Source organism: Rhinoderma darwinii, chromosome 5 (assembly GCF_050947455.1).
Source record: "Rhinoderma darwinii isolate aRhiDar2 chromosome 5, aRhiDar2.hap1, whole genome shotgun sequence".
In the NCBI taxonomy this organism is placed as follows: Eukaryota; Metazoa; Chordata; class Amphibia; order Anura; family Rhinodermatidae; genus Rhinoderma; species Rhinoderma darwinii.
This window is the reverse complement of record NC_134691.1, coordinates 295,240,887-295,312,975: the sequence shown is the minus strand read 5'-3', so window position 1 is coordinate 295,312,975 and position 72,089 is coordinate 295,240,887. Positions and strand designations below refer to the sequence as shown.

Below are 72,089 nucleotides of genomic sequence, written 5' to 3'. Positions count from 1 at the left end.
AAGGTCTTGTTTTTTTGCAGGACAAGTTATATTTTTTAATAGCACCATTTTGGGGTACATATAATTTATTGATTATTTACTTTTTTGGGGGGGAAATGAAAAAACCCCAGCAATTTCGCCACTTTTTTTTGTGTCCTAAATTTACGCCCTTTACCGTGTGGTATAAATAACACAATAACTTTATTCTTACGGTTGCAACAATACCAAATTGATATAGATTTTGTATGTTTTACTACTTTTGCACAGTAAACACTTTTTTTTTTTTCAAAATTATTTGGTTTTGTGTCTCCATATTTGAAGAGCCATAACTTTTTTATTTTTCCGCCAGTGCAGCTGTATGAGGGCTTCTTTTTTGCCGAACGACTTGTCGTTTTTATTGGTACCATTTTGGAGTACATGCGAAACAGCAATTCTTGCATTGTTTTTTATTAAGTTTTTTACGGTGTTCGAAGAACTGGTTAAATAATGTAATGTCTTTACAGTTGGGGTCGTTATGGACGCGGTGATACCAAATATGTGTAGCTTTACTTTTTTTTTAAATAAAGCATTTTGTATGGTGAAACAGTGGGTTTTTCCATTTTATTTATTAACTTTATTAAACTTTATTTTTTAACTTTTTTATTAGTCCCACTAGGGGACTTCACTATGCGATCACCTGATCACTTTTATAATACACTGTAATACTTCTGTAAAACGGATAGGCATCTGCTAGGCCATTCCTAGCAGGCATTAACTAGAGGCAGACCTGGGGGCCTTTATTAGGCCCCCGGCTACCATAGAAGACAATGGCACCCTGCGATTTTATCGCAGGATGCTTGTGGGCGGAGAGAGGGAGCTCCCTTCCGCCAAAACCACTCAGATGCGACTCTCACTATTGAGCGCCACATCTGAGGGGTTAAACGAGTGAGATCAGTACAGATAATCCTCTGGTAGCTGAGAGCAGGGAGATTTAACGGCTCCCTGCTCTTTTTATTTATTCTGATGCAGCGGCGTAAAAAGGCTATTGCATCAGAATAAAACCCGTTAGTGGCTGCCGTAAAAACACCTATGGGTGGTCACTAACGGGTTAAAGGGATTGTCCACTTTTGAAAAACTATCAAAGAATACAAATTAAATATTTATTAAAGTATTTTTTAAATATACTTACCGTTTCAAAGTTTCAGATATCTTCTAATTCCGTCTGGTGTCACGTGAACTGTCGGAACTTTTATCTTCCGCTGACGTCTCGTTCGGTCTTCTTCAATCTTGACTTCCGGACAAACTCCTTTTCCGGTCTTCTTGCTGTTTCTCTTCCCCTTGCGCCTGCGCGTTCCAACCTATTTATATTTTTCACGCATGTGCAGTAGCCTACAATATTTAGTGCATGCGCATTGAAAGCAATTCCATTGTGCATGTGCATTAACAGTAAGTTCATTGCGCCTGCGCTTTTAAATCCAATTAATTGCACCTGCATAAAAAAAATATTATTTTAGCTATTTTGATTATTGTGGGGCGCGGGCACTGAGGGATAACATGAACGAAAATAAAATAAGGCGGGCATTGAGGCGTAATCTAAGAAGGAATATTGAGCAGGCTTTAGACCAATAGGATGCCTCGAACACGGGTGTATGGCAGAAGTGAAACGAAAGGTTCAAACAATTTTTTTTTTTGCGCAGGTACAATTAATTGTATTTAAAAGCACAGGCGCAATGAACAGACTTTTAATGCGCACCGCAATGAAATTGCTTTCATTGCGCATGCGCAAAACATTGAACACAAACATCAGGATATAAACAATACAGCGTAAAGCTGATTTAAATATATCAAATTGTAAAAACGATAGTCAGGGGACAATAATATAACAAGACAAGAAGCAATGATTTAAAAAAATAAATAAAAATAAAAAAAAGTAGTGGAAAACCCCTTTAAACACTACGGATTACAGCTGTTGGCTAGGAGGTTTTAACCAACATTTATAAGTGTTACTGCAATACAGAAATATACTTGATCACATTTATCAAAAGTGGCGTCATTTTAATCAATGTCTGCTAATTCTAGACTACTTTATTAACATCACTGCATTTGCCCTCTTTGATAAATCTGGCACAACTTACCCCACTGCCATTAACTTTAAGGGTATGTTCACACGAGGTCATTACGTCCGTAATTGACGGACGTATTTCAGCCGCAAGTCCCGGACCGAACACAGTGCAGAGAGCCGGGCTCCTAGCATCATAGTTATGTACGACGCTAGGAGTCCCTGCCTCGCTGCCGGACAACTGTCTCGTACTGAAAACATGATTACAGTATGGGACAGTTGTCCTGCAGTAAAGCAGGGACTCCTAGTGTCGTACATAACTATGATGCTAGGAGCCCCCGCTCTCTGCACTGTGTTCGGTCCGGGACTTGTGGCCGAAATACGTCCGTCAATTACGGACGTAATTACCTCGTGTGAATCCAGCCTAACACTGGCTAAAATTACTTCTCTTTTTTCTACGTCACGGCCTATGTGGAGTAGAGATGCATCTTTTATCTAATTTGCAACTTATTTTACGCATTTCATAAATGTGTCTAAAGCCTGGCCAAGCAGTAAGTCACGCCAACTTTTCAATCCACTGTTACAAACTGGCGTGCATGGCACAACTGGCTCTAAATTCTGGCACACATGCTTAATAAATATGCCACAAGACTATGTTGGAACAAAATGCACCTAAAAAGGCACGAATACATAAATGTGGGCCACTGTGAATCTATTTATAGAACAATAAATATTTATATTGAATTTAAATAGGGCCTGTCATCTCTCCTGATATCTGTTTTAGTAGAGACTTACATTCCCCATGAAATAAGAATTTTTGAGCACCTTTTCTTAGAACTTTGTGTTGTCGTTCCTCTGTTATTCCTCCTGGAAATGTATTGATAAATTGACAGGGTGTTGCCATTATCCTTTCAATAGGGTGTGTCTCTACACATTCTGACACTGTGTGCAGGGACACGATATATTGACTAGGATAATGGTGACACCGAGTTGTCAATTTATTAATACATTTCTAAGAGAAATAACAGGGCAGTGGCACAAGTATTTATCAAAGGGATATGTCGAGAGAGCTAACAGGTTATTTTTAAAAGATATCGAAGAAGATTCATTAATACACTAATCCTAGAGCTTCACCCACTTTCACCTGTCATTGTGATGTATCCGAAAAAAGTGGCACTGGTGCTCATGATATATGGCGTTCGGACTCAAACCCATATTAGTGTAACTAAATTGGTAATTCTGCACTATTCTGTTTTATAGCCTGTAGTATACTAATATAAACTATATTATTTGTAATCAAATCAGAATAATTGAATACATAGGTTAATGGTGAAAATAACAGTCTTGGTATATTACATTCTGGTTCTCATTTCAACATAGTCTGGACTGGAACTTGTAATAATGGATCAAGTTAGAAATCAAAGTCATCATGCTCCACAGTGATACAATGGCATTTAATCAAAATACAATACTGATCTTTCAAGTTCACTACTTGTATCGTTTCATCAGTTCTTACTCATGGCAAAAGGTATTGATGTGGATATAAAAGAATGGACCTGTGTTCTTTTCAAGAAAGCTTTATTGGAAAAATGACATAAAAGCGATAGGATGTGTTTGTCTCTAATTGAAAAATGGTGAATTTTTTACTACTGTACATTATATCATGCATTAAATTTATATGTATTTTATCCGAGCACCCCAATAAATCATCATGCATTTCTCTAAAACCCTACAGGCCTTTTTCTTTTTAATTAGATTTTCTTGTCAAGATACTTCAGTGAAGGGCACTAAGGTTTCCATCAAAACCAGATTTAGAAATCAGGTTCTATGAGTAATGGAGCAATGAACAATGTATAGCACACTCCAGTCTGGCTGCTCCAACATTTCTTCCATCAATGAACTGATATCATGGGTGTAACTGTGGTAACGCGGGCGCCGAGTCGTGGTGGGCGGGGCTCTCTGAGCTGAAGTTGGTATTCGCGCCCTTTGGTCACGGTGGCGCACTTTCTCTCTCCCGCTCCTCGGGCCGCAGAACCAGTGAAATACGTGGTGCTTGTAGGATACACTGTTCTCTGTCCCCTGGGATGTTATGTGGTGTACCCCGAATAAGGATGTTCCAGGAGACAGGGTTCAATAAACTTTCACAGTAGTTTTACTGGGCACAATATGCTTGGTGGTTACTTTTGTTACAGAGGCAATGTCTTTAAGTAGTATAAACATATCACAGGGTATTGCAAATGGTGGTACCTGCTTCACCTCCCTGACTCTGTCTGTAATTCCTCCAAGTGTGCTGTGAGCTCTCCTCCTCTATACTGTGCTGGAAGGTGTGCTGCTCAGACTGTCCCAATCCAGTTGCACTATCACAGAGGAATGGTGTCCCTTGGGGATTCTAGGCTGTGTGCAAGCTCCTTGCTTTACTCTAGGCACTCTCAGTAGTGTCCAAGCCTGCCACAGGCAACACACACTGACCTGCACTCCTTTCACTTCCACATGGCTGTTGCTGATCCTCTCACAGAATTCCTCTCAGTTCCACATGTCTGCTGCAGCATCTCACTGAATACAACTTTAGACACTGACTTGTCTGCTCTCCTCTGCCTGCACGCTGCTGCACACTTCTCCTCACTGCTGCACTCCTCTGCTCCACGCTGCTGTACTGCGTGAGGTTTGTTCCTGTGTCCTTAGCTAGCTACACCCCTCCCCTCTCTCTGGAGAATACATCTTAAAGGTGAAGCAGCCCATTTATGTTTCTGCTGAGTCATATAGGGAAGTGAATTCAGTACCAACCATGATTACAGAATAAAGCACATTAAAACCTGCATACTAAAGCAACAGTACAATGACAGTAAATAAACAGCAATTTTCCTGGGTATCACATAACCATAAGTTACACCTGTGCCCAGTACTATAAACATTGCATGAGAGTTTGGGGGGCAGTTATGGATTTTATATCGGAGCCCTAGAGCATCAAGTTATGCCTTTGACATATGGCTGATTTGTGTTAAGCTGCTCCATTCCTCGTTTCTCAAAATATAATTGCCAAAATACTAAAAACGTTTTTTTTTTTTCATTTGGCCATGTCACAGACGTGCTTTTCATTTTAGCCAGGAGTGCTGTATTAGTAGTATCACAATTGTGCATATGGAAGATGGACTAAAGATGACTGGGAGAATACAGTAACCTTTAAAGGGGTATTCGCATCACCTATCGGGAGAATGGTGATCCTGCCGCCCCCACTCAGCGATTTTTATTGGCTGCTTCGCCTATAAATTAAATGCAGAGGTGGAAGAGCTCGCCTCTTTCTGTAACTCCCTCAGACTTCAAAGGAGAGGGCCATACTCTCAATTGAGAAATGGAGGTTGCAGGACCATGATTTTCCAAATTGGTGATGAGTCCCAAAGGCGAAACCTGCACCTATAAAGCATTTATGGCATAACCAGTGGATTTTGGCTGTGCTATAAATGCAATACCACAGGTATACCCAAAAATGGTGAAATTGTGCCAAAAAGGGTGATGACATTACAATTGCACTTCAAGCAGACATCCAAAATACTTAAAACATTAACTAAATATCCAGCTTAACTTTGTTATTTAACTACAGATATACACAACAGCATTGATATTGGGCAGGGATCACTTTTTGATAAGAAAAAACAAACAAACATAAAAAAAACTTAGTTGTAATCAAATTCCATTCATTTTCATGAGACTTTCATTCACTGCCCATTCACATGGACATTTTGCAGCTCTGTTTGAGAAATGTACTTTATATTTAGTGCCAAAAAGGGGACTGGATCCCATAATATCCTAACTGCATCTATAAAAATATTTAATAATGTCTAATGGTTCAAAATCTCAAATCCTACATGTTTGGTCTTACATTGTAGATCATCTGGAACCAGTGTGTATTCATCTATGTGGACAGACTTATCTTTGTAGGCGACTACTTTGTAGTCTTTTACCTATACAATAGAGCCCCAGAGCTGTTGTTTTACCTTTTTCTCGAATTCTGTTCCTTCTTTTATCCACATTTCTATATTTGCCCAGTTATTGGTAACCTCTCTCTTGGGTTCTCATGTAAAATAATATGGAAAATGTACATTGTGGTTGGGCTTTTATGCCTTGCTTTATAAATGGTCTTACATGGCTTTTATTTTAATAATTTTTATTATAGGTGATCTGTTGACAATTAATTGATATGGATTTATGGACAGATCCTATTTATCTCTAGAAATTGTTTCCAAATTGTGCCAGCTTGCATCAATTTTCATTAATTTGGTCACAATATATATATATATATATATATATATATATATATAGCAAAAGAAAGCAGCAGCACTCACTAGAGACAAGTGTATAGGTGCCAAGCAAGTCGTCCAGATCCAAGGACAAAGCAGTATATAAAAGTATAAATCTTGCAGCTCTCCAAAATGTGAAAAATAAGTGGTTTATTCAGCCAACAAACAGCGACGTTTCTGTCCAACAATAGTACCTATATCAAGCATGGTAAATGTACTATTGTTGGACAGAAACGTCGCTGTTTGTTGGCTGAATCAACCACTTATTTTTCACATTTTGGAGTGCTGCAAGATTTCTACTTTTATATATATATATATATATATATATATATATATATATATATATATATACTCTGTATATGCTGTTTGTGTGTGTATATATATATATATATATATATATATATATATATATTCCAAACGTCCAGCAGCACAGGCAGTTTGTGGGTGCAGGTCCTGGGGAACAGACCCTCGTTCCGTATATACGCAGCAAAAAAGAAGGCTACACTCCGTAGTTCAAGTGAAAATTCACGGGTACTTTATTACCCTAGGTGCAAGGTTTCAGGTCCTTACACTGGAGCCTTTCTCAAGCAACAACATAATGAAACAACAAGGTTTATATCACAGTGTAAAGCAATCAATGCTAATTACATCATTAGATCAATCAAGGTGAAAAAGGCTAAATATACAGAAAATGTGTAGTGTTAAAGCATAATCAAAGTGCTAATAAACTACTATGCCAAAGTAAGTTATACTCCTGTAACTTTATAAACAATGTGGATACAGGTAATATTATATGGGTCGACACATTGGTGGTGTGAATAAAAAATAGGTGCAATCAGGGGCGTAACTAGGAAAGACTGGGCCTCATAGCAAACTCTTAAATGGGGTCCCCCCAGATGCCACACACAGCCCCCCTTATAGGTAGTGCTCCCTGTAGATTGTGCCATACAGCCCCGCCTGTAGACAGTGTCACACCCCACTTGTAGATAGTGCCCCCCACCTCCCCCTTGTAGATAGTGCCATATAGCCCACCCTCTAGATATCGCCAAAAAGCCCCCTCCCTGTATATAGCGCCATACATCTCCCAGTATATAGTGAGAAACAGCCCCCTCCCTTGTATAGTGCCACACACAGATCCCTGTAGATTGTGCCACACACAGCCCCTGTAGATTGAGCCACAGCCCCCTGTAAATAGTGCCATGTAGCCCCCCTAGTAGATAGTGCCACACAGCTCCCACATGTGTAGAGTGTCACACAGCTCCCCCTTGTGTATGGTGCCAAACAGCCCCCGCTTGTATATAGATGCATCTGAACAAAACATACATTTGGAAATATTGTCAGGTTATGTATGGTGGCGGTCCAAGGGGTTTAAACTACCGGACAGGTTCCCATTAAATATACAATGAATTGAAAACAATTCCATCTGCCCTGCTATTTTGGTATTATAAATATATCCTATATAATTACAGCTCCAGAACCAAGCTCTGACATATATACAGCACCAAAACCAAGCTCAGTACATAAATACAATAGACAAAGAATGGCGACATCACACTGCGAACACCAATGTAACCTAAACCACTAAATATAAATAAATATGCATTACTGCTAAATCTACTTACAATAGGGAGGTTCTTAGTGCACATTTTGATCAAACAGTGTTTGCCCACCTGCCACAACAAGGCGACCTCTGTAAGGTGGGGACTTACTCTGCACATACACCCAGAACTGGGACTAAGCCTACATATATATCTAGGGATGGTAGGAACCAGCATTAAACTAAAAAATCACCCAGGGCAGAATGGGAGGAGTGCAAGAACAAAAAATGGAGGCAGTCACTAACCCCACATATATGGATCACATAAATACAATACCACAACCAAGCTCAGTACATAAATACAGCACTAGAACCAAGCTCTGACATATATACAGTACCACAAGCAAGCTCAGTACATAAATACAGCACTAGAACCAGGCTCATACATATATATGGCACGAGAGCCAAGCTCAATACATATATACAGCACCAGAACCAACCTCACTACATAAATACATCCCAGAACCAAGCTCAGTACATAAATACAGCCCCAGAACCAAGCTCAGTACATAAATACAGCACAAAAACCAAGCTCAGTACATATATACAATACCAGAACCAAGCTCAGTACATATATACATCCCAGAACCAAGTTCAGTACATAAATACAGCCCCAGAACCAAGCTCAGTACACATATACAGTACCAGAACCAAGCTCATTCAGCTATACAGCACCAGAACAAAGCTCAGCATCAGAGCCAAGCTTAGTGTCATGTCCATGGACGCGGGCCGTCAGGTTCACTCACCTCCTGACGGCCGCAGCCATGGGTCTGCAAACGCTAGCCGCAGTCTCCTCCTCAGGAGACGCCAGCACTCACTTCCACTTACCTTGGCCGGGTACTGTAGGGTGCATGCGCACGTTCGTGCCCGCTCTTAAAGGGCAAGCGCGCGCACTGGAGATTAATGTCTAAATTAGCCCATTTGTACCCTGGACTATAAGAAGGGCCCAGCCCCTTCCTCCCATGCCTGAGCATTGTTGTCATACCCTAAGTTTGTCTAGCAAATGGTCTCCTAGTGTTTCCCAGTTCCCAGTGTTTCCCGCTCCTGTACCTGTATCCTGTGCTACCTGGTCAAGTGCCGTGCTCAGCTGTAGTCGTGCTGTGCTGTATTCCATGCCTGTCCTGCTACACCACGCCTGACGTCTGCCTGCTGCCTAAGTCCCAGCCGAGCTTGCCATTGCTACTCTCCGAGCTGCCACAGGTACACTATACGAACTATAGACTGCGACCTGCGTCCCATTGGCCAGCTGCCATACCGTCAAAGCGGTACGGCCCAGTGGGTCCACGCACCCAATGTGACAGTATGCTCAGGCCATGGACCCCGCTGATGTCACAAGAGATGCGGACTGATATGCTGGACCTCTGGTCTCTACAGGACTAACTCCTCCAGGCCTTGAACATTCTCTCACGTTGGCAGGAGGCACAAGCTGCCATTCCTCCTAATACACCTCCTGGCTGTGTTGATCCTCAGACTGCACCTCCTGGCAGTGTGGATCATCGATTTTCTTTGCCACTTCCTGACCGCTATGATGGAGATGCAGGGACCTGTTGTGGATTTTAGAACCAGTGCCAGATCCACTCCAGCCTGTATGCAAGGGCATTTTCGTCTGATGCCGCAAGGGTCGCTTCCATCATCTCTCTCCTTATTGGCAGGGCCCTTGCATGGGCGAATCCTATCTGGGAGAGACAAGGACCTGAGACCCGTGACTTCCAGGTGTTCCTCCGAACATTTTGCACGGTGTTTGAGGAGCCTGGATGAGTCTTGTCTGCAGCAGCCTCCTTGCTGAACCTATGCCAAGGAGACACCTCCGTAGGCGAGTACGCCATCCACTTCCGCACCCTGGTGGGAGAACTGTTGTGGAACAATGAGGCCCTGGTGGCTACATTCGGGCAGGGACTGTCTCCTAAGATTAAGGACAAGCTTGCCGTTCGAGATCTACCATCTACCCTGGATGACCTCATCTTTCTGGCCGCCCGGATTGATATAAGGATCCAAGAATGGCTCCAAGAGGCTCGTCGGGAGGGAGGCCTTCCTAGTCCAGTTCCTACTTTGCAGCAACCCCTGTTGTCTTCAGATGCCGATCCACCTAAAAAATCTGTGAGGATGGACCAGTTTGGGCTATCTACCCAGGAGAGACCACGCCGACGCACATCGGGACTATGTCTATATTGCGGCCTCGGAGGCCATCTTGTGTGTCTGTGGCCCCAAAGCCTAGGGTTAGTAGGAGAGACAACCTTGGATAAAGAAGGACTTCCGTCTAAATTGGCCATACCCGTGACCATAGTGTCCGGCGAGAAAACGCATCGGGTCTCTGCGTATCTGGACTCTGGATCCGCTGTTAATTTCATTCGTAGAGACTTGGTGGATTTTCTCCAATTGCCCACAACCCCTCTGGAGAGGCCGTTGATGGTTGCATCAGTAAATGGACTACCTCTGCCAGACCCAGTTAAAGCTGTGACCAAGCCGCTGAGGCTCCAAGTGGGAGCTCTCCACTCCCAGCTTCTATCGTTCTTTGTCTTGTCCAAGGCCGTTAACCCCGTGCTGCTGGGCCTGCCTTGGCATCTACATGCCCCAGTCCTGGACTGAGAATCTGGAGAGGTTCTCCAGTGGGGCCCCGAGTGTCACAACCGTTGCCTGCTACAGATTCGTTCGGCTCAGCCTCCTCTGCCCCGGTGATTGGCAGGATTGCCTGGTCATTATGCTGCATTTTCGGACGTCTTCAGCAAGAGTGAGGCGGAGATGCTGCCCCCACAACGGGCATATGACTGTCCTATCGAGCTGATTCCTGGTGCATCCCTTCCCTGTGGTAGGGTATATGCTCTCTCCCTGCCAGAGACTTTGTCCATGTCCGCCTATGTTAAGGAGAACTTGAGAGGGCCTTCATACGGAAGTCTTCCTCCCCGGCAGGAGCCGGGTTCTTCTTCGTCAGTAAAAAGGATGGTTCCCTGCATCCTTGCATTGACTACCGGGGTCTCAACCAGATCACGGTGAAAAATAAGTATCCATTGCCACTGATCTCAGAACTGTTTGATCGTATACATGGTGCCAAGATTTTTTCCAAGCTAGACCTGCGTGGGGCTTACAACCTAATCTGGATTCGCCGGGGTGATGAATGGAAGACTGCATTTAACACCCGTGATGGACACTATGAATATCCAGTAATGCCCTTCGGCCTGTGTAATGCTCCCGCGGTCTTCCGGGAGTTCGTTAATGACATCTTCCGTGACTTCCTCTATGTTTGTGTTGTGGTCTATCTTGATTTTTTTCTACAGATCCTATGACTCATCAGAGACATGTCCATCAAATTTTGCTGCGGTTAAGGGAGAATCGTCTGTACGCCAAGTTGGAGAAGTGCGTGTTTGAGAAAGATGCTCTACCCTGGGCTACATAGTCTCAAATAGAGGTCTCAAGATGGATCCTGAAAAGGTAAAATCCATCCGGGAATGGCCACTCCCTCAAGGCTTGAGGGCCATACAGCGCTTTCTGGGATTCGCTAATTTTTACAGACAGTTCATTCCAAACTTCTCCTCACTGACATCTCCTATCTCTAACCTCACCAAGAAGGTCATGAACGCCAAGGTGTGGACTCCTGAGGCAGAGTCGGCATTCAATAGCGTGAAGAGTGCCTTCACGTCAGCCTCTATCCTCCATCATCCAGATGTTTCTCAACAGTTCTCGTTGGAGGTGGACGCCTCATCCATCGTTGCTGGTGCACTTCTGTTCCAGAGAGGTTCAAAGGGCAAGTCAATGGTATGTGGATATTTCTCTAAGCTTTTTCTTCCGCAGAACACAACTACTCAATTGGGGATCGGGAGTTACTGGCCATCAAATTGGCCCTGGAGGAGTGGAGAGATCTACTAGAGGGCGCAGCTCACCCCATCCTGATTTTTACGGACCACAAGAATCTCACCTATCTCCAGACAGCCCAATGGCTGAACCCTCGTCAGGCCAGGTGGTCGTTGTTCTTTTCCAGGTTCCAGTTTGAGCTCCATTATCGCCCGGCCGATAAGAATGTGAGGGCAGATGCCTTGTTCAGGTCATTCGAGACATAGGACACCATGGAGATTCCACAGAATATTATTGACCCGACTTGTATTGTCTCTGTCAACCCCTTGCAAGTTAAAGACATCCCTGGAAAATTCTTTTAAGAACAGAAGGATAAAATAGTTTCAACATTTCTCTTTGGTGTACGTTATTAGAATTGTTGATAGTAAAAAAAAAAAAAAAAGTAAGAACAAAATTATCTCAATTTGTGGTAAAACTTAAAAAAAACAAAAAAAAACCTCAGGTAATTATCCTCCAAAAGAAAGACATGTTAATAGTTATAAATATTGGATAAAATAAAAATAAATCCAATCCAAAATTCTGAAGACTCTATAATGGTTGATGTCACCCAAAATCAATGCGATGTTGAGGAAAAAATAGTGAGCTCCTAAATCATAGAGACTTATTCATGAAACAGAAAATGGGTAAAAAGAGAAAAGTCAAAAATTAATTAGGCATAATAACATGATACTGAACAATTTTAACGGGATGCCCCAACTTGAAAACTCATTCTCAAAAATAGACTTGCAAATGAAAGAGGAGGCTACTAAAGGGCAAATGTAGCATTACATGGCATCCACACAAATGAAGGGTCAACATATAATAAATGGTTACTCCGAGTCCGTCTGAGTGGGAGCCACTCTTGGCAATGGCTTTCAGCTAAGGCTAATAGGTTCCTTAACAGGGAGAGCTTCTCCACTAGTACTAAGATTACTCTTACTGGTAACGATAAAGATTAATATAAATGGTATATAGAAGAAAATTGTGCATTAGACAATTTTCATAAACTGCATTTCCATGCCCTACCGTAATGTTACTATTAAAGACATTTCCTTCTTACCAAGGAGATATTTATATGATAATTTAAAGGGCTTCGGGCAAGTTTTTTTTTAACTTCTCATAGTTGCCATGCAGACCTATCAATAGAATACAAGCCGTACATAAACATGTATTCTAGAGTTCATTCTACTGATGAATTTGTAACACGATTGTAGGTGACTTGAAATTCCCTGCAGTAATGTAACTCTTCATATAATTTTAACAGTTAACCTTATATTAAACAATTAAATATATCTCTCTGTATTGCTCCAGAAGCGAATGGCAATTATTAGAGAGTTGTTATTTATGCTATAACATCCTCTAATATATTCATTATGCCATCTCCAAACATGCACCTTCAGTTTACATTTTACTTTAATATTTGGTTATTGTAGGGAATGCAGATGTGTTCACAATGATTCTGTAAAGCTCACTGCACTTCAGGTTTCTGTGCTGTCATCAGCTGCTGTCCATGTGCTCTTCTGATCAATACTCAGGAAGCACATTTTTGGAGCATTCACCATGTGTCTGGCTGATCCCATACATTAAAGTCAGTTTGATATGAGATGTGTTCTATAAACCTAGCACTTATACAGCTGTTTAGAAACTGACCAGTTTCTCTCTCCACATTGAATATCTGTGATAAAGGCAGAGAGGATAAATCTCCTGCCACCCTGCTGCTGCTAACACAGAGGCTCTACAATTCCAAGAGGAACAGCTCTTTAAATTGCCTGTGTCTCCTCATACTGCTGGATACACCCACCTCTTTCTGTTGCCTTAGGCAGTGCCTAATCTTAACTAATGGAATAGCCCTCCCTGCCTGGTACATAAAACCTCAGTCTGCAATAGTGATATAAGAGACAAACTAGGAATGACTCCAGTGTAGGTTGTACGTGATAGATGGAGTCGACAGGAGATTTAATGAAGGCAACTGAATGAAGCTTCTTATGTTAAGGAAAAGCTGCGCAGAGAAGCAGATGCTTCAGCACTCTGGACAGCTACTCAATGTGAAAGGAGAGCAGTAGAGTGAATTGGGAGCTTCAGCACTCTGGACAGCAACTCTATCTAAATGTTAATCTATAGAGTGAATTGGAAGCTTCAGGTCTCTGGACAGCGACTACTCCTACAATGAAGATCCTTATGGTGATGATGATTTCCTGATTACCTATAACATTATACTGAAGTTTAAATTCTTCACATGGAGTTTTTCTTTTCTTTTTAAAAAAAATTAGGAGTGCAATTCATCAATAATATGTCTTGTGGGAAAAGTTTGGATAAGAGCAAAGCAGAAAAATTCAAGAAGAAGCTCCTCTGAAGGTTGATGGTTAATGCTTGGCTTTCTTGCTTAATCTGAAAGGAATGATGACTGAAGAAGCATGTGCACCAGTAGCCAAATCATTGGAAGCCTCTTGGTGCTTTCTGTGTTGGAGATAGGACTGGGCTTATCCAGTGTGGCTGTGGGAGCTGTCACTTTTGCTATGGTCAGGACTAGGACGGATCCACCACCACAGCTGGGAGACTCTTCTCCGGTATGGAGCGGGGCGTGTGTACGTTAGTCACTTCATTACTTTTCACTGTTATTACTCATAGTTTTGCTTAGGGTAATTATACATTATATTTGTAATTAACACTACAATAGTGTATCATTGAAAGTGAGTATTAGTGCATGTAATACTTTGGTCAACATTGTTTAGAATATTATTATTACTACCTTCTACAATAATTAACACCTTATGAATGTGACCTTTGCATTTTGGGTGGTAACTGAGCTGCTGCATGAGCGTGGCATCTTTAGACTGTATTTACTCTTTAGCGTATCATATAGTGTGAATAATGTTAGAAACATTGTGCAATAGATGTGTGCCTCTAAGTATTCTCTTATTATTTAATTTTTGGGCATATTTTATGCATGAGAAGTTATAGTTAATACATATGATTGACAACTATATTTGAACAATCGATTCAATTTATAGATATTTTTATTTACGCATTTTTCATTTAAAGGCTGTTCTGTGAGTACTGAATGTCATGACTGGGTATAAGACAAGTGAGAAGAAAAATGGAAATGCAATATGTTAGAGTTTATATGTAGCAAGCCATCTGTTTATTAGTCTGTTTATATATGTCATACAATATGTTGTCACTGATACATATTTTAGAGTTAAGACATAAGGTAGGCACTTAATTAAGTATTGTAAGGCAGTAAACATAGGTGCTGAATTTTTTAAAAGCATTTTTTTATTAGATCTGTGGTTCCATGCTGAGTCACATGATTATATACTGAATACTTATAAGGAGGACCGAAGAAAAATAATGCTACTTGCCAGCCCATGAGTACATGTATGAATACAGGTTATACAGATTGATCTACAGTGTCCCAAAAGAATCACTAAACACACTAGTCAGATACTTTATCTTTAAATCGTACCTCCACTTTCTGTTAAAGACGATTATAATGTAGGCGGGGGCACTCAAATTGTTTTTCTTAATCACTTGTATTAGCTGTCTTGCTTCTAGCAGCAGCATGAACTGTGTAAAGTCTGTGTTGCCGGCTGCTCATAACTCTTCTGTGGGAGACAGAGCGTCCTGCTCATCTCCACGACTCCCGCTTAAAGAGCGGCCATTAGTGCTGTAGGATTCTATAGCGCTAGTGGCCGATACGGGAGCCATGGAGACGAGCAGGACGCTCTGTCTCCCACTGAAGAGTTATGAGCAACCGGGAGCACGGAGTTTACATAGTTCGTGCTGCTGCTAGAAGCAAGATAGCTAATACAAGTGATTTAGAAAAACTATTATAGTGCACACTTCTGCACTATAGTCGTTTTTCACTGAAAGTGGAGGTACACTTTAATAATAATGCTCAGCCGATGTTATATGGAAAGAAATGTGCTGTCACTTTTTGCTTGGGTGGGTCTACGTTAGTGTAAACAATGAGATCCTGCCTATTACGTAAGAAACTGAAATGCAGTGGAGCCCATTTTTGTATTTATGTAAAGAACTCTTTTAGACAAGAAGGTATTTTATAACTTGGGGTATAAGTGAATTGAGCAATATTTAATCCATCCATCTTCATTTGGTGTATTGCAATTCTGAAAGTGTCTAATCCCTTCATTTTTTATTTTAAGTATATATTTATATTCGTCTCTCTTGATTTTGTGGTGGTAAAGTGAATTTGCAGTTTGTTATTTAATAATTAGAGATGAGCAAATTTCCTGAAATTCGTTTAGACAGCGATTCTATCAAATCGCCTGTCCAACTCGATTTGGTCTGAATAAATTCGCTGTGAATCACAAATGCCCCGAATGCCCTCTCTCACTCTCTGATGTCTTCTAGGACTGTATCCAAGTTGGATACAGTCCTAGAAAACATCAGAGAGTCAAACAGGGAAAATTACGTCATCTCAGGAAGTCGGCAGTGACGCTTCGCTATGGGAGACAAGGTGACTATGTTTTTTTTTATCTCCTCTTCCCCCTCTTGCTTTTTCTGACCTGTAAAATTGCAGCTGGCGGCTGCCATTTTGCCGATTCGTGTGCCATGATACCCAAAAGTTTGGGATTTTGACAAATCCAAAACTTTTGGGAAATTTGTATCGAATTTGATTAGTTTGGAATCAATTCGCTCATCTCTATTAATAATATATTCATTTTCCATCCAATGTAGCAAACTTTAGTTTGTGTCTTATGACTCATGTGTATGCCAGGGCCACGTGCACGAAATCTTTTATGGTGGCATGAAATATCTCTATAGCTCTGTTCTACAGAGACATAGGCACTCCAAATGCCGCCATATAGTGCCTCCGTACAGTACAAATGCTTCTAATGGGGGAATATCTCCGTTGCCCATCATCCGATGGATCATGCCACATTTCTTTTTCCATATATACTCAGTATGAATCCTATATATATATATATATATATATATATATATATATATATATATATATATATATATGAAATGGGAGGCATATGTTGATACATTGAAGTCCCAAAGGCTGGTATGGGTGTTGTATTGTAACGTCCTACAATTTGGAGATTGTATTGAGCCATAAGAGGACTTTATATATAAGCCCCTAGTATTAAAAAAAGATTCACTAGATATTAATAGTATGCATTGTGTGTAGAGAAACCTCCAATTGTGTCAGTAGCATTGTTCATTGCTTGCACCTTTGCACTTTAACAGGGTGAGGTCTTATTGCCATTATGCGTTTCAGTACAGAGACATGATAACTGAAAAATGATAACTTGAACTCAACTATTTCAAGTAGTAATCTTTCATTTCCTATATTTGAGAAAAGAAAATTGCATTTGCTGCTCATCAATATGTACTTTCCCACGGGGACTTTTATTACTTACGTTACCCTGTTATATGAGCTGTTGGATGATATCATTTTCATTTAAAAGAATAGACTATTTCTAACACAATAGTTTCAAAATACAAAAAAAATGGATTTGTCCATTTATTAATGTTATTGTGAATTTGGTATATGGAAGCAGTCTACAACTGGAATACACTGTCAAGAACCTGGTTTAGAGTTACACAGAGAAACTAAACTCCCCCGCATGTTTTACTTAGAACACCCCCTTTTGCTGCGACAATTGTTTAGCGCATTGGTATTCTGTTAGCTCCAGGGCTTTAATGCTTGTTGGTTGTCCAGTAGTTCATATTCTGGATAGCGTAGACAAAAACTAGGGTGGAAAAAGTGTAGGAATAAGTAATTGTTGGTAGCAATGGACAGGGTTGTAGTCTCTAAAGAGGTTTTCTGAGTGATCTAAAAAAAATGGCCAATGTAGGAGGGATGCAAAAAAAAAAGAGCCATTTCTCAACTCACGGATCCCTGTCGTTTCAGCGCCGCCACTTCCGTTCCTCCCAGCTGCTGTGTATTAACATAGCTGAAGCGATGATGCACTGGTATACAAACATGATCGCTGGTCTCAGTAGGTATACGGCACAGGATCAACCAAGGCTAGTGCTTGGCTTTACTGATCACATGGGTATACGGGCACGTAATCACTGCAGCTATGTCAATATACAGCTGCAGGGAGGAACGGAAGCGGTTTTCCAATTTTTTAAATAACTTGGAAAACCCTTTTAAACAGGGTCAAAACCATGCGGACAGATACAGCCTTAAGGCTGGGTTCACACGTGGCGGAATTTCACTTAAATTCCGCTGCGGACACTCCGCAGCGTTAATCCGCAGCGGAGCCGTTTCTGCATTGACTTCCACTTCTATTTAGAAGTGTTCGTTTAGACGATGCGTAACATTCCGCTGCGGAGCATAGGCTGCGGAGCGGAATTTGGTGTCCGCAGCATGCTCTGTCTGTTGCGGAGCAGTGGCGGACTCATGGCGGAATTTCTCCATTGACTTCAATGGAGATTCTAATTTCCGCAATGAAGTCCGCAGCTGTCATGCACATGTTATGTGTGCTGCGGATGCGTCTTGCTTTTTTAACTTGACATTTCTTCATTCTGGCTGGACCTATGTATTTCTAGGTCTACAGCCAGACTGAGGAAGTCAATGGGGCTCCCGTAATGACGGGAGCGTTGCTAGGAGACGTCAGTAAATAGTCACTGTCCAGGGTGCTGAAAGAGTTAAGCGATCGGCAGTAACTGTTTCTGCACCCGGGACAGTGACTACCGATCCCAATATACAGCAACCTGTAAAAAAATAGAAGTTCATACTTACCGAGAACTCCCTGCTTCTGTCTCCAGTCCGGCTTCCCAGGATGACGTTTCAGTCTAAGTGACGGCTGCAGCCAATCACAGGCCAAGCACAGGCTGCAGCGGTCACATGGACTGGCGCGTCATCCAGGGAGGTCGGGCTGGATGCCGAAAGAGGGACGCGTCACCAAGACAACGGCCGGTAAGTATGAAATTCGTTTACTTTCACTAGGGAAAGTGCTGTCCCTTCTCTCTATCCTGCACTGATAGGGAGAAGGGAAGCACTTTTCCCGCAGTCCGCAGCAGCTAGTCCGCATCAATTTACTGCACATTTTGTGCAGATCCGCAGCAGAATCTGCAACGCAGATTCTGTGCGGCATTGATGCGGACAGTTGCGGACGAAATCCGCCACGTGTGGTCATGCCCTAAAAGAGGAAAAATGATCGTAGCCACAAGTACGTTTATTACATCCACTTTGCATGAGAGTAAGGTCAACCTTTCTTTATATTACTTTAATTATTTCTTGCCCTTATTGTAGTCTTAATGACTAGACATTTTGGAATAAGTTTTCTAGGGGTAAAACACAGGAAGCACTTATGGATGTATACAGTAACTATAGTAATCAATGGTTTGGCTATATAGAAGTGGGTGGAAACGGCGAGACCCCTACTGCCTATTCAACACAACACAGTTACGTCTTGTTTTATTTTAGTAATAAAAACCATAGTGGCAAACAATGTCTGAGTTATCTGTAGCTCCTATAGGTTTCAACTTGATGTCTCTGGTTACTCAGATGTAGGGTTTGGGATATGAAACCGGCATCTTTTGTGGACTATTCCAGCCTAATGTTTCTGTAGGGTCAATTATATCTAAAATGTAGAGTGCTTTTTACTGGGTGACAGGATTTCTTGATTTAAAACAACAACATATTAATTATCAACAGATTATAGTGTATAATCCGTGTTCTGTAATGTGACTTGAAACATGTATGTAAAGTACAGTAGTTCTGTCTGTCATTGTCATACATTAAATTGCAGTACAGGGGTGACGTGAGAATTGCTTGAGGGTCAATAGCTACTTACCAAGATACAGCTTTTATTTGTTTTGTCTCTTCCACTTTCATTTACACAAGTTTTCTGGAACTTTCCTGGTATTACTAAACCATGCCAATCTGCCAAAAAATATTATACAAAAGTCTGGAATATTCTAACTTAAAAAATGTGTTTGACATGAGAGGACACATTGTCATTGTGGCTCAGTCACCCACCGACCCAACCAACCCCCCCCCCCCAGAGTGCAAGAGTGCAGAGGACGAGCAAATAATTTTTAGAGTGATTATATTATGGACTTTTTTTCCATGTTTTTTTTTAAGTTTGCTCCCGGAAATTGCACCATATATCTTTATAGGAGTTGGAGATCTTTTTTTTTTGTCTAAATCCCCTACTTCTCTTCACACAGCTAATCATTTAGGCCTCTGATGAGAAATAAGTATAAAGCATCTATGAAAATTGGTGCAGTTCTTAGATAGTTGTGCCTCCCCCCAATTTTATGGGCCATCAGGCAGTTCCTGATCGCCCGAGTGTTCAGTTTGCCTGTGTTGCAATATGAGTTTCCTAATTACCCCACATACTATAGCATATACATGTAACACAGCCAGACAAAAACATAGTCTCATACTGGACAAGGCTTCCTTTAAGATTATTGGCCATATATTTTTCATTATTCAAAAGAAAAAGTTCCATTTATAGTTTTTAAGATTTTGCTGGCAGCAAAAACTGATGGTGCATATCAGGAATGTATGAAAACAACAAATTTTGCAGGAGAAGCTTGAATCGGAATGCTCCCTTGAGAACAAAGAAATATTTTTAATTAAATGGGGCACATATATCTACTCTGTTTTCTCTAGCCAAGAATTCTAGAGCATAACAACAGCATTTAATTGCAGGTATTACTCAAATATGGATTATATTAAACCTTCATGATATGACCCCCCACCTCCTACTTTAAAAATATTTAAAATAAAAATAAAAAAATATTCACATTTCAGGACCCAAATGACTGATATAGGTTGAATGTAATATTAGGGTTAACTGCAGTCACACTTGATGTTCAGTTAGATTTGAATATATTTATTTAAAGGGATTCTGTCACCAGAAGTTGCCCTATAAAAGCCGCAGCAGCACAGTAAGATAGTGTAGCCTCACCTGAATATATTGCTGTTTTCCTTTTTCAGATATAAGTTTATTCGTAATATGCAAAAGTGCATTTTGGATCAATGAGGGCGTCACCGTTGCTCCAAACAGCTCTACATTCTCTCCCCAGTCTGTCCCTTCCCCCTTAATTCTCTTTATTGATAGGGTCACTGAAGTTTCAGGGGTCAAATTGGCTCTAATGTGTATGCGCCAATTACATCACACTAATCCGTGCGTAGTGTGACTTAATTGACGCATGCGCAGTAGAGCCAATTCGACCCGTGAAGCTTCAGTGGTCCTGTCAATCATAGAAAGAAGGCAGGTACGTAGAGCTGTTTGGAGCAAGGGCGACGCTCTCATTGATCCAAAATGCTTATTACGAATAAACTTATATTTACGCATCTGAAAATGGAAAACAGCATTATATTCAGGTGAGGCTACACTATCTTACTGTGCTGCTGCTTTTATAGGGCAATTTCTGGTGACAGAATCCCTTTAATATTTTATATGGAGTATACAGAAATTTAATTTAAGGTGTAGTTATCCTATAAAAGGAAATGGTTTTATGACATAGAAATACTGTACAGGCAAACCTGTGGACAGAAATGACCTTCGCCTGTCCCTTATGAATAAGGTAGATGTGGTTTTAAGAATTTGGAAGTACTGGACTGTTCTTTTTATTCTGTACATATTTTCAGAAAGCTGAAATATAAACGTCTCGGTAGATAATGATCTGTTTTTGTCCACAGCCTTAGCGTAAGCTGGGAAATGTGTCTTTAGCTATTCATGTGACTACTGAAGAAAAGCTTTGAAAAAATCTGGACTGTAAAATTCCTTGTAATGCAATGTGGTTTGAATAGAAGTGTATAATTTACTGAGCAAAGTACTCTGAAACGACCAGTCAAGGCATTGCTCCCACTCCTAATTGATTTACAATGTGGCATGATAACTGAGCAATAACTTTACTATTATGCTACTTTTTGTCTTTCTTGTGTACTGCCTCTGATTTTTTCTAATACCTTACAATAAATTTAAATGTCCCTTACATATGATAAAGGTAATCATCCAAACACATCTATCTATCTATCTATCTATCTATCTATCTATCTATCTATCTATCTATCTATCTATCTATCTATCTATCTATCTATCTATCTATCTATCCATCCATCCATCCATCCATCCATCCATCTATCTATATCATGTCTATCTATTGGCCTAGATATGTATATGCATTTCAGGGCTGTTTTTCCAATGTAGAAGAGTGTTGTTTGACATAACTGTCATAAAATGGCAAATCAGCTACATCATGCTATCTATCTCCTTAGCTATCTTATATGTATGTTTGCTTACTCATATAAATTGATAACATATTCCGCAGTGCTGTAAAGATATTGTTACCAGCCCAAGTCCCCAATGGAGATCACAATCTTAGCTTTGTACAGTATTTTAAATACACACTAGGACCAATTTCATTTGAAGCCTATAAACAGTATTTTATATATATATGTATGTATACACTAAATATTTGTGTATAATTTCTCCACCTTTCGGAGCTTAGTTCCCCCCTCAAAAGAAATTTGGATCAAGTACCCTCAAGACTACATTCCATAGAAATCAGAAAGTGGATATACTTAGCTGGCAGCATATTACACTGCAATGTTGCCATTAGTGCAAATTTATGGATAAATCAATCACAAATAATAAAATGTGATAGGTAAAAAGCAACACAAGAGAAATGTCACTCAGTCAATGTGGAGATTTACAGTTTCTCCAATTAATACTGCCATACAATGCCTATTAAAGGGGTTGTCCACTACTGAACAACTGATGACCTATCCACCGAATAGGTCATCAGTATATCATTGGTGCAGGCCCGACACCCAAACCCCACACCATTAAGCCGCTCCGTCTGCCTCCGGGCACCGGATGTTATGGCCCATTACGCGATGTACGGAGCCGGAAGCCGTTGGCTCCGTACATATCTATTTACTTGAATAGGAGCAGAGCTGCAGTACTGCAGCTCAGCCACTATTGAGTGGCCAGAGCCAACTGCTTCCGGTATGTACATCCGGTGCTCGGAGGCAGCCGGAGCGGCTTAATGGTGCGGGCTCCGGGTGTCGGACCCCCACAGATCATGTACTGATGACCTATCCGCTGGTCATCATTTGTCTAGTAGTGGATAGGGATGCACGATGCATCGAAACTTCGATACTGTTTCGATACCCTGCATCCCTAAACGGTTCAATACCACTATTTCCTGTATTTCGATACTTCGCTGCGCAGCCGCACAGCTCAGTATAGTAATACATGAATATATGAGAGCGAGGCTGCAGCTGTGTGATACAGCCATTGCTCCGCTCCGGAGTCCTGATATTTAGTGCCGCGGGGTCAGGATGATGCGATGCGGCCGCCGCTGCACTAATTAGCGGCGGCACTGAAGACAGAACATGGCGGGCGCACTACAAAACACCCCCATGTTCTGTCTTCAGTGCCTGAACCGCTGCTCATTAGTGCAGCGCCGGCCGCATCACCTCATGCTGACCGCGCGCGCACTTCCTGTCAGGAGCGGGGCAATGGCTGTATTACACAGCCGCAGCCCCGTTCTATAGCGGCGGAGATCAGAGAAACCTCTCATCTCCGCCGTTATTCCCCTGAATGCTGCGATCACAGCGGACTGCAGCATTCAGGAGAAAATGAGAAGGGGGGATGCCCCTGGATCGCGTCACAGGGAATTCCTGTGACGCGATCGAGGGCCATACCATATATGGGCAGACAGCCCATGGTCTATTGACGGACTCCAGGGCTGTCTTACCATATTTCTTGTTGTTAGGGCATGCTGAGGCATGTCCTAACAACAGCCTGTGTGCTATCCGTCCACAGGCTAATGTACTGGCACATATCTGATATATGTCAGTACATTAAAGTTTAAAAATAAAGTAAAAACAAAGTATTGTTAAATTAAAAAATAATACACATACGCCTTTTTTACAATAAACATTAAAATAAGTCTCAATACATAAAATATACACATTCAGTAATGGCGCGCACAACAATTTTTTTGCATCATTTATGATGTGTACGCTGTAAAAAAAATGAAATAAACACTGCTTTCTATCACTTATTAATGTGAGGCGCGAGGTGCGATGAATTTACCCTCCATGTTCCTCACATTAATAGTAATTAACCCCATCATGTACCTCACACATTAACCCATTATGACTGAGAAACAGGATGGGATTAATTACTATTAATGTGAGGCGCATTCAAAATTCATCACACGTCGCGCCTCACATCAGAAAACGGAAGAAATTTTTTTTATTTTTATTACTGTTGGCAAAGTATCAAAATTGGTATCGAAATCGCAATACTAAACGAAGTATCGGTATCGAAGTCCAAATTCTGGTATCATGACATCCCTAGTAGTGGACAGCCTCTTTAAGTACCATAATACAGTGCACAATTAATACCCCCAATACAATTATTAATTGATTTATGCTGCCATTCAGTGTCCAATCAATGCCATATGATGTCAGTGCTCATTTAATGCCAATATCCACAGTACAATAAATGCAGCTATTTAGTGGTGAATTTATGCCGCCATCCACAGTACAAATAATGTCGCCACCTACAGTACATTTAATGCAGCCACACACAATACAATTAATGTCACCACCCGGTGTGCAATTAATACCGCCATTTACAGTTCAAATAATATTGCCAATTAATGTTGCCAATTAATGTTGCCGTCTAAATACAGTACTATTAATGCCACCACCTACATACAGTACAATTAGTGCCACTACCTCAATACAATTCATGCCATCATCTATCCCTAGTAAAATTAACGCCATCACCTTCCCCAAGTACAATTAATAACGGCACCCTCCTCAAATACAATTAATGCCACTACCCATCCCAGGAAATGCCATAAATGTTTGATAGGTGGGAGTCTGACGCTGGGACCCTGACATATCAGAATGGGGGTCCAATGAAGGCTGTTTCTGCCACTCTCCATTCATGCACGACAAAAGTGAGTGTCAATAGACCCCCGTTCTGACAGTCGGTGGATGTACCAGTGATCAGGCTCCCACTAATCAGACGTTAAATGTCTATAGCAGGAATAACCCATTATGCCTCATAAAAATCAGTGTTAGGGCTGCAAATTTATCACATTTTTACTGCAGTTTTGCAAAAATTGTGCCAGAAAAGAAGGGAACAAAATTGTGACGTGTGGAAAAAAAACGAACAAACTTCCGTACATTCAAATACATATACACCTAAGTACACATGTATACACGCATACACATATAGAAACACAGACGTACTTCCACAGCAAGAACTGTCCTCAGTCCTTCTTCTGCAGGCCAGGATGGATCTACGAGGAGGGAGACATTTTTTCACCCTGCTCTCTGCTCACATCACTGGAGGAAGAAGTGGAGATTTTCTGCATAATCTGTCCCCACATACAACAGTGTTATCATGGGATTGCCACGATTCTCCGATAATCACAAAGACCTGCGATAGTACCATAATGTGTGGAGACAGCTTGTCCTACTGGATACCTTGCTGCGTACCCCCTAGACCAGAGGCGCGTACCCATACCATGAATTGTGAACCACTGTTTCGAGTATAGGTCTGCCATTACACTTACTTATTTCCCGCTAGTATAATTTTACCTAGGAACACCGACTAGTAATTACAATTGAAACTTTATAACTAGTGTAATTGGTCCACCATCAGTAAAATTACCACAAGCCTACTGCTATCCATTCCAAGAGGCCATGGAATCCAGAACCACAAACCTTTCACCTGTCAAATCACAATTAGGGTGAAGAAAATCACCATAAAGAATTACTAAACCCTAAAACTTGCCTGCAAAGTTTCCCAACAGCACTTCCCAACATCAGTATTAAACTTTGTACAGATGAGCTGGCATTCAAAGTAACTGGAGCTAGACTTTAACATATAAATGTGACTTTGGTGGTTGATTACTTCACTACATAGAAAATGTATAGTGCATTTTGATTTTATCTAATGTAAAGTTTTTTTTAACTACTGCAGTAAGCGTCACGCTATTTATTCCGATTGCGCTGTGCTCCATATCCATGCCTGAAAAGCTGTAAAGACTTTTATTATAGTGTAAATTGGAAATACAGAGCAGCTGGAACCTTTTGGAGTTCGTACCACCTTCTATTATCAGATATGTGATTGATCTCACTAATCATAATAGGCTTTTGTGGCATAAGATGGAGAATGACAAAGGTACACACATAAGAACATTGTGAAGGTAAAGAGGCTGCAACTGAAGCTACTTGTGATTTGGTAGTTATGCCTCAGAAGAAAATAAAATAATTGCAGCTCCACTCTAAGTAAAAGATCAGGGGGAGATCGTTAAAATAGATTAAAATAAGAAAAAGGACAATACTGGGCAATTAGGAATAACAATAAAAGTCATTAATGTAATGAAAATGATGTGAAGGACAAGGGGCCTGGCTAGTAGAACCAGCGGTCATGCGAAGGAGTAAATAGGGATTTATTTGGTTTATACATTTTCCCCATGGACACATTTCTTTATCTCTTGTGTGCTGTTGTAGTTAGAGTTTGCTTTATCAAGAATAAGCACCCTGGCAAATTTATTTGATTTGATATATCAAGCTAACTCATCAGCAATATTCTAGCAGGGTCGATATTATTCTTCCCAGCTCTGTAGCTGCTATACATTTTGAGCCCTTTCATTATGGGGAGCTGTCTCATGTGATCTCAGTCTGACCCCAAATATAGACGATGGTCTCATGTGTAGACAGGAGGTCAATCTCCCGTGTGAGCTACAGGATTACATCATCACCTATCAAATCCTTCCTGGCAGCTCTGAGACACCTCCACTCCCCTCTCTTACCTACCCAGCTCCACCCTCCTTGATCCTCTGTATGCCCCCATGCATATAGTGCTGCTATCTAAGGTATCAGAAGTGCAGTGATATAATAGGTGAGTTCCTACAATATTTATCTGAAGAGTAATAAAACTTCTCACATATCTGTCTATACTGTCTGCAAGTGATATGTGCAGGGAAAGATCACTATATTTCTATGAAATGCTTTCACACTGCTCTCCCCTGCCTCCTGTTTCTGTTTATAAGAGCTGCCAGAGAGAAATCTATCAGTAGCAAGAGGCAGAGGAGACAGACTTAAGTTGCATTACATAGATTATACTGAGGCTCTGCAGTGTGAAGACAGAAGTTTTAGATAGGACTAAGAGTATAGCAAGTGCAGTGTGATGAGATTCCAACCCGTGTGCCCCGTGAGCCAGAAGCATTATTGGAAATGTAGGCTGCATTAGGGGAACCATATCAGATGGCACATCCACTAAAACAGGTATACACAAGGCCTACACAAGAGCCCCATTATTATTTTTTAATAATACCCTATGCTGCACTATACAGGCAAAAAAATAAAAGATTCTGGAGTGCTTCTTTAAGGCGTATTTACAGTGATCCACTTAAAAACCAGCTAAGGCTAATTTCACATCTGCGTCGAATGTTCCGTCAGTGGCCTCCGTTGCACAAGGTTTGCCGGAGTTTACTGGAAACAATAGTCTAGCATGCTACGCTACTGCATCCGGTAAACTTACGGACACCCTGACGGAAAGCCGACAGAACCCATTAAAGTCAATGGGTTCCATCGGTATACGTTGTGCACCGGAAGCGTTGGTTCCGTTATTTCCTTGTTCTGCTCCTCTGATGGAGCAGAACAATGGAACACACCAACGCAGGTGTGAACGAAGCCTAAGATATACTCCTCAGTGTGTCAATTTAAGTGTATATAAGCGATTTTCCGGAAATTGGTTTCTGCTCTGATCCTATCAAATCGTTCGTCAGTTTTGGTCTGAATAAATTTGCCGTGAATTGCCCTGAAAACTTGTGTTGACTCGCTGACATCTTATAGGACTTTATCAAAACCTTTCCATCTCTTTAACCCTTTTAGGACCAGACTAATTTTCGTTTGCATCGCCATATTGTGACCCCTGAAAAAAAAAATTATTTCTGTTTACAGAGCTGTGTAAGGCATCTTTTTGTACGTGGAAAGATGTCGTTTTTATTAATACCATTTTGGGGAATGTCGGGCATTTTGATTTTTTATTAAATTTTTGGGGGGGATTGAAGTGGCAAAAGAATCGCGATTCAGCCATTTTTACCTTTTTTCCCGCTCCGACGTTCACCGTATTGGATAAATAGTTCAATGTTTTTATATTTCGGGCATTTTCAGATATGGGGATACCTAATACGTTTATGTTTATTATTGTTTATTTATTTATTTTTATATGTGATCTAGGGAAAGAGGGTTGATTTGAATTTTTATATTTTTTTTATATTTTTAAAACCTTTTTTTACACTTTTATTTAGCCCCCATGGGGGTTTGAAGGTGCGATCATTAGAATGCTTATGCCATAGACTGCAATATCACAATATTGCAGTCTATGGCAAAATCACTGCATTGCTATTGCCACAGGCAGGTTTCAATAGCAATCTTCCTATAGCAGGCATGGGAGCATTAACAAGGCTCCCAGCTGCAATAGGAGTACACCGGCTCCCACGATCCCGTCGCGCGAGAACCGGTGACCATCCTGGAAGCAAAGGGGGCAGTAAAAAACCCTCAGATGCCGGTGGTCACATCTGACACCGGCTTCTGAGGGGTTAAATGCTTGTGATCAGAAATTTTTCTGATCACATGCATTCCTGCTGGGTCCCCACTGTGCAGCACAGCAGAGACCCGGCAGCTATGGCACCCGCTCGGCTTCTGAGTAATGTCATCCACCTATAACCCTCATGATTGACTGTGCTAGTGTTATGGCAGGAAGGAGGTGAAGGGAACAAGTGAGCCCTAATCTACCCACCGCCCTGTCCCTGCCTACTTGCAACGACCCGCCCTAGGCGACGGGGTACAACTTGGCGGCGGTCCCTACGCTGACTAAGTGCAAGGGGATACAAACAGGGAACAAGCAAGGGAAGGGGCAGTAGCCCACGGAACACCGTGAGGAAACGGAGTGGTGAACGAGCCAGTCAGGATCAGGATGTAGTGGAGTATACAAACGCAGAGCACGGAGCAGGAAGCAAGCCAGGGGCAGATCGAAGCAGGATAAGCGGGAACTGAAGCAAGGCAGAAGCAGGCTGGAGCAAGGCAGCAGTGGGGCCAGGAATCCAAGAAGAATCACAAGCAATGAGGAAGAGAAAACGGCAGGTATAAATGGACAGGGGACGGAGCTAACTCCGACTGACCAGGCCGCGATAGGCTCTCCCACTCCTGAGCCTGCCACCCTGATTGGTGGGAGCCGGTGTCAGTCTAAGAGGTCTGGCCTCAGGTGTCGACTGATTAATCCTGGGAGTATCCACAGACGTAGTGCCTGGCAGATCCTTTACAGCTAGAAGGAAGGATTAACCACCATGCATTTTGGGTAAGACTAATTCCCGAGCATTATGGGGAATCCCATCTGAGGTCATGGGATCCTTTTTCTAATCTGTCAAATGGTAGGCCGGCATCTTGCCGCAATTCGTGAGCCGCAGATACCTAAAGTTTTGGATTTCGCCAAATCCAAACTTTTGGCAAATTTTTTTAATTTGATTCATGTAGAATTGATTCACTCATCTCTAGTCTCTAATCTAGAATTAATAAATGAGTGCTCTCTGATATTTATTAGCTTTATTTACTTGCAGGTTGCACACTCCATTCATTACAATATGGGGCAGAGTAGAGATAGATAGAAAATTACAAGCTGTTTGGTTGTCAGTAGAGAGAACTTGCTAGCTATTAAAGGGGCTAAAAACCTGTCCTGATCATGGCCAGACACAGGCACACGAGCCATGTGTAGGGCTACATAATAGTAAGACATTTTTATACATAGTAATTAAAACCTTAACAAACAATTTTCTGGAGATTTGATGAGATTTCCGAGCTATTCTCATGTTACTCTTTAAAGGAAAAAAGTAGCTACCACTTTTTAAAACTGCTCAGAAATGCTAGCTTGTAATGTTAAAGAAAAAAAATCGCTAGCAACACGCTTGATTCCAGCACTTTTGAAGAAATTTTTAAGCTACTCAATGCAATTCTATGGACAGTGATTTCAGAGCAATTATTTGTAGTAAGCAATAAAACTCTAGATATTTTCCTAGCCTTAGGAACTATTCACACATTGCGACCATAAGGCGTTTGCTGAAGAAAAAAACCACAATTTGACTGCATTTTGTAAATAGACCTTTAGAGACCTCTAAAATGATAAATGAGCTGTGCAACTGTGTCAAAAGGACATGATCAAGTTTTTAGCCTGGGGTTTCCATTCAATTACAGCAATCAGAGATTTTGAAAATGGTGATGAATTGAAACACAAAGCATTTTAGAACGTTTTTATGCTGATTTAGCTGTATTAACATTTACATTAAACCGAAAATCCTCTTTAGTTTGTTCTTGACCATGACGAATATGTACTTGAAGTGTGCCCTTAGAGGTGCCAGTGCATATTTTTATGCACAGGCACAATATGTCAGTATGCAGAAGTATAACAGTATATTGTAAAATAAAAATAAATAAAATGTAAAGTTATAGTCCCTATATGGGACAATACAATTTCAATCTAAAAATAAAGTTTTGTATAAATAAAAAAAAACTGCGCACAACACATTTGTTTAACCCTTAATGACCGGGCCTAAAAAGGCCTTAAAGGGGTTTTTCCATCTTGGACATTTATGGCTCTTTCCGTGCTACGCTGTTTCCGTAACTCCCATTCACTTCTATGGGAGTTACGGAAACAGTACAGCTTAGCAAGCTCGAAAGTTTCCGTAACTCCCAACCACGTAACCAGGATGTGGCCGAGAGGCAGCGGGAGTCGAGTAAGCTAGAACGGGTTTATGGGGCCCTGTTCTAGAGATAGGTGCTGGTCCCAGAGGTATCCTGTGGGTATGCCATAAATGTCCAAGATGGGAAAACCCCTTTAATGACCAGCTAAATTGTCTAAGTTTTTGCCTCTCTGCATTTCAGCAGACATAACTTTTTTATTTTTTCATTGTCGTGACTGTATGGCCTTTATTTTATGCGGGAGAAATTGTATTTTTTTTTCGCACAGTTTCGGGGTAGAAAAATTCACTGTGTAAGTTATATTTATTTTTACAGCATGATTATAGGAAAATGTGATTTTCGGTATTTTTTGTTTATTTTTTATCCCATTCATGTTTCACGCTAAATAACCTGTTAAATTAATTTCTCAGGTTATTACGGTCGTGTAGATAGCTAATATGTGTAGGTTTTGTGTTTTTATGTAATGTAGGGGCAATAAAATATATGTTATGCATAATAATGACCTTTTTGGGGACAACAACATTTTTTATTTATTATTTTTTTTGTTACATTCTTTTTAAATCCCATTAAGGGATAACTTTATTTACAACGTTATTTTTTACTTAAAATGTATTAGTATACTCTAGTATTGTATACTCAGGCTTCTGTTAGGGCAGCACCTGGTGTGCCCTAACAGCAGGCAAACTGAACAGACAGCCCTAGGGTCCTTTCTGGGTCCGCAGGGCTGACTGCAGAGGGACTCCCCGGTCTTCGATCGCGTCACCGGGTTTCCAGTGACGCGATCGAAGAGGATCCCAGCTGTATTCAGCAGACCGCTCTAAGTTCAGGAGCTGTAAATTACAGTTCCTGCTTAGGGGATGAGCACTTACAGGAGTCTATATTTTTTGCATAATAACCTGTACTTTAAATATATGCAATTCGTTTAGGTCAGTGATGAACCGGGTAAAACAAAAAAGGGGAAAAAATAGAGGAATTGCCAGTTTTTCTGCTAATAGTCCCAAAAGTAAATTAATAAAAATTCAACTCTAATGTAAACATACCCTAAAATGGTAAAAATAGAAAGTACAACATGTACTGCAAAAAAACAAGGCCTCATTCAGCAAAAATAATAAAGTTGTACGGTCTGGAATACTGACATAAAAGACATAAATGTACATGTGAGCATATGAGACAGCAAAGATGGTAACGGAAGGATTCCTGAGGATTTCAGGCTGCCATTGGTTTAATTAGCGAGCTCTTTTTTTGGACCATATTGGCTCCAGGTTTTAAGCTTTCGATCTCTTTACTATAAACGGCCCTCTTAGTGTCACATTGAAACAAATACATTCTAGTGCATAGAATTTTTTAAAGTTTAATGCAATTTCCTTGGGCACTCCAGATATCTCTACTTCTGCTTGATTTTTCAGTCTTCTGGTCTGTAGACATAAGACTGGATTTCCCCGGTTTGGATACGCTGCGTAAAAGTACGCAGCGTATCAGACCTAGAACCAGCAGTGAATTCCGCCAGAAAAACCGCACCAAATTGTGGCGCAGGCTTTCAGGCAAAATTTCTGTTCCGGAAACCAGCGCTTGAAAAAAAAAAAAAACCTCTATACATACCCCATGCCGTTGTCATGGCAACGTGTCCCTCTGTTATCCGTGCAGTCCGGCCTCCTGGGATGATGCTGCAGCCCAAGTGACCGCTGCAGCCTGTGATTGGCTGCAGCAGTCATATGGGATGAAACATCAACCCAGGAGGCTGGCCTGGACAAATAACAGAAGAGTCACTATGGCAACAGTGTTAAGATAAAAAATTAAAGCCTTTTTTCGTGTAAAATTATTTGCAATTTTTGCAGCGGAAAAGCAGCGTTTCCGCTGGAAAAGTCGCACCACTTGGCTATTTGTTTTTCAGGTTTCACATACACATTGAATTCAATGGGGAAAAACTGCAACACAAGAGCAACCAATAGGCACCATAAATTGAAATGCTGCAGATTTAAATTCTGCACCGCAGGTGAATTTATGGACGTGTTCGCTGCAGATTTTTTCTGAGGCATGTGCATTAGATTTGTTCAAATCTCATTTACTTTGCTGCTACTGTAAATGCTGTGGAATTTCCGCACAGAATTCCATTTATTTAACATTTAATTACTTATAGTAAGTATAAGGAACAAACACAAAAACAGCAGCACTGTGTATCCTGTAGCTTGTGTATCCTGTAGCTTGAGGTTGGTACTGCAATGTTTGTATCATTTGATATAAGCTTATGTATTTTTGAACATGTGTATATGCATTTTAGCTATAAGAAAGACAAATAACTTGTATTGATCTTGATAGAGTGAAAATGGATCAATAGACCCTAGGGACCCATGTCTGGCTCCAGCGGAAATGACTTAATTACTTTAGTACAACCAATGTAACTACAGTAAAAATATAATATATTACTTACCTTTGTGATAGTAAATATTAGGCAGGCACACATATGAAACACAAACAATGTAAAAAAAACTCTATGTGCTACTTTAACCCCTTCAGGACTGCGCCTGTTTTGGCCTTCAGGACGATGCCGATTTTTCAAATCTGACGTGTCAGTTTATGTGGTAATAACTCTGGAATGCTTTTACCTATCCAAGTGATTCTGGGATTGTTTTCTCGTGACATATTGTACTTTGTTAGTGAAAAAATACCAAGATTTAGAGAAAATTAGCAAAAATTAGCATTTTTCTAAATTTAAATGTATCTACTTGTAAAACAGATAGTAGTACCACACAAAATACTTACTAGTTTATATTTCCCATATTTCTACTTTATGTTAGCATCATTTTTTGAACATTCTTTTATTTTTCTTGAACGTTACAAGGCTTAGAACTTTAGCAGCAATTTCTCATATTTTCAAGAAAATGTCAAAAGCCTATTTTTTCAGGGACCAGTTCAGTTCTGAAGCGGTTTGAGGGCCTTATATATTAGAAAGTCCCCATAAATCACCCCATTTTGAAAACGGCACCCCTCAAAGTATTCAAATCAACATTCAGAAAGTGTTTTTACCCTTTAGGCGTTTCACAGGATTTAAAGCAAAGTAGAGGTGAAATTTACAAGTTTCATTTTTTTTTTGCCAAAATTCATTTGTAATACATTTTTTTCTGTACCACAGAAGGTTTTACCAGAGAAATGCAACTCAATATTTATTGCCCAGATTCTGTAGTTTTTAGAAATATCCCACATGTGGTCCTAGTGCGGTAATGGACTGAAACACCGGCCTCAGAAGCAAAGGAGCACCTAGTGGATTTTGGGGCCTCCTTTTTTTAGAATATATTTTAGGCACCATGTCAGGTTTGAATAGGTCTTGTGGTGCCAAAACAGTAAAGACCCCCCAAAAGTGACCCCATTTTAGAAACTACATCCCTCAAGGAATTTATCTAGGGGTATAGTTAGCATTTTGAACCCACAGTTTTTTTGCTAAATTTATTTAAATTAGAATGTGAAGATGAAAATCTACTTTTTTTTGTGAAAAAACTTAGAAATGTTTAATTTTTACAAGGAATAAAGTAGAAAAAACACCCTAAAATATGTAAAGCAATTTCTTCTGATTATATAAATACCCCATATGTGGTAATAAACTACTGTTTGCACCCACAGCAGGGCTCAGAAGAGAAGGAGCGCCATTTGGATTTCTGATTTTGCTGGAATAGTTTTCAGTGCCGTGTCACGTTTGCAATGCACTGGAGGGATAAACAGTGGAAACCCTCCAAAAGTGACCCCATTTTGGAAACTACACCCCTCAAGGAATTTATCTAGGAGAATAGTTAGCATTTTGAACACACAGTTTTTTTTGCTAAATTCATTTGAATTAGTATGTGAAGATGAAAATCTACTTTTTTTGTGAAAAAACGTAGAAATGTTTCATTTTTACAAGGAATAAACTAGAAAAAACACCCCAAAATAGGTAAAGCAATTTCTTCCGATTATAGAAATACCCCATATGTGGTAATAAACTACTGTTTGGACCCACAGCAGGGCTCAGAAGAGAAGGAGCGCCATTTGGATTTTGGATTTCTGATTTTGCTGGAATAGTTTTCAGTACCGTGTCACGTTTGCAATGCACTGGAGGGATAAACAGTGGAAACCCTACAAAAGTGACCCCATTTTGGAAACTGCACCCCTCAAGGAATTTATCTAGGGGAATAGTTAGCATTTTGACCCCACAGTTGTTTTGCTGAATTTACTGGAATTAGTCTGTAAAGGTAAAAATTAACTTTTTTTCTGTAAAAATGTAGAAATTTTTTATTTTTACAAGGAATAAAGGAGAAAAAGCACCCCAACATTTGTCAAACAATTTCTCCCGATTACGTAAATACGCCATATGTGGTAATAAAGTGCTGTTTGGACCCACACCGGGGCTTAGAAGGGAAGGAGCGCTATTTGGCTTTTGGAGCTCAAATTTAGCTGGAATCGTTTTTGGGTGTCATGATGAATTTGCAAAGCCCCCAAGGGACCAAAACAGTTGAAGCCCCCAAAAAGTAACCCCATTTGGGAAACTACACCACTTAAGGAATTTATCTAGGGGTATAGTGAGCATTTAGACCCCACACATCTTTTGCAGAATTTATTAGAATTATTTCCACTAAAATGTTGAATTTTTTTCAATTTCACAAAGGATAAAGGAGGAAAAAGCACCCCAACATTTGTAAAGCAATTTCAACCGAGTACAGCTATACCCCATATGTAGTCATAAATGTTTTCTTTCATTAGAAAATAATTAACCCTTTCCGAACTGATCCATGTTTTGCTTTTTCTTTTTCGTTTTTCCTCCCCGCTTTCCGAGAGCCATAACTTTTTTATTTTTCCATAAATAGAGCGGTGTGAGGGCTTATTTTTTGCGGGACGAGCTATAGTTTTTATTGGTACAATTTTTTGGTACATACATCTTTTGAAGCACTTTTTATTACATTTTTTGGTTAGAGCCAAGGTGACCAAAAAACAGCGATTTTGCAGTTTAAAATTCTTTATTTTTCACTGCGTTCACCGTGCGAGTTAAATAATGGTATATTGTAATAGTTTGGACTTTTACGGACGCAGTGATACCAATTTTGTGTATTTTGTTTTATTTTTTTACATTACTTTAGAGAAAAAATGTTTATTTAATCTTTTCCACTAATAATAACTATTTACTTTTGTTTTTACACATTTTATTAGTCCCCATAGGAGAGTTGAACCAGCAATCATTAGATCCCTGGTAGAATACACTGCAATACTAATGTATTGCAGTATATTGTGATTTTTACAGGCTCCTGTACAGGCTCATGTACAGGCTCGCTGTTTCTGTCCGATAGTCCCGGGTATCAGCTGTAATACACAGCTGACACCCACAGTGTATGACACGGGCTCAGCGCGTGAGATGCTCCATATATCACCCCCCACACCATGACATGCTATTAAGTCATGGTGTGCGAAGGGTTTAATGCGCAGTGGATAGTGCAGAGTGAAAATTAAAATTTTCCACTGATGTGCCATTTTAGTGCACTATATGTTGTGCCCAGTTTGTGCCACAAATACCTCATAAAATATTAGCCGGGTTCTCCCGGGTATGGCGATGCCATATCGGTGGACGTAAACTGCTGTTTGGGCACGCTGTAGGGCTCAGAAAGGAGGGAGCGGCATTTGGCTTTAGGGAGCGTAGATTTTGCTTGGTAGTAGCTCTGGCGTTTTGCTGGTATTTCAGTTTATAATGTGGGGGCATATGAAGGCTGGGCAGAGTACATCAGGGGCATAATAAGAGGGTATAATAATGGGGTAAATAAATAATGATCTGCAGATATGTGGCCAGTGTCGCACTTATAAATGGCGCCTGATCTTATCCGCTATTGGAACACTGCACATTTTGCATCGCCATATTCTGGGAGCCGGAACTTTTTTTCTTTTTTCACCACCAGAGCCGGTCTTATTTGTTGCGGGACAATCTGTCATTTCCATTGGTACCATTTTGGGGTACATGCGATTTTTTTGATCACTTTTTATTCCATTTTTCGGCAAGCAAGATGACCAAAAACCATAAATTCTGGCTGTCTTTTATTTATTTTTTACGGCGCTCATCCTGGGCTATAAATTACCATTATAGTTTATTCTGCGGGTCGATACCATTACGGCAATACCATATGTAAATCGTTTTTTTTACATTTTGCAGTGTTTTTTATGCAATAAAATAACTTATTTATAAAATAAAATATTTTTTTGTGTCACCATATTCTGAAAGCCATAACTTTTTTATTTTTCAGTCAAAAAAGCTGTGTAAAGGCTTATTTTTTGCGGGATGGGTTGTAGTTTTTATTGGTACTATTTTAGCGCACATGCAACATTTTTATCACTTTTTATTGTATATTTTGGAAGGGGTGGTGACCAAAACAATAGTGATTCTGGCATAGTTTTTTGTTTATTTTATTTGCGGTGTTCACCGTGCGGGAAAAATAATATTATAGTTTTATAGTTGGGGTCATTACGAACGGGGTGATATCAAATATGCGTACTTTTTTTTACGTGTTCATTTTTTTCCTATAATAAAAGACTTATTATAGGAAAAAAAGCAGTTCTTGTTTATGTCACTTATAACTTTTATTTTTACACTTTTTTTTAAAACATTTTTATTCTTTTTTTTACTTGTCCCACTAGGGGACATTTAGACTTGCAGCTCTGATCGCTGCTGGAATACATTACACTACACACGTAGTGTAATGTGTTCTAACTGTCATTGTGATGTGACAGTCACTCTGACAGGAAGCCTACGACGACCAGCCTCCGGCTGGTCCTCATAGGCTTCTGTACATGGCAGCCCGGAAGCCATTGTCTGGCGTCCAGTTGCCATGGGTACCATTGCCAGCCCCCGTGATTTCACGTGTGGGCTGCCGATCTGCACTAAACACCTTAAATGTGGCGATCAGAATCGAATGCCGCATTTAAGGGGTTAACTGACTAAATCAGCGGCGATGGGCCGCTGATCGGCAACGGGGAATGCAGGACAGACACTCTGCATAGTTAACCGCCGCTGCAGTGTAGCGCCACGCGGCAGTTAACTGTCAAAGCACTGACGTAACTGTACGTCGAGGTGCGCAAAGTTACTGCACACCTCGACATGCAGTTACGTCAAGGTGCGGAAAGGGGGTTCATCAAATTTAAGTAAGAATCGTAACGTTACATAAACAATGGATGGACAATAGTGACCTTTGAAGTATACAGATTCAGTTCCTAGCCAATTCAAGCAAACATCCAGTCCTATACAATAAGGCCTTTTTACATGGGCCAATTATCGGGCAAATGCTCGTTCATAGAACACTCATTCACGATAATTGCCCTGTCTAAACAAGCAAATGCTCGTTCATCTGCTGATCGTATCGTTTTAAAAATAACAAATATTATCGTTGTCGGCAGCACATCTCCCTGTATAAACAAGGAGACGTGCTGTCGACATGATAATAATGTATGGGGACGAGCGATCGTAGTAATAAGCGCTCGTCTTCATAATAGCTCCTTGTGAAAGGCGCAAACGAGCGCCGATCCACGAGCTGTATCGTTGATCGGCACTTGTTTACAAGGCCCAGGACGGGCCGTCTAAGAGGACCTTAACTCTACTATAAAATCTAACAATATAAAAAGAGTTAGAATTGAGACTTTTCAATACAGTTCCAATCCTGTAGGCCTGTATAAATTAACGGTTATACTTATAATTACGTTGAATACTATGAATAATAGATTGAACCTCGCCCTTTAATTATAACGTTTCAGTCCTTTGGGCATATGTATATAGATGCTTACACTTATAATCACTTCATAGGAACAGTAAATAGGACCTGATCCACAGGGCTCCAGAGGTAGAGCTGCTTATTGCAGTGGCTCTCAGTTATGTTTTTAAGAGTGCCGTACTGAATAGGGATCTTTTCTCTATTACCTCAAAACCCCCTATTGAACTAGACAGTCCTTTAAAGAGGCTCTGTCACCAGATTTTGCAACCCCTATCACCTATTGCAGCAGATCGGCGCTGCAATGGAGATAAGAGTAAAGTTTTTTGTTTTTTTTGTCGATGTAGCTACTTACCTGCAAACGCCGATGCTGCTGCAGAATCAACTGTAGCCTCTGGTGCCGATGTGTCCTCGCTCGTCCGACACGATGCAGGACCTGGGGCAGGAAGTGAGTGACGTCACAGCGTGATCTCTCGAGAACACGCTGTGTCTTTGCACTGCCAGAAGCTGGGCGTTGTGGAGAGAAGTGGATGATACTTCTATACACAACGCCCAGCTAGTAAAAGAAGTAAAAACGCCCAGCTGTAACGAACACAATACACGCCCAGTTGTACTTGTACTTTAAACACGCCCAGTTGTACTTTAGAAAGCCTCATTTACATAAATATAAAAACGGTCATAACTTGGCCAAAAATGCTCGTTTAAAAAAAAAAAAAACACGTTACTCTTATCTCCATTGCAGCTCCGATCTGCTGCAATAGGAGATAGGGGTTGCAAAATCTGGTGACAGAGCCTCTTTAAGTGATGTACATTCGTGATTCATAGTGGAGCGCTAATAGGTGTGTCTGTAGTATTGCTGGTTATTGTATGACAGAATGTAAGTATGCTGCCATATTATTGCTTTATTTTAACGTGTATGTAAAGTTTAACGTGTATGAGAGTTTAGTTGTGGCTCTAGATTTTGGCAGTATAAAGCACTCTGTACTTGCTACCAAGAAGTCAGTCAAATTATATAAAATCTTGTTGTTGCAGTATATTCAGACCAAATAAATAAGCTGTTCCGCTGTAATCCTCTGGTATGTCCTGTGCAGAATAAGATATTCACACTGAATGCATTTTTATACAAGCCAAGTCTTCCATTTCCTTAGGAAATATTCCATCTGGGTGGGTCATAAAGCTAATACTTGTTCCATCTTGCAGGAGAAATTTACATGACTGTGCAGTTCTGAAAAGTTAAGTTGCAAAATGGATTTCTAGGATCTGACGATCACAGGTCTTGCTGCCAAGATAATATGTGAGGCTGGAGCTCTCACTGGTGACTTTAAATGGGGGGGGGGGGGGCGGGACTTAGGGTAAAACAGGTATTCATTTGCCTGTTGTAGAAGTTATATACAGTAGCTCAAGTCAAAAGGCCTTAATATTGAAGAAGGACCCCCATGCATAAAGATCAGATCCACATTTATCACATGAATATGTCATAAATGTGAATATGCCATAAATGCCCAACATGGGAAAACCATGTCCAAGCTCTCCTGACATGTCTGTTTTTGTAAATACTTGTATTCCTCAAGAACTAATAATAATTCAGCATCTTTTCTAAGAACTTTTCTATGTGCCATCAGGACGGGTCCCTACACAGTCTGACGCTGTGCTGTGGATCAAGCTGGGCTGGAATGAGAAGAAGTGTATGACGCTGATTGGTCAGCGTCATACAGTTTTCTTTACAACACCCACTTGGTGAAAATTGAAAAAACTCCCAGTTGGGCATTAATAACTAATTTGCATAAATCTTAAAATGTTCATAAGTTGGTCAAAAATAAACATGTTTTATTAAAAAAAAAATATACATTAGTTATCTACATTAAAGTGCCTATTAGATTAGGTACGAGATAGGGAAATTCTAAACTGGTGACAGAGCTTCTTTAAATAAATTTCAAATCAAATGACATGACCAAACCATATGTAATATTATTAAAGGTTCCAAAACTGCACTTCAAAGCAGTCATAGTTGCCCGCAACCCCCCCCCCCCCCCCACTGCACCATGTCTGTCAATAAAAGATTATTGTGCAATCACTGTCATTTTTTGGTTCTCAGCATCAGAGCTACTGTAGTAACTGGGGCCTATGTAATTTCTATTAGGCTGGGTTCACACGACCTATTTTCAGGCGTAAACGAGGCGTATTATGCCTCGTTTTACGCCTGAAAATAGGGCTACAATACGTCGGCAAACATCTGCCCATTCATTTGAATGGGTTTGCCGACGTAATGTGCAGACGACCTGTAATTTACGTGTCGTCGTTTGACAGCTGTCAAACGACGACGCGTAAATTGACTGCCTCGGCAAAGAAGTGCAGGACACTTCTTTGCCACGTAATTTGAGCCGTTCTTCATTGAACTCAATGAAGAGCAGCTCAAGATATACGAGCGTCACAGACGCCTCGCATATTACGAGGAGGAGCATTTACGGCTGAAACGACGCAGCTGTTTTCTTCTGAAAACAGGCTGTCATTTCAGCCGTAAATGACAGCTAGCGTGTGAAAATACCCTTAGGTTAAACTATATGGGCCCCCTTACTAAAACAATTCTTCAATTTACTTACCGCTCTTCGCGCCTGAGAACTCTTCATCGCCTAGTGCCGTATCATCTTTGAGGTCTAAATTCCTCTCTACAATCTGCCAGTTCTTATTAGCCTGATTCACACGAACGCTGCGCATCTCGGATGTGAAAAACTGCAGTTTTTCACGTCCGAGGTGCATCCGCACTCTGTGCTGCGGGATGCGATGTCACGCATCCCCCATACTTGAAACAACGGCTGTGTGAACGGCCACATTGAATAACATAGGTCCGTGGGACAGCCGCTGTTTCAACGGCCGTCCCACGGACGTTTTACACGTTTGTGTGAATCAGGCCTTAATGACAGATTTTATAGCTGATTCTAATGGGCTAAACTGAATAGAAAATGCAAATCTATGTATTTGCATTTTCCTTTCAGTTTAGCCCGTTGGAATCAGCTATAAAATTTGCCATTAATAAAAACTGGCACATTGTAAAGAGGAATTTAGACCTAAAAGATGTAGCGTTTAATAAACCTTTCATAAGTTTCAGATGTAGCAAGAACATCAGGGACTTATTTGTAAGTAGTATACTATATAATGACCGTGGGACTTGGTTGGATAAATCTGTACCGAAAGGTAATTATAATCGCGGCCATTGTAATCACTGCCACTTCATGTTCAAATCAAAGTCCTTTAAGATTGGAGGTGTGGACGTGAGTGTACGAAAGTTTATCAACTGTAAATCCTTTTTTGTGGTGTATGTAATTTTCTGCCCATGCGGCTATTTTTATATAGGTAAAAACTATAACGTTTCTTCACATGAGATTTAGGGTATGCCCAGATGTGGCGGAGTTCTGCATACACTGTCCGCATCAATGCCGCACAGAATCTGCGTTGCAGATTCTGTTGCGGCTTTGCCTAAAATCGGCATTAAATTGATGGGGATTAGCCGTTGCGTATTGAAGGGAAAGTACTTCCCTTCTCTCTATCAGTACAGTATAGAGAGAAGGGACACCCCTTTCCCTAGTAAAATAAAAATAAATTCATACTTACCCGGCCGTTGCCTTGGTGACGCATCCCTCTTTCAACATCCAGCCCGACCTCCATGGATGACGCGGCAGTCCATGTGACCGCTGCAGCCTGTGATTGGCTACAGCCGTCACTTGGACTGAAACGTCATCCGGGGAGGCCGGACTGGTGGAAGAAGCAGGGAGTTCTCGGTAAGTAGGAACTTTGATTTTTTTACAGGTTGATGTATATTGTGATCGGAAGTCACTGTCCAGGGTGCTGAAACAGTTACTGCTGAACGTTTAACTCTTTCAGCACCCTGGACAGTGACTATTTACTGATGTCGCATAGCAACGCTCCCGTAATTACGGGTGCACACACGTAGTCACCCGTAATTACGGGAGCCCTATTGACTTCCTCAGTCTGGCTGTAGACCTAGAAATACATAGGTCCAGCCAGAATGAAGAACTATCATGTTAGTAAAACCAATTGCTTCATTGCGGAATTTTGACTCTCCATTGAAGTCAATGGAGAAATTCCGCAATGAGTCCGCAACAAGTCCGCAACAGTCAGTCTATGCTGCGGACACCAAATTCCGCACCGCAGCCTATGCTCCGCAGCGGAATTGTCCGCAACGTGTAAACGAACACAACTAAAAAGCTGTGGAAAGCTATGGAGAAACGTGTACGCATCGTATTTCCGCTGCGGACTGTCCGCAGCAGAATTCCAGAGCAATTCCGCCACGTCTGGTCATGCCCTAATAGAACATTTCAGAAATGTGCATAGAGGGAACTCAAACATCCTTTTGTTTGCAGGGATAAAGAAAGAGTGGATATTCCACGCAGATATTCCACAAATTACTACTCCAGAAAGTGGCTAGGTGGATTATCAGGAACAATTTCTGATTGCAATGGACTAAATGGACTTTTTGTTTCCTGAGTTGAGCACCCCTTGTGTTTTGTATTACTTGACCTGTTGGATTTCCTAGGCAGTTTCCTATGTAACTCAATGGGGCCGTTCAGACAGTCCGTGATTTTCACGCAGCGTGTTTCCGCTGCGTAAAACTCACGACATGTCCTATACTTGAGCGGTTTTCGCGCATCATACACCCATTGAAGTCAATGGGTGTGTGAAAACCAAGCTCGGCACACGGACGCACTTCCGCAACAGTTGCTCAAAAAATGAAGGTAAAATTAAAAGCACCTCCTTCATTTCTGTTTCTAAACATAAAAACAGTGTCATAACGATGCCATATGCGCGAAAATCACACAGCCACGCACCAAACACTTATGACACACGGAACTGCAACGCGCAAAAAATGCTGCGTTTTTTGCACTCGCACACGCCGGGCTCCTAGCATCATAGTTATGTACGACGCTAGGAGTCCCTGCCTCTCCGTGGAACTACTGTCCCGTACTGAAAACATGATTACAGTACGGGACAGTTGTCCTGCAGCGAGGCAGGGACTCCTAGCGTCGTATATAACTATGATGCTAGGAGCCCGGCTCCCTGCAGTGTGTTCGGCCCGGGATTTGCGGCTGAAATACGTTCCATCCTTTATGGACCGGACATGCTCGTGTGAATCCAGCCTTAACAAATCTCATCTACACGCTACATAAAATTTCTGAGCAGAAATTCCTGCTGCGGAAAGAGGACTGAATTGCTGCACTTCTCAGAGGAGATATCACCATCTCCTAACATTGTGATAAACACAGCAAAATCCGCACCATTTTCTGCAGTAAAAAAGGCAGGAAATTGTGCAGGTTTTTTTAGCGGAATTTCTGCTAGTTTCTGCGGAATTGCTGAAGACATTTTCTGCAGCAATTCCGTTATGTGTGGACAAGCCCTAAAAGAACGTGAAACAATCGTACCTAAATAAATAACTACTCATAATGTCCACAGAGTGTGAGATTACTCATTTAATATATTATTCTTCATTATTGCAGTTTCTCATTTGCGGAGTTTGTGGAATCTTCTGCGCCAAAAAGAAATCGGGACTCATAGTAAGTACCTAATACCTAACTCTGATCCTGGTCATAAATCCCCTGCGATGCTACAATTAATATCAATTGCAGCACCAACCAAGAGCTGGGCATCCCTTTGTGTAACAATCGTCAGCCCCGGCAATGGTGCCAATTTTATGGGGCAATGCTTGGCCTAACAAAAGCCACCATGACTTTCCTGAAACAATGTATTAAACTTGTTTTCTTTTTCTTTTATATGATTTTTGTATTTGTGAGCAGCATACAATCAGCAAAAAAAAAAAAAATCCTTTTCATATTTACCCAGTAGTGAATACAATGTCTAAGGGTGGATTTACACAAACGTGATATACGTCCGTGCAACGCGCGTGATTTTCTCGCACATCACGCACCCATTGAAGTCAATGGGTGCGTGAAAATCACCGCACCACACAGAAGCACTTCCGTGGGACGCGCGTGATTCGCGCAACAGCAGTAAAAAGTATGATTGAAAACAGAAAAGCACCACGTGCTTTTCTGTTTACAAACATACAAACAGAGTGTCATAATGATGGTGATGACACACAGAGCTGTTAAGTGCCTTTTGTGCGCGCAAAACGCCACATTTCTTGAGCGCGCAAAACGCACACGCTCGTGTAAATCCGCCATAAGTGTAATAAAACACTGTTCTGTGGTTCCATATGGCTCAATTCCGCAGAAACGCTGCCAGGTGAAGAATTGGCGTAGCAGCATACCTGAGGAACCTTTCAGGAGACCCCCACCTTTCTCGACCATTAGTGTTTACTGCTACGCCCATTCCCCTCCTGGCAGTGTATCCGCATGGAATTGAATTAAATGGAGACATTTGAGTGCTGTAAAAGTAATTTTTTGAGGATTGTATGCTGTCCCTTATTAAAAAATCATATGTAAGGAAAAAGAAAATATGTTAAAAACACATTGAATGTGTACCATGCCGTTTATGATGCTACATGGTGACTGGAGGGAAAAGAGAGCCCTCTTTGTGCATGGATTAAAAAAGTGGTTTCCATTTCTTTCTAGGGTTGTTCTAATTTTTATTACAAACTATACTGAAACAATTCCTTTGAGGGCATGTGCACAGGCAGGGGTGTAGCAACAGGGGTGCAGAGGTAGCAATCGCACCCGGGCCCTGGTGAATGTACCGATGTTATAAATGCCACATGGTTGGTTGGGGCCCTGTTACAAATTTTGCATTGGGGCCCAGGAGCTTCCATTAACGTATCTGTGCACAGGCTATAATGTATTGAAATACACAGTTATTCTACTGCATTATAATGAAAAAATAAAAATTATATGTAAAAGTCCTCCAGTGAAAAAAAATAAAAAAAATTAATCAATGAAACAGAAAAAAAAAAGAATAAACACAGTTACTTAAAAACATGAAAAAAACATACACATATCTGGTATTAATTGTTTCAACCTGTACAGTAAAAATAATGTAATTTAGAGTGTTTGGTGAACAATGTTAAAAAATATAAATAATTGTTAAAAAAATGTACATTCCGTTTTATAAAAAAAATATATTAAATGCTACGTTATTTGTTTTGTAAAATTATACAAAAAACAGAAACACACAGCAAAATAAAAATCTGTTTTCATTAGCAGTTGGCATCATTTTTCCATGATATTGTTAATATTTATTTGCTGAAATTAACACATTGTAGTCCAATATCGCTCATTTCAAATTCACTTCTATCACCTCTGTATCCATACTGCTGTGCTCTGCTAGTTTTAAAGAACAAATTGTGCTCTGGGTGCACTGAGCATGGTCAAATCCACATAAATTGACCCTCCATTTTTTCCTACAAATTTTACCTTTGCGGGGGAATGCAGTGATGTTACCTGGTGCCCTTTGTTTTGCTTGTTGTGCCGCCCATCCACGGATTCCCGGGCCCCCTCTTTTGTCATTCAGGATGGCTTCGGTACTGAACTTCGGTAGTCCAAGACACTCTCTCCTGCTATCTGATTGGCTAGCGCTGATCATGTTAAGGATTTTCCCCAAAATGACACAAATCAATAGAAAGTGGATATTATGGAGATGCAGTCTACCGTTTCTGTTAGATTTTAATGCTCAATTGAACCCTTTAATGGGGGTTATGTTGAAAAGAAAAAAAAACATCAGTGTTACCCCATGATTTTGATTATCTGTGGATTATATTTACATGCTGCAATGTGATAACTTTGATTCTGCTTCTTTCTATTGGCTGCAATGTTATTCTATTTTATAAGGTGAGTGAATCACACTTTTGTCGTGCAGAAAATTACCGATTACATTGTTGTTTATTTCTGCCATGTAGATGATTCTTTTCTCTGCCTGCTGTATATGTGGACTCATCGGAGGCATCTTAAACATTCAATTTCTTCGTGCCCTCAGCAAAAGATCCTCATTGCACCTTGCTTCATTGTCACTTGCATGCATTGGTATCAGTGGCTGCACTATATCTACATGGCTTACATGTCGCCTAGCCAGTTATGAGCAAAGGAGGATGTTTTTAGAAAGAGAACACTCACTTCATCACTCTCATGAAATGACAGAAAAGGTAAATTGACAGCGTTAATATTTCCTATTTTATTGGTTGAGTTGCTTACTAAAAATTGTATTACAAGTTAAAGGGAAAATGTCACCACAATAAACCCCTTAAAATTACAGCCTGCTGCTGTATGGTGCCTCTATGGCACTGTATTATGAAGATATTCTCTGTAATATGTATTCCAATCCGGAAGTATATGGAGGTACAGTATGGGCCCATTCTTGCTCCGTATAACCTAGAGAATGGATGGAGCCATAATACAGCAGTTTGCATGAGCACTAAATATGGTAGTAGGCCATAACATTGCCTATAACCTCAGACTTAAGGCGTCACACTGTTAGGGCTTGTCTACACACGGAATTTCTGCAGCAATTCAGCTAAAACTAGAAGAATTTCCACAGCGACAAAAACACACAATTTCCTGCGTTTTGACTGCAGAAAATGGTGCGTATTTTGCTGCATTTTTCTCAATGCTGGGGGATGGTGACATCTTCTCTGAAAAATGCAGCAATTCAGTCCACTTTCCGCAGCAGGAATTTACATGCTGCGGTCCAAAAAATATGCCCCGCAGGTAAATTTCTGCTCGCCAATTTTTACGCAGCGTGTGGACAAGATTTGTTAAAGAGGCTCTGTCACCGGATTATCAAATCCCTATCTCCTATTGCATGTGATCGGCGCTGCAATGTACAAACACAATACACACCCAGTTGGAAATAAGAGATAACACGCCCAGTTATCCATTAGAAAGGCTCATTTGCATAAATATAAAATTGCTCATAACTTGGCCAAAAATGATCGTTTAAAAAAAAACAAAAACGTTACTGTTATCTACATTGCAGCGCTGATCACATGCAATAGGAGATAGGGATTTGATAATCTGGTGACAGAGCCTCTTTAAATCTCACCAACTTTGCTGCTACTTTATTCTGCTGCGTATTTTCTGTCTGCAATTCCAGATGGAAAATACGCCGCAATTCCACTACATGTGGACAAGCCCTAACAGTTGCAGCCAGAACAGTGTACAGTCTTTGATGACACAATGATAACTTAGTGGTATTGTGTCGAGCTCAATCCAAATCAACTTCCATGGATGCAGATTCAAAAATGTCCAAAAATCCCATTTTAAATCTTTATATCCTAAAGAAACTCCATGACAGCATTCATGTGACAAAAGTTCAAGTGTTTATTAACACATAACAAAACCGCATGCAACTATTCGACCCGCATAGGTGTACAAAGACTTCTACACGGGTCAAAATGTTGCATATATGTGTTAATAAACACTTGAACTTTTGCCATATGGATGCTGTCATCAGTAGGGTAATGAGCTCATGCTGCTTCAGTAGTTTCGTATCCATCTTTGTTATTGCTGCAGTGTCAAACCTCTGGTTACCAAATCACATTGTGTTGGATTCCTGTTCGCTCAGTGTCAATTAAACAGTGTTAGGTGACAAAAGTGGTCTAGTGTTGTTCTCTGTAACACATGCTTTATTGTCTAAAATTAGATGCATCAGATATCTTTGCTGCCCTGTCGGAGACAGCATGCTGCCACTTATTAGTTAATGTTAAGTAGTTATTGAGAATTTAGAAATTCTACTTACGGAGCACGGCACAGGTGGGAAAGTGTCAATCAGCGGCTGGGATGCGATGAGAGCGTGAATATATGAATATACTTGGACTCATACTGGAGGGACTCCATAAGTATAAGTTCTAAATGCTCAATAACTACTTAACATTAACTAATAAGTGACATTATGCAGAAATCAGCATGTCTGTCACTTCTTTATGCTGACCCACCTCCAGGACCCGCATCTTTTTCTAGAATGGGGCCCCCTAAACCCCGTTCTAGTTTTTTGTGCTCACGCTGACAAACACAAAAATTGTGGTACAATTCATCGGATGCCGTATTATGGAGATATTCTTCCCTAGAAACACTGCTAGGAGGCACCATATGGCGGAACATGGAATGATTAGAGCTCCATAGTATAGGACTGTAGGGACACCGTGTACCAATATACAGGAGTTCTAAATAAATAGTAAATAATATTCATACAAAAATATATAAAAATATAACGGTAATGAGTCAATTATCAATAAAAACATGGTATAGCAAAAATAATACATATAGAAATATGCTGACAATGTCGACTCTGGTAATGAGTTTCTGAAACAAAAATTTTTACTGTAGAAATACTAATCTAGATGTCAACATCACAGGGGCGGCATTACCATTGCCAATAGCAATGATTTGTGCATTGCATTTTGCTGCATACCAATTAACACCAACAGAAAAGAAATGGAAATTATATGACTAATATTTTGCTTTGGTTTATAGTTGGAAGTTGTCAGAAATGCTGTGCTTTTTTTTTTGCGTACTGGAAATTAAATTATATGCTACAAATAGTAATGTAAAAGGTACCTGGGGATGTGGACAAAAGGGAAAGTATTTCATGCATTCCGTTCACCAGCAAAATATTTCAAATGAGCATCACAAGCGTATGGTTTTCATTTATAGATGAAATTAGGTTGAAGTATGTATTCATCATAACGTTTAGACCTTAAAGGATGTATAAACTAATGAGGGTTAGGATTCATTCTGTATAAAGGGATCTCCATAATTGCTACTTTTACAAATAGGAATGAAATTATCATTAGGCGTCCAGATTTTCAATTACAATTGACTCCATGTGGAGGGAGCTTAAGGCATTATGGCCACTGGTTTCAATATGTTTTAGTTAAACATTTCATTCTTACTAGAGCTCCACTAGGCTTTGTACATTAAATTCTTAATGGAGGATTTGGCATTTCCCACAAGGGCTAGTCTATTTGATTATATTAGTGGGTTGGTCTGAGCTCTCAAATTTTGTTGATTTGGATTTCATCCTCAGTAATACTTTCTTTCAGAAATGACATACATGCTAACAGATTAATGAACATATCTAAATGAGAAGGGAATAATTCCTTATTCTAGTATAGAATGTAAAGACAAGCACATTGGGCTAACTGTGCATCCGGAACAGCTTTTATATAGCAGAGACACAGCCTAAAGGCCTTATTGCACGGGTCGATAATTGGGAAAACGTGCGTTGTGGGAGAACGAGCATGTAAAAACATGGCAGCGATCAGCCAACAGATGAGCAAACCCAGTGGCGGATTAAGTAGACCATGGGCCCTGGGCTGTTACCCAAACTTGGGCACCCCTTCCGCACCGCCGCCCTGCCGCGCGTAACTATTTTTAAAACTACCTTTTTGGGCAAGCATTACCAAATGGGTGTTACGATTCCCCTTTTCACAGGGCTGAGTCCCTACATACTGACAGTCTCACACTGTGCAGGGACACATCCTCCTAACATGGGGAATTGTCTATCAGTCCTGGATTGCAGAAAGACTTTTTGTGAAATACAAGTATTTCCTATAATAAACATGTCAGGAGAGGTGACAGATTCTCTATAAATCTAGTGACTCACAGGTGACGACGTCTCAGATTCTAGTATTTTTTTTCCTCTTTTCTTCTCCATCCGGTCCAGAACTCATGACGACTTCTCCCGGCCATGACTCATTTCTGCAGAATTTGCCACTCAGACGTCTCCTCACTTTTGTATGTGTGTGTATCAGTGTGATTGATTGATTTTATTAAAAAATATTTTTTACTTTTTGAGATACAGCTGCTTTGTATCCTGTATTCGTCAGGTCAGCAGGACTGACAGGATCAGTGACACGCAGGATCCACCTCAAACCTATCACATCTAAGATTATAATTTAGTGCAGCGCCCGTTTTACTGATCCCATCAGTCCTGCTGACCTGACGGATACAGGATACAAAGCAGCTGTATCTCAAAAAGTGAAAAATATTTTTTAAGAAAATTAATCAATCACACTGATACACACACATACATTATATATATATATATATATATATATATATATATATATATATATATATATATATAATTATAATATAAAGTTTTTAAATGTGAACACACATTTTTATAAAAAAAATATATATAAAATATAATAACTGCTGAGAGCTCTATGGGGGGGGGAGAGTTATACTGCAAGGGGGTCTAACCATCTGACTGCAGGCAGAGGGCTCTAGGAATAATCCCCCTTCCCCCATAGGGTCCTCAGTAGTTACTATACTGCAAGGGGGGGGGTTGAGCGTCTAACTGACTGAAGAGAGCTCTATGGGGGGAAACTATTATCCCCCCATAGCCAGTACCACTAACCTCAGCCACGGTGACCGCCCGGCTCTTCTTTTCCAGCTTCTCTTCCAGCTTTGGAGTAACAGAACAGCCGTCCGTCGCTGTTCTGTTACTCAATGGCAGCACCCGCAGTGTCAGAGAGGCATGTCCTAAGCACTAGCAGACGTGCTTAATGCCTGCTACCTACCCCTATCCCGGCCAATTCCGTGCTCCTTCTCCCCATCTCCGTAGCGGTAGTTAGCAGCGCTAGCGCGCTGAATAGTTTTATAGGACTATGTGCGGTTCGGGCTGCCATGGGTCCCCCTGGGAGCCTCAGGCCCCGGGCGTCCGCCCGAACCGCCCATATGATAATCCGCCACTGAGCAAACCGTTTGTCGGCTAATCAGGTCTTTTATGCCGCCTACAATATGATAATTTGTGGGTAGCTCATCTCCTTGTGTAAACAGGGTATGTGCTGCCAACAAGATGCAAACTGTATGGGGAGAAACAACTGTGTTAACAATCATTGATTGGCGCTCATTACCAGGCAGGAAATCTGCCTTTGTAAAAGTACCCTTATGCCTCATTAAGATGGATGTAAAACTGCAAGAAGGGTTCTATGGTTATCTAACTTTGATTCTCTATTCATGAGGTCCAGGTCTTGTGGCCACATTATAGCAGTCTAAATGATGCCTAAAAAACACAGAAACTTTTTTTTTTCCTTTTTGAAAACCTGAGATCAATCTTTCTTCACCAGAGTGCCACAAAAAAAGTGTTCATTCTTATGTTGTCCATTGCAATTCCAAAAGGAGAAGAGGGTCCCCTACCTATTCCCAAACTTTTTAAACGGGAAAATCCTACGAGGTTCAGAAACAAGCAGCCTCCCCTCGCCAAAAGCTTGGAGAGCCCTTAGCGTTCCCAGATTAAGCCAGTTTGCGGGGGGTGGTATGGAAAAACTAGGAGTAATACCCATGAGGGCAGTGCACTTTAAAATCCAAGTTACACACAGATGTGTAAAAATGAATAAACAGTGACATTATTATAAAAAAATAATAAAAATGCTATGCTTAGCTGGCATAGTTGAGTGTGCTCAAAAGAGTGAAAGAAATTCATCTTACTTACCAAATGGATTTTCCCTCCCCAAGTGTTTTTTGGGTACAAACTGAGATTAGAGACTTTCAAACTAACCAATCTGATGGTATCAAAACGGTTCCCCCAGGTCACGCATAGGTATCTGTTAAACCAGACTCTGTACACCCTGGTCAAGAGCCATTGTTCCAACAAGCAAACAGCTGTTTCCTGCTTATTAGCCTTCATCAGTGCAAGATAAGGAAACCATGGCTTTATGCAGGTGGGTCTTGAAAGATTCTGTTCCTAGGATGCAACAAAGTTAAAGAGAGGACAACATAATCCTGTACTCTTAAGATCGTGTCTGTGCTGTACGCCAGTGGTTCTAGATGCACAGTTGGCCAACAAGGACATAAAGGAATAATTTGCATTGCTGTGTTTCAAACTGCTTGAGTAAGGAGAATTTTTGGTTCCTTTAAGCTCTTTCAACCCTTAACTTGTGTGTCCTCAAGAATATAAAATGGTGCAGCAAAGATGTTGCTAGCCAACTGAATACTACTTAGGTCAATCCTGGTGGCTCCAAATAAACATAATTAAAACATTGCATCTAATTGGAGTCTTCTATACTATGGTTGATTTTTTTAATCTTTTTTGTGATACAAAATAACAGAATTCAATTTTAAGAGCTAGAAAGAAACTGTGCAGCCATTAACCAAAATAGAAATGACTTATAAAAGTTAAATGACAGTGGCACTACAGCAGTGTTTCCTATGGTCAGAATCCTTGCACTAATTGCGTCCCCCACAATTTTTTCCTCATAGAGAAACATTGAGGATGTGTAGTAGTCAAAATAACCTAATGATTTACTGCAACATATCCAATTATCAGCAGGTAGCCCCTGCTTTTCTCTCCGGCTAAGTAAGTCCTAATATTTTGGGTCAGCTTCTCACATGGATGGTTTTCAGATACTATAATATTTTATATTAATTTTATAATTTTATAATCAGCTAGTTCTTTGGCACTTCTCCTCATACACAGCAATAATACAACATGAGCTAGGGTACCAAGCAACAGATGGAAGTTCGTGCTATTTATCAAGACGATGGGTAATCTAACGATTACTGGTCGGCGTTGTCTAACACGTCTCCAGGGACATGGCCCTCCACCATGGGGGCAACTTTCATGCGTATAAGTGCAGGACATTTAATGGGCGTTATTAGCATATGGACAGGAACCGGACAAACTGAACTCCCTAGATAGAGCTAATGATTTTTGTATAACTAGAAATGTCCCTGCAGTGGTACATTTACTTTAATGGAGGTTAGTTACCAATTTAGGGTATAAAGCTGTAATTTCCACAAATTCTATCCTTTTATTCCATTAACATCACCCGATTGGTCAGTAAACCAGTCTGACTAATAGTAGCTGAAAAGGGGGGTAATTTTTCTGGAAAAGCTGACCTTTCTTAATGATTCACAGGTAGAGGTAAACTGTAAGCCAAATGTTTGGACAATATCTTTCATCTTTACATACTTGGAGCTTCCAAAGCAAAAGGTTTGAATGCAAGTAGCATTTTTAAATTGTATTTTAAAAAAATCTGCTAATCACGGATTGTAGATTTAAAATTTACGTGAAGAGCATACTGGCTCGAAAAAATCTGTATAAGTGTCATTTGTGTTCAAAATCTGTTGACTTATTAGGGGGGCGAATAGAGATATCTGACTGTATTTTTTTTCTAATATGTAAAAAAAAGTTGTACTTATGTCTATTTGTGTCATTAACTCATACATTTTTCTGTTATTTTTAACAGGAAACCATTGAAAACATTAGCAATGGAGGCGCACAGCTTGTTTTTAATGGACGTGCCTAGCTCTATTTTGATGAGATTATTTCGTACGCTACCTATAATAAGACAATGTTATGTTTACTAGATTTATGTCATTTGGTTGCTGCAACTTTCAGGACACCGCCTTCTAAAATGACTTTCAATGAAGATATATTTTTTATCGCAGATTGACCACATTTAATATTATGCACAAACCTTCATTTCACAAGCGTATTACATAGGGAAGTCCGGGCCTTCTATAAATATATGTAGAGAAATTATATGTAGACATTTCCCACTGTTTCAACAAGTGCATACATAAAAAGCTAGTCATTTATAAGCATTGCAAAGTTAAGTTTCCTGTCACTCTGAGTGTAAGAATTTGCATCAGACTAAGGGCAGCTTGACGTCTGTCCTCGGATACCCTTCAAAGAAATGTTTTCAGGATATACAGGAATAATTACTAATTCAGTCAGTAAAGATAATACACGCCTACACATTGTACCACTAATATGGGGCTATTTGGCGCTACTTAAAGCCCTGGTTTAGAAATGATGGTTTTAAAAAAACATGTATTGGTTCATGGACAGGGTCCCACATTATTAATTCTACATTTATCTAAATGGAGACTCAAATACGTAATACCTGCCTGTATTACGGAGAGACAAGGAGCTCTGTGGTGGTAAGTAAAGAAGAGCACATGGGCATTAATGCTGACCGTACATGTTACAATAAACTGCAGAGGAACAAGCACACAAAGACAATCCTCGTCAGAAATTTTCAGAGATAGCGGCATCAATGGGATATTTGTTCTAAGTTAATAATTTAAGAATTTGCTTCACCAATCTCCTTTCAACGAGCGAGAAACATGGTTCTTTTACACATCTAAAAAAAAAAATACCCCCAAAAACAGGCATTTTCGTACTTGATAGAGGTTCCAGGTTTGTGCTGCAGCCTTTATCTTAGGATACAAACAGACATCAGTCGTACACATTATGAAACACTCAGGGTATGTTCACATGCTAGACTAAAAACGTCTGAAAATATAGAGCTGTTTTTAAGGGAAAACAGCTCCTGATTAGCAGACGTTTTTTAAGCCACTCGCGATTTTCGCTGCGTTTTTTACGGTCGTTTTTGGAGCTGTTTTCAATAGAGTCTATGAAAATCGGCTCCAAATACATCCCAAGATGTGTCCTGCACTTCTTTTTCGTGGCCCTTTTTTTACGCGGCCGTTTTTCAAAACGGCCGCATAAAAAAGATGGCCCATCGGAACAGAACACAGTTTTTCCCATTGCAATCAATGGGCAGATGTTTGGAGGCGTTCTGCTTCCGATCGTTCGCCCATTTTTTTGGGAGTTTACGGCCCGAAAAATGGCCGAAAATAGGCCGTGTGAACATACCCTAAGTATCCGCAATAATTGTCTCTTTCCATGTTTCTCTGTAGAAAATCTTAAACTGGCCATACACATTACGTATTTTTCAGCCAAATGTTCTAAATACCTCCCAATGTTTATTTAAATCGAAAGAGGGTAATAAGAATCTGAAAAATATCTTTGGGAGTCCCTCTTCTCCCCGATGAACAATGGATCAGGCATATTAATTTCCGTCATGCACAATACTGCTTTACCTTAACGTCTGCCATTGGTGAACTGTCGGGAGACCCTCATACATGCTAAATCTTAGGTCAATGTCACTGAAATCGGTGGGTTTGGCCAACTTTGATCTAAAGTATGCGGCCAACCTTAAAGTGTATGTGATTGGACCAAAGAAAGAAGAATAGAATAAGTATTACACACCACCATTAATTGTAGACAATTTTTCTGTGATTTTATACATTAGGAAAAATGTATATTAACACTAACAATAGCTCCAAGATGCATGGAAATCAACTGAAAATGTTTTTCATTTCTACCAAAAATCGAAATAAGACTTGTAAATATAAGGCTTCATTTAGAGTGGCATTCTTGAGAACAGTTTTTCTGTCCATTATAGTTCACCAAAAACTGGAATGTAACCCACCACAAGGAAACAGGGAATGTTTCCCGCTTTCCTTTATGTGCCAGTATTTGCGGACTAATAACGGATTGGAGAATGTATGTCATAGAAATGTAAATAAAGCCTAAAGCCTCATGCAAACGACTGTGTGCGCTGTCCGAATCCCGTCAGTGATCCGAGGAAAGATAGAACATGTTCTATCTTTCCTCGGATCGGAGACTCGGATCATTTTTCATTGACCCAATTCACCCGCTAAAGTGAATGGGTCCGTGAAGACTATCGGGTGCCACTCGGATGCCGTCAAAAACGGCCCAAGTGGCACAACGGTCGTGTGCATGAGGCATAAGTCCTTACGTTGTTCTATTTTGTCAAGCTGTTAAAAATTCTATTCAGTTGCATTACATATTTATTTTATATGTATACTTTTTATCTTTCTGTTTTGTCAATCTGTAATGGTCAACATTGCAGCCATTCTAGAGGCTATCACCCAACTTTCACAAGCTTTTAAATAGCAAAACTGTAGTGATATAAAGACAGGGTGTACATCAATGCAGAACTAGACATATTTACCATTCAGGAATCTAGTAAAGATTGGTTATAACTATATCAGCTTTTATTCAGTTCCATCTATTATATCTATGTATTCTCTTTCTGTTTTGTCAAAGTCACAAACCCTATTGGCCAGCATTACAGCCAGTATGGCCCAGGACAAAAGTAAAGCTGGATGACAACCACTACATGAGTTTCTATGGTAGCCATTATGGTTGCCATACCGCTTTCTAGAAATAGATATAACTAAAAAACAGAGAAATACAATTTAAACAACTTAATAGAAAATCAGGACTCAAGAACTTGTATTTAATGGTGATATTTATTATTTTAGGTGGAAATGCTCTTTAAAGAGAACATGTCAGTCTTCCTGACATGTCTATTTTAGTTGCCCATAAAATAACAATGTTGAAGCACTATTTCTTAGAAAATTACATTTTTTAGGTTCCTCTGTTATTCCTCCTGGAAATGTATGAAAAAATTGAAATCTGGATGTTACGATTCACCTTGTAAATAGGGTGTGCCCATACAGTCTGACCATTTCCAATCAGTGCTCACAGAGTCAGAATTCGTCAGGACACACCCTATTGAGAAGGGGAATGGTACCACCCAGTGATTAATTTATGCATACATTTTCGGGAGAAATAATAGAGGAATAGCAGAGTGCAGAGTTTTAACAGAAGATACAATAGAATTTTTATTATATGGGGAATACAATATTTACTAAAGCAGACATTGGGACAGCTGACAGGTCCTCTTTAAAAGGACACATCTCTGATTTCTGATAATAATCATACTAATGCATTTTAGTAATCATATATTGGACAATTAGATTATTACATGATATAAAATTCAATACAAATTTTTACAATTGTAATTCATTCTATTTTGAAAGATACAACCTACAGTACATCTTGGAAGGGTCCTCATATTTTGATTAAAAGAAGGCTTAGTCTCCTAACGTATGTTTGCATGCAGCAGATTTGTTGCAGACATTTGTGCTACTTTACCATACTGTACATCTGAATGGGGTTTGTAAAAATCCATGTACATGTTGCAGAAACAAACCCATTTAGATCTATGGCAAAGTCGCAGACATTTCTGCAACAAATCTGCTACATTTAAATGTACATGCCCTTTGCATATCACCAAATACATAGATTTATATTGCTCTTCAGCCCCATGTTTTTGTATGAGAACGGGGAGCTGTATATTGTTGTTGCCCTGAGATACTTCAGACCTGCTCCATTGATGCGTTATAGGTATGTTACATCCAAGGGTAATAATAATATACATGACATACAGATTATATTTCGTACAAACTAAAGGAATGCATGAATGGTAAGAATTGTCAGAGGTATAAATAACTTTTTATTATATACATATTCAGCACTAAAATAAAGTTCTAAGATGTTTATATCAGATGACCACTTTTATGTCCACGCACCAAAGCCTGAAACATTTTCCCATCTAATTTATCCCAAACATAAATTCATTCTAGCAGGTCATAAGAAATATGACAATGATTATGTCTTTCATTCTAAAGACAAATATAGTACAAGGGATAATAATGATACCCAGTGTATAAATAACAAATTTGTTTATAACTTCAATTTATGAATGAATTACTGTATATTTTAGAAGGTATCATTTTACAGCTATAGATCAAATATATTCATTGATCTACAGGTTGATTAATTTTGTTATGAAAGCAATATTTAGAAATGAATGCCTTTTTATATACAAAATAAATAAATAAATAAAGACTAATATTTTGTACAGTGTATGCTTCTGTTCCTGATATTTAATAAAGTGTGAAGGACTTTCTCAACTAAGAGAGTTCAACTAAGTCATGGAAATATATGAACCCCACCATTTCAATATCCTTGCATATCCACAGCAATGTAATGTGGCTTATCTCAATTCCTAGAACCTTCATGAAATTGAGGTCTGATTAGTGGTGGTTGACCTAACATATTATGGGGGCTTCATTGCAGCCCTTGACTCCATACATTTAGCCAGGGTCTAGTCAATGGGTAGGGGCATGAACATGACTGTTTTCCACAGCTGTATTCTATTGGGTTCTAGAAAACCAGGCAGGAAGAAAAAACATTTCCAACACAGATCTTCCAAGATCTGTTATTGTTTTTGGCAAAATACATATAGACGGAACACAGACCACAGGCATTCATAAAAAAATAAAATAAAACCACATACATAGTACAAGAACATACACACAATACAAGATATGGGAAAGATGCCACAGTGCTCCCATAACAGAGGAGTAAGCAAAGTAGCTCCTCTGTTTCTTATGGTTGGTTGGGCAGAACACAGCATACAGGACCATAAAAGATCCCTATTTATGTTGGAACTGCACATGAAGAATTTAAAGGAACAGTGTCACCCCAAAAATTTTTTTTATATCAGTTTGATGTTAGTGTTTTATTAAAAACGTTTGTATTTATTTGTGTGTTTGTGTGTTACTTTTTTTATTTTTACACTTTTTCTTCCCTATGGGGGCTGCCATTTTTTTTTCCATTTCTGTATGTGTCGATTAACAACACATACAGACATGGAATACGGCAGCTCCAGTCCCATAGGGACTGTGAACGGGGCCCGTTCCATCCACTATGGTGTACGCCGTCTGTGTGGGAACGGCGCATGCGCCGCTCCCACACAGTCCAATTTGAAATGCGCGCCATCCGGCGCCATTTTCCTGTGGACCGGAAGTCGCGGCCGGACAGTAAGATTACTACTTCCGGTCACGGCTTCCGGACTTGTGCACATGGAGCAGCGGCAGCAGACGGAGCGGACGGTCCGGAGGGAGCGGCGGCGACTGGAGCAGGTAAGTGATTTCTATGTATGTTCGTGTTTTAATGTGTGTTTACTAGTGTATGTTAACCTACTACACTGTGTGTTAGCTCAAAAAATGGTGACAAACAGTGTAGGAGGTTAGACCGTTCAATCCCCTCGTTTCTCCCGGCACTAGCCAGGATAAACGAGGGGGGGATTCTGAGAGCTCACTAGAGCGAGGGATTTTTTCCCAATTTTGCAGCATAAAGCAATGTGGTTGCTTTACCACATGCAATGCTGCAATTTTGGGAATTGCTCCATCTAGTGACCAGCAATGGGAAATATTATAAATTAGAATCCAATTGAATCCAATTTATAATATTTCCTGACTCGTGAAAAAAATAAAAAAAATTAGAACAATGTTTAATCACCCACACACTAATTGTTTAACAAACAACACATTCCCTTTAAGGGCCGCCAGTTGAACATCATTAGTCTAAATGACACTTTGGATGATCATATTTCTTTATAAATAGCAAAATACTCAAGTGAAATCAGCTTATCAACCAATTATACAGCACAATATTATATCTTATACACATGTTGTTTTATCAAATGCACCTATGCAAGCCCTTAGGGTATGTGCACACGGCAAACTTAAAACGGACATAAAATACATAGCTGTTTTCAAGGGAAAACAGCCCCTGATTTTCAGCCATTTTTAAAGTATCAAGCGTTTTTTGATGCGTTTTTTATGGACATTTTTGGATCTGTATTTCTATTGACAATGAAAAATGGCTCAAAAAACAGCTCAAGAAGTGACATGCACTTCTTTTTATGTGGGTATTTTTTTACGTACCATTTTAACAAACGGCCGCGTAAAAAAACGCCCCATCGGTACGAAACGCTGTTTTTCCCCTTCAAATCAATGGGCAGATGTTTGGAGGCATTCAGCCTCTGTATTTTTAGCCATTTTTTGGGGCATTTAGTGCCCGAAAAACGGCTGAAAATAAGCCGTGTGAATACACCCTTATAAATCCCATAATCTCAATACAAGCAACTGTTTCCTTGGTCTTGTCGCCGCGGTGGAATTTATGGTCTACTAGTATTTTCTATCTCCGATTTACCCAACTGTATTCCCTAATACACAAGTAAAGCATATTTTATCACTTAAATTCCAGAATGGAAATTGTCTCATTTGTTTAGGTAGAAATTTCAGTACTAATGTTAACCCCTTCCCGACATCTGAGTATGAAGTGTGCTCACGGGCTGAGCCCGCTCCATAAAACGAGAGTGTCGGCTATATCTTACAGCCGATATTTCAGTGTAACGAGCGGGATCCCGCTCATTTAACACGTTATATGCCGTGGTCAATAGCAGGGCTACATAGGAGTATATCAGTATCACGATAAACTGCAATACATTAGTATTGCAGTATATTATGCAAGTGTATCATGGATCGCTGGTTCAAGTCCCCTAGGGGGACAAGTAAAAAATGTTAAATACAGTAAAATAACGTTTTTTTTAATAAATAAAAAAAATAAAAATATTAAAAGTTCATAAAAATAATTTTAAATTAACATAACTGGTATGGACGTGTCCGTAAAAGTCAAAACGATTACAATATAGCATTATTTAGTCCGCACTGTGAACATCGTAAAAAAAATAATTAAAAAGCCAGAATCATTGTTTTTTGGTCACTTCATCTCCCACAAAAAATGTAATAAAAAGTGATAAAGAAGTCTCATGTACCCTGAAATGGTACCAATAGAAACTACAGCTTGTAGCGCAAAAATAAGCCCTCATGTCGCTTAATCGAAAGAAAAAGAAAAACTTTATGGCTATAGCAACAAAACTCACATTTTATTTTTAACAATCAGTTTTTTCATTGTAAAAGTAATAAAATCTAAAAAAAAAACTATATAAATTTGGTATCGCTGTAATCATATAGACCCGCAGAATAAAGTTAACATGTTGTTTTTACAACACGGTGAACGCCGTAAAAATATAACCTCCCCATAAGATTAAGAAATTGCAGTCTTTTTCCTATTCCACCATACAAATATTTTTTTTCCAGTTTCCCACTACATTATATCATACAGTAAATGGTGCCATTAAAATCTACAACTCGTCCCATAAAAAAAACAAGCCCTCATACGGCAATATTAATGGAAAAATAAAAAAGTTATGTCTTTTGGAAGGTGGAGAGGAAAAAACGAAAGTGAAAATCCGAAAAACGGTAGTGGCGGGAAAGGGTTAAATATGCTTTTCACTGAAAATGTAGAAGATGCTTAAAATATTTGAGAAATCCAGCTAACTGTACACCTGCAAACTTTGTGTATACTTTGAATAGGGATCTTTCTACAGGGATTCCTATAGCAAAGATTAAAATGTGGCCACGGAGGGCTCTATGCTTATTTGCGGACTATCGCATTTCCATGATCAATTGCTTGATTCCCCCATTTGTTGGCTAACATTATACAGGTTCTCATCAGCTATTAAAATAAGACATAAGTCCCTTTCCTAGGGGCTCCATAGCAGACACATTGGCAGTATTTATGGTACGTATGCCCTTGCTTGCGACAGACAAGCTAGGGAGACCTGACACTTATAGCTCAGTGTACTAACTGCATGTCTGCTCTTCCATCCCTCTCATCATCCATACTTATGTAAAAAATGAATCCATATTACGTTACCCCTTTAATGCGTGGAGAGTATAATTGCCTCAAATACCCATTTTGGAAAGGCCAACCCTATTTATAACAACACTTTATAGAAAGCACAATCTTTAACATAGTTACTGGAACACAAGAGAGGTGCAGCCTCTGGGCCACTCATCTAATGTCATTTTAAGGTCTGGAAATGTTTTACTGCTCTTGAATGGTTTTCTGCATCTTGGATGACTACAAAAGTAAACAGAAAAAAACAGTATTACATACAATAGATACATTGTTTCTAAATATGTCTTAGCGCATCGTTCTGTATTCCTACTGTTGTCCTGCACCCATCACTCACCCTGCCTCCTATCAGAAATATCCAAAAAATGCGCTAGTTTTTGGTTAAATTGCTACACAAAAAAATGCAATTTGAGATTAAACATGTACTCCAGTCAAAGGAAAAATAAAAAAATGGTGTATCCAGCACTCTGAATAAAAATTAGGCTTTATTTGGTCATTTTAAAATAACAGAAGAATTAAAATGATAATCCCGGGACCACGCTTACGCATTTCAAACCTCTAGGGTTCTTAATCATAGCTATGATTAAGAACCCTAGAGGTTTGAAATGCGTAAGCGTGGTCCCGGGATTATCATTTTAATTCTTCAGTTTTTTCGCTGGATACACCATTTTTTCTTTTTTCATTGCCTTGTATACCTGCTGTCGACTCAGGATTCTTCTTGGGGAATTTTCGAGCACCTGTGCTATTCATGCCGTGGACTTGACTAACGCACGGACTAACGCAGTGGAAACGCGGTGAGCGAACCTTTGTAATCTTTTTTTTCTATTTTCATGTACTCCAGTCAGTTCACAGGTTCTTAAAATGAATACAATTTTGCCGCCAGTCACGTGATTCTGAAAGCCTGTCTTCTTTGTGAGGCCAATGAATTGGGCGAGTCATGTAAGTGACACCCAGCCCGAAACCCTCCCTCTTCTTTTCTCCATCATGCCACCTATACCCCTCCATCTCCTCCTTTCCTCTAATATGCCATGACTCTGTGTAAGATAATATTAGCAGACTCAATGTTCTTACTTTAATAATTGAAGTGAGAACACTGCATCTATTAAAATTATCTTACACTGAGTGACAGTGTTACAACAATAAAAACTGGTGAATTTCGGAGGCGGCGACAAGATGCACAGGAAATGTGCAGAGGCAAAGGAGGAGAACGGTAAGCAGGGGGATGGATTCAGATCACATGTTTAAATGATGTGCCGACCACTAGTGGGGTTGTTAAGAAGCTATTGCCATGTAGGACATACGGTCGCTTTTGGTACCATTTAGAGTTCCATATAATGTACTGGGAAATTGAAAAAAAATTCTTTGTGGTTTGAAGTTGGAAAAAAACTGTGATTCCTCAATTGTTTTTTGGATTTTGTTTATACGGCTTTCATCGTTCAGTAAAAATGACAACTTATCTTTATTCTGTGGCTCAATATGATTACGGTGATACCAAATGTATATAGTTTTTTAGTATTTTACTACTTTTATTGATTAAAAACTTTTTGTTAAAACAAAATTTTTTGTGTCGCCATAACTTTTTTATTTTTTACCTATTGAGCGGTCTGAGGGCTTATTTTTTGTGGGACGAGCTGTAGTTTTTATCGGTACAATTTTTTGGTACGTAGAACTTTTTGATCACTTTTTATCAAAAAACAGTGATTTTGGCGGTTTAAATGTCTTATTTTTTATGGCGTTCAACGTGCGCTTTAATATATTGCGCTTTAAATTTACTATATTGTAAAAGGTTAGATTTTTACGGACGCAGCGATACCAATATTGTTTACTTCTTTTATTTTTTACATTACTTTAGGGTAAAAATGTGAAAAGGGGGGTTTTTTGAACTTTTTATATTTTTAAATTTTTTTCACTACTAAAAACTTATTTTCACTTTTTTTTCACACACTTTATTAGCCCCCCTAGGAGACTTGAACCAGCAATCGTTAAATCACTGTTACAATACTAACGTATTGCAGTATATCGTCATTTTTACAGGCTTCAGCCAAGCCCTGCCACAGGCAGGGCTTAGCAGAGGCAGAGTGAAGGTAGCCCTGGGGGCCTTCATTAGTTCCCTGGGCTGCCATGACAAATGTCGTCACACCCCAATCTCGTTGCGGGGGGGGCGATGAGTTGTCGGAGGGGGCCACCGAACTCTTTTCAACACCTCAGATGCTGCGGTCGCATTTGACCGCAACATTTGAGGCGTTAAACATTCAGGAACAGCACAATCGCTGATCCTGGCTGTTAGTCCCAGGTATCCGCATATGGAGCGCGCTCAGCGTGTGAGTGCGCTCTGAACATCACCCACCGGCACCCAGACGTAATAGCAAGTCTGGGTGTGCGAAGAGGTTAATAAATATTAAAGGGGTTTTCCCGACAATGGACATTTATCACCCATCTACAGGGTAGGTGATACATTTCTGATCGGTGGGGGTCCGACCACTGGGACTCCCACCGATTATGAGATATCCCTTTTACCTTAACGATCTGTAAAATAAGCGTGTATTGCTATTTTACCCTTTTCCTGCAAGGGATGTATCTCATATGTCCTGACAGGGAAGCACTATCTTCAGTAGCCAGGGGCGGCTAGATTGCTTCTAGAGCCGTGATATTGGCCTTGTTCTTTAAGGTAAGAAACTTGAAGTGGGAGCTGCAGAGACATTCAGCTCTCACTTAGAGAGTGCTGACAATATGCAGGAAAAGGAGGGAAATCTGTTATCCTCCTCCTGTCCCTGTATGGCTTTAGATTTTCCCTGGGAAATGGATAACGGGAACCTTTGTTTATTTTTATCACTCCTCATCAATTAGGGAGCCTATTTGCTCTCTGATTGTTACATTAAAGGGTAACTAAAGTTTCAACAAACTTCTGACATGTCATAGTGACATGTCAGAAGTTTTGATTAGTGGGGGTCCGAGCACTGAGACCCCCACCAATTGCTAAAACATAGCGGCAGAAGCCATCGTGTGAGCACTTAGCTGCTTAGTTTCTGTTTGGCTTTTTCCGGAAAGCCGATGTAGCGGTGTACAAGCTCATAGACTTTCTATTGAGCCCGTACAACGCTACATTGATTTCCGGAAAAAGCTGAACAGAAACTAAGCGGCTAAGCGCTTACATGAGCGCTTCTGCAGCTTCGTTTTAGCGATTGGTGGGGGTCTCAGTGCTCAGACCCCCACCAATCAAAACTTCTGACATGTCACTATGGCATGTCAGAAGATTGTTAAACATTTAGTTACACTTTAAGGGACCTTTTTTTTTTTTTTTTTTTTTTTTAAAGCAAAGGGGTGAGAAGATGAGCTATTGCATATTTAATCACCCCTCTGAAGCTAATTAGGCCATTTATTGAATTCACAACCTGGGTATTTACTAGCATCTCGGTTGTGACGTCAAGTAAGTCACATAAATCACTTGCACCAAACACACAAACATCAATAAAGTTTATACATTTTACACTATTGTAATCCTGTCTGTAAACAATCTTTTAGCGTAAAATTTTCTAATCGACTCCCTAGCGTTACCCATTACATATTAAAGTCATAACGATTATCGCTACTGGAGAATGTCTAATAAATTTCTGACCAATGGAACAGAATTCTCTCAGTCAAAAATTACATTTCAACCACTGACTGTTGCCATAGAATATCGTACCCAACTAATTCCACTAATCAGTATTAGTTAACGCATTAGATTAGTCTTAGGGATTTGGAATTATTGATTAGGGTTAGATTTTATATCGGGGTATGGAATATTATACACATATATAACCTCCAATTAAATTTTCATTCCAAAATCGGTTGGCGCATTCCTGCGGTTTTGCAGGTTTTTTTTAACACACACATCAGTGAATATAGACATGTGTGGTGTATAAAAACTCCTCACATCTTACGGTTTGTTTGTTTTTGCAAAGTACATTTTGTACATTCTGCAGAGGTTATAGTAGCAACCATAGCTTTTTCAGAAAAATATCCTAAATCTAATCAAAGTTTAGGAGATGTTATGTGCAGGGTCATGAAGGGTTAGGAAGTATCATATGATGTGTCATCTGGTGCCAGGCAAATAAAATTAAACAATATCTGTTACCCAGTATGATGTGATAATCCATGTCTGGTGTTAAATACACCAAAATAACAATATCTGCAGTGCTAGCAAAGCCATTTCAGGCATCAAATATAATATCTAGCGCCAAGTTTATAATATGCTTTCCCACATTTGGTACTTAGTAAAATAATTTAGAGAAAATTCAGCAATGCACCTTAGCCTAGGTCCATGAAAGCAATAACCTTTATTTGATTGTCAGTACAGCTTGGCACTGGTATGGGCAAGAGATTATAACATTCAGAGGTTGTCATACATTTTAAAACAATTTATAGCATAATATTCATGTTGTGCTAGAACAAGTAGGACTGTGTGAGTGTTCCAGCAAAGATGGTTATATGAAACAGGGATGGGAGAAAGATGACAGAATGCCAACCGCTATCCCCCTTCGTCCAGTAAGTCTACCTAAAGTGTATTCATATGGAAATGTATTAATATCCTTATATTAATAAAGCATTGGGGCAATTAATCACTTTTTTATTTAGTAAATTATGCACAGAGTCTCCGCTCATCCTTTATTTCAATCTTTTATCATGAAACAGTTTCTAACACATCAATGATGGGATTGAAGCAGGCGTTTTGGCTATGGGTGCAGCGGTGCTAAGAGAATTAGATGTAATTCGATTATTAAAGATTGTCCCTTCCATAAAATGGCACTAAATCCTAGGCGGGTAGATACTCAGCCTACACTCTTGCTGTGATTCTGAAATAATGGAAATCTGTCAGCAGTCTTGACCCCTCAAAACTTCTGACAGCGCTATATAGAGGACGGGAAAGCAGCTCTACCATACCCGGGTTGATGGTTATGTAGGTCGCATGATTGAGAAGTCACAAGTACCATGAAGGCGGTCCCTTCATGTATAGTGCTTTGGGCCCTCTGCACTGAATTCTGCCCAGCCCCTCCCCTGTGCTTTGAGTGACTGCACTAGCGTCCAATCAGGAGACTGCTGAGCCATTGTCAGCGCTGAGGGAGCACTTGCGATCATGGTGTCGGGGACATTAAAACACAGATTTCTCGGTCATGCATCCTGCATGGCCATCACTCCAGACATGGTTATGCTGCTCTCCCCATCCTCTATATAGCACTGTTGGCAGTTTTGAGGGGTTAAAATTGCTGACAGATTATCTTAAAAATATTAGCTCAGATCTTTCTATAATATGCAAAGAGAAACTTAATTCTCATGACTTATAAATTAAAAAATAATAATTCCCCCCCCCCCCCCCCTGCTGACAACCCCCGGTCTCTAGCAATACAGTTGTAAGCACTATCTGCAGTGTATACATCATTCTGTACCAAGCAGACAAAGTTCACTCAGTATGGAAGATGAATAGATTTCATCAAAGACATAATGTATGAGCCAAAATGTAAAATACAAGAATGGCAAGAAAATCCAGGTAGAACATGTAAGACTTTCTATGTATTTCAAAGCACTGATCTGAAGATATCTGACATGGGAATGCATGTGGCAAGAATGAAGGAGAACATAAATGAAATGTGTTGATATTTTTGGTGGGGGACATAGAACATAATTACACCAGCTCCTATAACATGCTGTCACCAGGAAGGCTGTATGTACCACAGATGGAGGCAAACCCAGGACTGGGATGATAGGGTAGGAGGCGTAGGCAGCCGTCTAGTGCAGAATTTAGGGAAGGGGGCTCTATTCCCCTGCCCTCCAATTTTATCATTTAGGAGTGTGTATTAAAAGAAAGAATGATAGCAATTGGCGAGTAAGGGGAGCAGCAGGGCCATTTAAATGAATGACTGTCCATTGACAGCTATCTTGCTGAACTTCAGGGAATGATGGTGGAAGGGCGCAATGTGAATCTACTGCCCTGGGCACCAAGAGAGCTTGTGGTAAGCAACGAGTAAGGTCCCAGCTCAGGCGGCCTAAATAATCCTCCGCTAAGGGAGGCATGAGCCTGTGCAGGGCTCTACATAGGCACAGTATTATTAGCAATCAAAGGAGTGAGCAACCGGCCAAGGGGGTCACAGTGTGTTGAAGAGGACTGGAATTGTAGAGAAGCAGTGGTAGTGTGAACAAGCAACAGTAGTGAGGGCTCATTTAAAATTTTGCATTGGAATAGTGTTTGGAGATTGAGAATGTGAGCGGACATGCCACGTAACAATACGCTTCCCTGCCCTCCATCCTGAGGTCTGCTGCAAACTGGCGTGCTCAAGCTGGTCATCCCGTTTAGCAAGCCTGGCTGGAATCTGCATGTGGCGGCTGCGCCATCTTGTTTTTCCGTTCATCAACTACGCTATTGTTTCTGTGAAAAATAATGGAAACCTGGCAGAACGGAGGCAAACTGAAACCAACTGAATGAAAAATAAAAAAATAATACGATTGAAATCAATAATAATGCAAACGGAAGCGATAGTTTCCATTTGGCTTTCCGTTCATCTGTTCCTCTGACGGAAAGGTTGAACGGAACAGATGAACGGAAAGACAACGCTGATGTGAATGGTCCCTTATTCTTCCTATATTAATGGTATGGCATCACACAGACAGTGCTCTCAGCACAGGAGGGTGACAGGTGATAGATACTTACAGTATGCAGGGAGCCACAAAAAAAAACAAAAATAAACAATAGTAGCAATAATGTTTTGGGTGTAGAAATGTTTTGGTTAATTATACATATATTGCTATAGAGTAAGAGCGTAAACCATTCAATGATGATATCAACAGGAATATGACATTTCATTAATTATCATTGGATAGAATTTTAGATGGAGTTACTTAAAGAAGTAACCAAAGAATGGATAAAGACAAAACTTCAGTGATTTCAAGTATTACATTGGCAGACCACATATAATATACCAGTGATGATTAAGGTTGAAAAGGTTAGAATGGAAATATATAAATACTTTATAGTTTTATTGTAGTTAGGTGACATGATGCCTCATTTACAATTTCATTTATAACCCTTTCATTGCCAAAGATGTATGTCACGCATCATCCCTTTTATCGCTTGCTGCAACTAGAATAAAAGAAAAGTGCCAGCCAGCCTCTCACCCTGTCGTCTATCTTACCCTCCTGAATGTGCATGTTGATGAGGGGAACAGAGAGTCACCAATCATCAAAAGTTTTTCAGCCATCAATCATCCCATGTCTATAGTTGTTAGGCCGATATTACACGTTCGGAGTACGGTTGCATTTTATTGTCCATATTACTTGTGCAACGCTTGAACCTCCCACGTTTCTGCTAAACTGGACAGAGATTACTACAGTAGCTATGGTAATCAAAGACCAGCTTAGAACAAGTGCGAGAGGTCCGTAACATACGCTGAAAGACATGAAAATGCACCTGTATTACGGCCGTATAAATACGGCCTCACAAGGACTACACGGTGATCATCCATATACATATATATGCAAGCAAATAAAGCATTCCATTAAGAACACAAGCAAATTAATATTTGAGACCAAACACAGACATATAAGGTTAGCAAATTTATATTGCATCATTTTTTAATAAAATCTGAGGAATATAAAATGTTTTTCAAATATTCTCGGATGAACCAGTGCTGATGATCATCATCAGCGCTCCCAGAGCAGATGGACATGTCTCACTGTGCATAAGATAGTCTGAAAAGCTGGTGATTTTACAAACATGAAGAAGGGATTGGGAATGGGACGAACCACGACAGGAACATGGAAGGGGGCCACCAGGTATGTAAACCATACATTCTGCATGTATCGTGACATTTTTCATTTGAATTAGTTTGAAGTTGTACCAAAACTTTCCCCACAAAACTATATATCAATCAGCTTAACTGATCCTGTTCTATAATGCACAACATTTCAAGATGACAGGTTCTCTTTAACTTTTCCTGGAGCAACGTCTGTTGTTTGCGTGCAATGGTTGTATTTTTGTTTTTAACAGCATGATCTTGTTTTGTCCTTACTGACATCTAGTGGGCAACAAGGAGTACAGCAGGTTTCTATGAAAACAACTCCTATACATATCCTATATACAGGGGTGAGATGGCGCGCTTTGCTACCAGAGGATCCTTCGATGGCCTGAGGCTTTGACACCATAATGGGTCACAATGGTCCAGCAGAAGACAATCCTATTTTGAGCTGACCTTGGAGCCAATCACTAGGGATTATTTTTGGTTGATTTACAGAGAATTTATTTGACCTCACTAATATCTTGAGCATGTGCGACAGCAACAAGATTTATGATGCAATAAAAAAATAGATGTGCAAATGTTATGTATGGTTGGAGGATGGGCCTTCAAATAATTTCCTCTGGTGGGCCACAGGAATCCCAGCCCGGACTACATAAAAATAAAAGAATACTGGAAATGCCTATACCACTTAACTTTTTAAAGGGTGACTAAACTTTAAAAAAACGTTGTAGTGACATGTCAGTAGTTTTAATCAGTGGGGGTCCAAGCAATGAGACTCCCACCAATCAATAAAACGAAGCGGCAGAACCACTTGGGTGAACGTAAAGCAATTTGGCTTCTGATCGGCTATTGTCGGAAAGCCAATGTAACGGTGTAAGGACTGAATATTCAGAAGAAGAGGCGCAGGCGCGCTCTTCGAGAATATGGGGCTAGACATGCTCACAGCTACTACACTGCCTGGCACTGTCAATCAAAGAAGGAAGGGAGGGAGGGTCGGACTGGGTATAGACGGTAGAGTAATTTGGAGCAACGGTGGTACTTACAGCAGAGCAAAGCGTAATCTCGCTGTAACCTGTCATTTACAGCGTGATCTCGCAAGATTACGCTTGCTCTGCTGTAAGTACCACAGAAACGTTAAAGAAGTGTCGGGATTGTGAATAGACATCCCGTCCTGGCTGGAAGGAATGTCTAGTCACTGTCTAAACACTTCAGTAACGTTAATGTGTCATTATAAGACAGCACATAGCGAACAACGCAGTGTCACTATGCGCTGACTAAATGAATGGAGAGAAGTGCATGACGCTGATTAGTCACTGATTGGTCAGCGTCATACACTCCTCTGTACAACGTCCACTTGGTCAATAGTAAAAACACGCCCAGTTGTCCATTAAGAAAATCATTTTTTCAAATAAAAAAACACTGCTGTCGCCGACATTACAGCACCCATCTCCTTATGTAGGGGATTGGGCACTTATAATGTGGTGACAGAGCCTCTTTAAACCTCTGCTCATTCTGGGCTTAGCAGTTCAGTGGGTGGTCCTACAGTGATTGTCAGTTTTCCCTGTATGAGTGTTAATACAATGATAGCTGACAATCAGTGATTAGGATCGCCCCCTGGACTCCTAAGCCCAGAATGTGCAGAGGTTTAAATGAATAAATTACAAGTTATACTGAAACTTTTGCTACAAAAATATGTCAAACTTCTCACCTACTCCGGCTCTATAACATTCACTTGGCTGTTTCCATTGGACCCATGGACATTGAATGAAGTGGCAGCGCACATTCACAACCGCCTCTCCATTCAAAATCCCCCTCACTGCACAGTGGTGGGGCCCCCAGCAATCATACATTTGTCACCTATCCTGTGTATAGGTGATAAATGTCCATTGTGGGCAAAACATCTTTAAATTAAAGGGTAACTCTGGTTACTAACATTATAATTATTAACAGTTTTTTCCCACCATAGTAAATGATGGCATATCTCTAGGAAATGGTATCACTAAGTAGTTGGTGGAGTGGTTTCTTCCCAGTGTTTTACTGCACAGCAATGCATTCACTTGGATTGTGCTATGTTGTAATTTCCTCCACTACAAGGCGGTCAGCAGAGGTCAGACCCACTTGATCATAATGTTATAGCATATTCTAGTGATATGCCATAACATTATGAGATAGGGATATCCCCATACCTCCCAACCATCCCGGATTCAGCGGGACAGTCCCTGATTCCGGGCGGTGTCCTGCTGTCACGGGCAGCCGGTGGTATGTCCCGATTTCAAGTGCCGTAAGCAGCTCGGCACAGACAGGCACGATTTAGTGACATCATTGCTTCTGTCTGTGCTGAGCCACTCGACAGAAGCGCACAGAGCGGAGGAGCAGAGGGACCTCCTCCACTCATCTTGGGAACCGGGCTAGGTAAGTATTTATTTTATTACTTTTTTATTAGGCACTATGGGGCATTATACTGTATGGGGGCACCTGCTAAGGAGCATTATACTGTCTGGGGCACCTGCTAAGGGGGAATTATAAAGTATGGGGCACCTGCTGGGGGGCATTATACAGTATGGGGGAGCTAAGGGGGAATTATACTGTATGAGGGCAGCTATGGGGAAATTATACTATATGGGTGCAGCTGTGGGGAAATTATACTGCATGAGGCAGCTAAATGGGCATTATACTGTATGGAGACAGCTATGAGGCATTATACTGCATACGGGCATCTGTGTGGGCATTATACTGTATGTGGGCATCTGTGTGGGCATTATAATATATGGGGCAGCTAGGGGTGAAATATACTGTATGGGTGCATCTATGGTGGTATTAAACTTTGTGGCGGCAGCTATTTGGCATTATACAGTACTGTCTGGGAGGCAATATGATGTATTATACAGTGTGGGGGCCACTATAGGGGGCATTATACTGTGTGAGGGGCAGCTATGGGGTCATTATACTGTGTGAGGGGTTCT

General features: G+C 40.2%; 1 protein-coding gene across 2 annotated transcripts; it reads left to right on the top strand.

Moving 5' to 3' along the window:
• The first annotated feature begins 13,617 nt into the window (after window positions 1-13,617).
• On the top strand, window positions 13,618-57,464 carry TMEM196 (transmembrane protein 196). 2 transcript variants are annotated; one of them, XM_075828671.1, is made up of 4 exons: window positions 13,618-14,301; window positions 43,684-43,740; window positions 46,035-46,277; window positions 53,328-57,464. In XM_075828671.1, the coding sequence occupies exons 1-4, from the start codon at window positions 14,149-14,151 to the stop codon at window positions 53,385-53,387; spliced, it is 513 nt and encodes a 170-aa protein (XP_075684786.1). In that variant the 5' UTR covers window positions 13,618-14,148; the 3' UTR covers window positions 53,388-57,464. The 2 variants fall into 2 exon arrangements, with proteins under 2 accessions (XP_075684786.1, XP_075684785.1); XM_075828670.1 differs by having other exon boundaries at window positions 13,618-14,319.
• The last annotated feature ends 14,625 nt before the right edge of the window (window positions 57,465-72,089 follow it).

Bases quoted from the DNA above. Each gene is read 5' to 3' on its own strand.
- TMEM196 (XM_075828670.1), top strand. From the start codon at position 14,149: ATGTGCACCAGTAGCCAAATCATTGGAAGCCTCTTGGTGCTTTCTGTG. The intron at 14,320-43,683 runs GTACGTTAGTCA...TCATTATTGCAG, and splicing joins CGGTATGGAGCGGGGCGTGT to TTTCTCATTTGCGGAGTTTG. The intron at 43,741-46,034 runs GTAAGTACCTAA...TCTGCCATGTAG, and splicing joins AAAAGAAATCGGGACTCATA to ATGATTCTTTTCTCTGCCTG.